Source organism: Balaenoptera physalus, assembly GCF_965194825.1.
Source record: "Balaenoptera physalus genome assembly, chromosome: 7".
NCBI classification, from domain to species: domain Eukaryota; kingdom Metazoa; phylum Chordata; class Mammalia; order Artiodactyla; family Balaenopteridae; genus Balaenoptera; species Balaenoptera physalus.
Genome location: NC_138886.1, coordinates 28475021 through 28547109, shown reverse-complemented (window position 1 = coordinate 28547109; position 72089 = coordinate 28475021). Strand labels below are relative to the sequence as shown.

The following is a 72089-nucleotide window of genomic DNA, read 5'->3' as shown; positions in this document are numbered from 1 at the left end:
CTATTTCATGCAGCCTATTAATCATTGATCGAAATTTCCAAGTCTTGTTATTTCTTTGTTACTCTATGAATACATGAATATGTGATGTTTCCTTAATGAGATGATAAAAAGAGTGACATCTCATTTATATGACTCTATTAAGGAACAAAGTAGGAGGAATATACCATTTTAGGCATCTAGTGTATTATCTTCACAATTTGAGAGACTCACTTTTTGTATCTTGGAATCAAATTTGTCTTTATTGCTTGAAATTTAAAAGAAACAAGGTTGAATTCTCAAAGCAAATTCACACAAATCACAGATCATAACTGCATCAAAACTTACTAAACATAAGCAAAAAACATAAGCACAAAGCAGCCAGAAACTTAATAGGAGGCTCTAGAAGGTCCTGAATCTACCAGACAAGGCTGTGTGAAGTCCCCTTTCCTACACCAAGACGTGCTCTGGTTCAGAGGGATAAGCACCAACAGCATGTGGTTCAGACTGGCAGAGAGGAGGGCCATTCACGTTTGGGGTTTTTTAGTTTCTATATTCTGTTAGGTTGGTAGACAGCCTCTGTATCTGCATGCCATAAATCCATAAAATTCTAGGCTTAATTAAAATAAGCTATCCAGAGAGATCAGGTATATGTTGCAAAAACATTCTTAGGTAAGAACTTATCTTCTTGCTAGTGGATCTCATCAGAGTGTTTACAAGGATACCGGGTAAGAACCATAATGCCTTCATGTTCCAGAGGAGGGATGGGAAGAATTAAAACCCTTGTTAATTCTTTTCTCTCAGTGCCCATTATTGGTGAGGCTGATGGCACCAAATACCTGCAAAATGTCCAGCACTGGTCAGGACCAACACGGAGTTGGGGCAGAACTGAGGCTTTTACCCATTTATCTGCCCTGCAACTTGATTAATGTGGCCATCTTTGACTTTGATTTTGGTCACTTCAGATAAAGTTTCAAAATGTGTGTGTGTGTGTGTGTGTGTGTGTGTGTGTGTGTGTATGAGAGAGCATGAATAGACCAAGGACTTCTTAAAAATCAAACAGATGGGCATTTGTCATGAAAGATCTTCTTTTTTATTAGGATGGAACATTCTTCTTATAGACACAACCATAAAATATTTATACTTCTGACCACACAAGGAAAATGAAAACAGACAATGTTATTATAGTTTTTACAGTTGAAAAGAACTACTGAGCTTTCCTGATACAAATCTTTACTTCAGCAACATTCCAAGAACTGGCCATGGAGCTTCCACTTAATACCCCATTCATGGTAAATTTATTATTTTACTAGGCAGCCCATTCTCCCTTGGACCAACTATATATTATAGATTGAGCATAAATCATTTCTCTTTCACTTTAGCCACTTGCCTCTCATTTTGTCTTCCAGAGTTATACCATTCTAAATCAAATCTCTAGACCACATGCCAATACTTTAATTTTTGTGAAGATTCGTGGTATGTATGGTGGAAAGAATACCGAACTAGGAGTCAAGAGATGTGGGTTACTGTTGCAACTCTACCACTAACTAGCTTTTTAATCTCAATATCCCTTTCTTCTTTATCTGGTAGCTAAAAAATTGTAGGGTGGTGGTGATAAACTAAATGACTACCAAACCTCTCCACATCTTTTTTTGTATGGCTTTAGCACTGCCAAGTATCCCAGGAAATGTTGAGGGGAGTCTTTCATGTGTCTTGACAGTGACCTTGTGGCATAGAAAAGTGTTGCTCACCAATATTTGTGTTTCTGAACACATGGACAGAGTATCTTTTCCAGCCCCCTGGCAGTTAATGAGCCTTTGCAACTGAATTCTGGCCAAGGAAATGTAGATGAACACATGTGAGGTACCACTTCCAGTCCTGGTGGCTGTTTCTAAACCTCGAATGCTTCCCTTTCTCTCTCTCTGTTTTTCAGATGCACGCGCGACGGCGCGCACACACACACTCTCTTTGTCTCTTGATCATATATTAGAGAGCCAATAAAAGACAATGAGGCCCTAGAAGATGGAGAACATACTTGCCTGGGGACCTAAATGACCACAGAGAATAGAATTCTCCATCTGATGTGCTCTAGATTATAAGTGAGACATAAATCTTTAATTAAGCCTCTGAAATAATGGAGTTGTTTGCTATAGCAGATAGTCTAGCCTTTATCTGAAAATAGTGTATAAGGAGAACTAAAAGAGTCCACTTTTTCCTTACCCTGAAAGTACTATAGAGTTAAATAATTTATATACCACTTACTCATTTTCAGAGAGCTCCTCAATTATAATTAAGAAATTGTCACCATGCCTCATGAGGAAAGATGTCCTTTCCTTCTCATTTTAGGCTACAGAATTTTGGGCAATGAAAAATGAATTGCGGCATACCCCAAAGCAATAACTATTCCTCCAGGGTACAGAATTCATTTGTTAGACATCAGAAGCTAGAACTACTGTGTTTTATTTGTATAATGCCCAAATTCATTAGAAATGTGCAAATCACAGTTTTCTCTGCTTAACACTTTTTTTTAATTTACTAAGGTTTCATTCTTGACTAATGCCACTTCTCTTTTTGACCATTGTGCCATGTTCCTAGATGAAGCATATGGTTATAGAAATAGCACAGGCATATTAAAAATATCAAACTGCACAGTGTTTTTTAACTTTAAAGTTCTTACACATTTTCATTTCCAAAATAAAAGTGGAATGATAATTTTACAGCTATGAAATGCAGTGTCTTCTAATTAAGCTTTTCTGTCTCTAATACATATTGGAAATTAAAAACTAAAAACTTCATATCGATTGATTATAAGTACATATACAGAGTATCCAATGCCAATGAGAAAAGAAAAAAAAAAACGTATTATTCAACTCTCCAATGCCTTCCTAGAAGAGTGGATTCTAGTAACTGGAGGGCCCTGTATTTGCAGAGTGAACGGATGCCTGAGGGTATGCAGGTTTGCTTATTTGGGCAGCAACCAGCTAACGTTTCCTGAATAAGAACAGGAAATTATACAGAGAAGGGGAAAAGATCTGGAAACAAAGAAAAGAAAGGCTGGACAGGTTCAATATTTAGCGGAGAAAAAGTGAAGATGGAAAATCCCCTAGCTATTAGAAAAGCTAAGAATCTGAAAAAGAAGACTTGTAAATAGTGTGCTATTGAATGTGTGATAGGAAATGCTTCTTTTCCTTTCCTGTGGAAGTTTCGGCAATATCTATTGCTGACTACTGTTTCTGTTGGTAACGGAAGAAGTTCTAAGTCCTGACTCTAGGAGTGTGTGAAGCCGAGAAATAAAAGATCTGAACAACAGCTGGGTGAGTTCAACAAAGGTCAAATCTTGGTTGACAATGGATTTCCTACTCATGGATTCAAGAAAGTTGTTACCAAACACCACCACTGGTCTGTCTCCAACAATGATCTCTCTTCTCCCTCTACCCACCTCAGAACTTTCTTCTCAAATTTCTCATTTCTCTCCCTGCCTCTGGCACATCAAGAATAAGGAAGGCTAGCTCAGTAACACTGTGCTTATTTCCTGGAGACTCTGTCTTCACCCAGACTCTTACTGAGGCTTGTACCCTCTGATAGACTGGATCTCACTCAGTCTCCTTTCAGCCCCATAGACTCTTATTTCTTAACTTTCTATTTATTGCCCAATTTTATAACATAAAAAAAATTGAAAAAGGCAAAAAGAAAACAATTCTACCATCTTAACGTACTAGCTGTTTCATTTTTTTTTCTGGTCTTGCTTACTCCTTATCCTCAGAAATCAACATTTTATATAGCTGGAACTACAGTGTATGTATACTGCTTTGTGTTCTGCTTTTTAAATTTTAATATGCATCATACAAATCTTTTCATTTAAAAAATGTTGCTGTGGAGTCTTTAAAACCACAATATTAAATGTTGCAGATATTCCAACAGATTGATATAAATTTCAGGTTCTTTTCATTTTTTAAAAAATACAGTAAAAACTGCAGTGTTTTCTTTAGAACTAAGCCTGAGAAGCTCTCCCCAGTTTGCTGTGTGAAAACCTTGCTTCAGTTGCCCTCTTCTGTCTAGTTTGGAACCTGACACCTGTTTGATTCTTCTACATAAAATCTGTTGGCTGGGTGTCTCCAGACCACTGTCCTCAGCAGCCTCCTGCTTCAGATTTGATTTGACAACTTACACTCTAAACTTGGCCTCGGCCTCTAGATTTAAAAAAAAAAAAGGAAAATTGTTAAAAAATTTTGGCCTAAATTATTTTACATGGTTAACTAGAAGTTTATAATGAACAGGTGAATTCTAGAAATCTAAAGTTTTTTGGGATGGGGAGACTTGATTTACTAAATATCATAATGAAGGTATTGTATTAAGCAAAGAATTACAAAATCTCATTTGATCCCGAAGAAAATAAAACCTTAAGAAATAGGTATTATTAATTTTCAGATATTTTTAAGGAAGAAAACAGTACCACAACATTAACATGCTCAAGGACATTACTATTAGAAATTTGAAACCATTTCTATTTTAAATTTCCATTACACTCCCTTGCACTGCTCAAGTATCCCCGTAGAGTCTAGATGCATGAATATCTCATTTAACTCTTTATCTCCCACAATAGTGAAGAGATATTGATGAATTATAGGAAGAATGAACTTGACTCTGTTAGCTGTATGAGACTTATAGCAGCCATTGAGGTCTTTCAGAAGTATATTGCTGTGAACACTGCTGAGAGAAATCTTAATTGTCAGTTACTCCATTTTGACATGCTAATCTCCTTTAAGAAGTGCTCCAAATATCTTGCTGGTAGTTGAAACCAGGAGATGAGCACAAGAGGGGTTCAGTAAAATGTTTTATCTACTTTGGGATATATTTGAAGATTTCCTTAATAAGAGGTTAAAAAAATAAGTTATTTTAAGACTTGGTATTCAGGATGTGTTTAATGTTTTTAATTATTTAAATCCCGTTTGATATTTAGACAATGTGTAGTTGTGGCATGCTACTTTGTGCCAAGTACGGTGTTGACTCTTACTTGTGTTGCTCTGAGAGGATAACTTTTCTCCAGGGTGTGGGCTGCTTCACTGTTGTCCCTCAACTCCTGACAAGGAGGAGGGCAGAGGTGGGGTCAGACCCTCATGGGAAGAGAACAGAATGAAAATCAGCTAGTAGACAGCAGTGACAAGGATGGTGCTGGCATTTCTAATCGAATATTTTGTTCATGGGATATCTCAGAGGATTTGGGAGGTCTGTCAAGATGTCGAACAAGTATCTAAATACTGAGAAATAAAACATCCATGTTGTGATTATTGGCATTTGGGCGTGAAGTGGCCGTTTATGAACACAGAAACTGGCAAGAGCCCAGTTGGTGAAATTAGAATATAAGATATGGGAAGAACTGGCAGCAAAGAGTAAACCATAGGAAAAAAAAGGAGCAAAAAATAATAAACAAAGCACAAGAAAATACATACAAGTAAAAAGATAAAGCCCCAAAGACAGTAGCTATGATAATAAATTTAAATAGATTATTGGGCTGGGAATAATATCCTAAACACAATAGTGAGGGCAGAAATGATAACATAACCTACTGACTTACTATCTAAAAATCTAAAACTTTTGCAAATAAGTTCCCATGTTATATTGAAAATTTTAATGCAAAATTAAACTAGGAAGAAAAAAGATTTACAATAAATACGAAAAATATGGGAAGACATTATAACAATAAGAAAAGGACAAACATAGTGGTTGAGAAAGTCAAGAGCATGTAGAGAAGCAATTCACCAAAAGGAGAAGTACCAATAGCCAACATATATATGGGGATATGTTTTTCTACACTAGTGGGGTTGCCTATTGTTTTTTGTCTATTGTTTCCTTTTGGGGAAACATGCCTCCTCTACTCCACAGGGTCCTGCACCAACTGTGCCCCTCTTCACACAAACTAGGCCAATTGACATTCTTTCCAGAGAAAAATCAAGGCTGAGTTGTTCAAACAGCAGCACCTTCAAGAAACTCCATTAGTTCATGCTTCCAGTATTACCCAGTTTCAACTGAGATCAGATTGTCCCATTGTATTTTCAGTGTTGCAAGCTACCCAGTATACTTTTTAAAAAATCCCTTTTTGTTTGAGTTAACCAGGACCTATGTAAGATGCCTGGAATGAAATAAATCTAATATAGAAAAAAAGGAAAAATTAAAAGTAAGGCAAGAAGACACTACTTTCTCTATAAATGTTAAAATTAAATAATAGCCAGGAGTAATTATGATCAAGAGGACAAGAAAATGTACTCAGAAACTTCTAGAAACTGCTACAATTTTTCTGAGGTTAATTTTTTATGATTTCTTCCATGTAGTAGTATTTCTATGAATTTATAGAAATGAACTTTATAAGTGTTTTTATATAAATATTATGTTAAACATAAGTATATATAAATTTGAAAAATTACAAATTAACTGAATGCTTAACACTACAGAAGTGATTAAAAGATCATTATGTAGCTATATTTTAATGTATTATAATCATTAAAATTTTAGAAATGTTTTAGAAAAACATTTACCAGTGTGAGAAATTGCTTATGACATACAGTTAGGGAAAACAAAACAGATTCTAAGATATGTAGTATGACCTTAATTTGGGGTAAAAAGCATATACTTGCATAAAAAAACTGCTAGAAGGAAATATGAGACTATGTTAATGATTTTTTTCTTTTCTGCTTTTAAAATTTATTTTTTTTCCAAAAAGCAACAAGTTTTATTTTTAAAATCAGAATAAATTACATAACTCAAAATTAATGGATATAAGGATATCCATATTTCATCTAATAAGCATGTATTTTGTGGTCAGATAGATCAGAGTTTGAATCCAAGTACTACCCCTAACTTTACCTCTTTGGTCTTAGTTTTCTCATCTCTAAAATGGGGATATTAATAGCACCAACCTCATAAGTTGATAAAATGAGATAATGAACTAGTCTTTTTGCCTAGCATCTAGTAAGTTCTCAAAAAATTTTAGCAGCTCTTATTTATTATGGTGGCTTTCTCATCTTGAGATAATTAAAACTATTTGGTATGTTGAATATTTGGTCTTTATTTCTCAAGTCCCTGGCTGCAGTTTTTAGTGAATGTCAATGCAGTGTTTTGAAAATGTGTCAGTTCTCTGATAATAAATCCTGTGATAGCATTTAGCACAAGTACAAACAAAGGCTTCAGCTTCCCCTGTGGGTACAGCACAGTAATCATGGCATCAACAGCAACATGCTTCTTGATTAGATCAATTAATTCAGGCAGACAAGATATTTATTTTGCATTTTTCAATTTTTATGCTCCCTGGTGACTTCTGTTTTTTTTTTTTTTTTTTAATAAATTTATTTATTTATTTATTTATGGCTGCGTTGGGTCTTCGTTGCTGTGCGCGGGCTTTCTCTAGTCGCGTTGAGCGGGGGCTACTCTTTGTTGCGGTGCACGGGCTTCTCATTGCGGTGGCTTCTCTTGTTGCGGAGCACGGGCTCTAGGCGCACGGGCTTCAGTAGTTGTGGCTCGCGGGCTCTAGAGCGCAGGCTCAGTAGTTGTGGCGCACGGGCTTAGTTGCTCCGTGGCATGTGGGATCTTCCCGGACCAGGGCTCGAACCCGTGTCCCCCGCATTGGCAGGCGCATTCTTAACCACTGCGCCACCAAGGAAGCCCGTGACTTCTGTTTTTAAGTGCTTGCCATTACTCTACGTTTTCTTTCATCTGGACTACTGAATGGTGTAATGAACTTAAAATTACACATATGAGAATAATTTATCCAACACCAACTCACAATTAAAATCATGATCTATAAGAGATGAAAGAATAACGTACTAAAAAAGGTGAGAAAACTTTGTCGCTCTACGTTACTTTTCAAAACTTTCTTTAATACTTAAAACTATTATACAGTTGTAAATTAGAGATTGGGAAGGTTGAACAGTTTTTCATACTAATTAGCCATTTGAATTTTTCTTCTTTAATTTTGATTCATGTCATTGCTTGTTTTTACTGTCCCTCACTCCCGTTCACCTTTCTGTCTCACGCCCCCCCACCCCTTGCAAAAAGGAGATTGCATCATAAGAACACAGAAGTATCTCTTACAACTCAACAGCAAAAATTCACCTAAGTATCACAAAGGTCTGGAACCAGGAACCGGCCAGAGAGAATAGATTTTAAATGTCAATAGGGAAGTCCATCAGGGAGTACAGTCTCTCATAGCCTCTTTCTAGCCTTTGCAACAGGTCAGGACGTGTGGAGAGAGAAAATTCTACCACTGTAATTGAAGATCAGCTGACATACACCCTCTAACCACTGAAATCCGGGAGATGGATTTTTAGTAAATTGTGCTGGCACTGAACCATAGCCACTTCTCTGCCATCCAGTGAGCTGTGCCCTCCAACAAATCTGCCTCCGTACTTGGGGGGACCTCTTCTTTGGGTGCTATTTCAGCTGTCGGGATAGGGACTGCTCCTAATAACTGTTATCCCCAGATTCCTTAGAGTTTTCTTTACTTCTTACAGGCCAATCCCTCATTGTTACAATCCCAATTATACATAATTTTAAAAATTATTTCCTGTTCAAATCACTGGATGTCTTCTGTCTCTTGATTAGACACTGATTGATATACCCCATTCCCAATTCTAGTTGAAGCCACCCTAAAGGTCGTACTTCTCACACTTTAAAAAATCAATTACCTTTTTTTTAAAACCGTTTTGACATTTTGGTTCCTAATATTGTTATTTATGCTAATATTATAAATCGTTAATGCAGCAAAAAAATGCTGCCTGCCGTTTCAGTAAACAACGAATATTGCCATCATCAAGCCATCAGCCACTGTGGCCACCCTGAAAGGTGTACCCTGAGAGGAAATCAGGATGGAGAAAAACAGGATACTGGCCCTAGATAGTTAAGATGCATATCAAAGGAATAATTTCAATGAGCCCAGGCTCTTGCATCTTTCCATACTAGAAAAGCAGTAAAATCATTAACTTGAGATGTCTGGCTTTTCTGTGATTAGCAGTAATCTTTTGATGTTCAACTGCATGTTTTTGCTTTTTTTTTTCCCAGCAAAAACTCCTATATATCCTGGCTCCTCCCTCTCCTCTTTGAAGCAGCTCGTCGGAGCTATCTGAGAGGCTGTCTCCCAGGCTACAGTCCTCATTAAGGTCCCCAAATAAAACATAACTTGCAACTTTTAGGTTGTGCATTTTTTTTCAGTCAACATTAATCACTATGATCTTTGCCTTTTTGATCACATCAGGATTTCTCATTGGCATTACTGGGATTTTGAACCAATAATTCTTTGTTATGAGGGGCTTCCCTGTGCATTGTAGCTTGTTTAGCAGCTTCCCTGGCTGGATGGAGCACTAGATGACAATAGTATTCCCCCCGCCAAGGTGTAACCGCCAAAAATATCCCCAGACATTGCCAAGTGTCCCGTGGGGGGAGGCAAAATCACCTCTAGTTGAGAATCATTGAATTAGATAATTTCCTCCATTAAAAAAGTATAGTCTTTCATACATTTGGAATATATTTCAGATTTTGGAATGAAAGCAGAAGCTTATTTCATTTTTCTCCTGCATATAGAAGCCACTGTTCCGGCATAGATTATTGAGCAATGCTTCCTTCTCCAGTGACTTAAAATGCTGCCTTTATCTTTTATTCCTTGTGCATATTAGTTTATGTTTTAGAACTATTTTTTTCTATCCCATTAACCTTTCATTCATTTCTAAAATGCTTTAATTATTTTAACTCTATAATACACTTCAAAATATCTGAGAAGATTGGGTCCCTATAACAACACTTCTTTTTTAAAATTTACATACCTATTCTTACCCATTTACACTTCCAAATGAGCATTTAAATGGTTTTGTGAAGGTCTTTAAAAGTTTTCTTTATATTTCGAATGAATTGCATTAAACCTATTAATCATAATAAAAAGAATTGACATTATCTTTAAAAAGTCACTCTTCTTATTGTAGGAACATAGTCATTTATTCATATCTCCCTTACGCACGTCAGTGAATCTTTGTACTTTTCTTCGTAAAAATCCTGTATGTTTCTTGTGCAGTTTATTTCTTGGTATTTTCTCTTGATATGAGGAATAAGGTTACTTGTTTCAATATGTTTTCTAACTGTTGCTAGTTTAAAGAAAAGTTATAGATTGTCACCTATTTACTGAGTATCTGACAACTTGACTGAATTCTTATAAATCATATATTTTTCAGTTAATCTTCTTGAGTGATCAACTCTATTTCAATGCAAAAATTTTCGAAATGGAAAATTTCCATGAAATTATTATCTCCTCACAAAAGTTATTATCTCCTTTATAATTTTATGAGAATTTAATTTTTTCATCTCATTCAAATCTTCTCAGAAAGAAGTACTAGAAGGCACATTTTAGAAAGAGATGAGACAATTGTTCTTCTTAGACATAAAACACAATGCAATGTATTTCCCTCTTTTTTCTCCCTTCTTGATATCATAGGACCAAGTCCCAGCATACAATTTTTGGAAGATAGGAAGGCATTGCCACTTCAGTTTGGTTCAGCAAACACTGTCAAACATATTTTATGCTTTAAACTTGATCTTAGGTCTGGGAAGAAAAGAAAACAAAACAGTCCTAGTTTTTCATTCTAAAGGAATTTCTTGCCCAAGGGTAAAGAAGACACATAGATAATTTCAAAATTATGTCGTGCTTGCTATGAAAGTGAAGTGCTCAAGATGTGGTTGGTGAAAGAGCTTAAATGAGGGACCGTTAAGCCAGCCCAAGAGGAAGAATGGATGGAGATCACTGAAAGATTTTCCAAATAAAATGGCATCTAAAACTGCTGGGTAAGAATGATTTAGCCCAGTTAACTATGTATGGAGTAAGGATTCGATGGGGGAGTAGTTGTGACAGAAGGTGCAACATAAACAAGTTCATAAATTTACATGATTGGGAAGCAGAGAATAATTATGATCCAGAATTGCTAAAGCTCAAGGCAAGGAGTAATGGACATGAGGCTTGAAGGGGTAGGTAGGGTCCATATCTTGAAGATTTCCCCACCAGGCTAAAGTGCTTGGACTTAATTTTGTGGGAAATATGGGAACTACATGTGAGTTAATACTGTCAGATTTGATTTTTATAGGTCGAGCAGAGTGGTGATGCTACGAAGGATGGATTCATGGATGTGAGGTGGTCTAGATGCAAGAAGACAGGAGCTTATTACATTAAGAAGGAGATTATTACAAATTGAACTGGGTTACACCAGCAAAGGTATGGATAAAGGGAGAGATTTTAGAAATTGGCAATATTTCACTAATTGGATATTGTAATGGGGTTCTAGTGTGTGAGCTTAGTTAATCTGGAACTATGTGTTGCATAATTCCCTTCCCTGAATAGTTCCAGGTTAGCATGAACCATGTGAAACATTCTGTGTGAGACCCGGAAGGCAGATGTGAAGCAGTAGTAATACTGTTTTCATGCTGGGAATATCAGTGGGGGCCCTGGGCACAGTTGCAGCTCGAATACACTATTACTGATAAGCTGGCTCAATTTACTGGCTTGAGCAGCTGCTGTGCCCACAGCCCCTCCAGTTCCCACTGGATTTCCTTCAGCTCTTCCTAAGCCAGACCCAGCATCAGATGCAGAAGGAACTGCCATACATAAACTGTTTAAATAGCTCCCACAATTCCTAGGGTCAAATTCTAATATAAATCCATATTTTCTATCATTCCTAGTGGTTCTATTCTTCTGATCAAATCTTCACTGATACAGGTATAGTGAGTGATGGAGTGGAAGGAGTGTACAAACTCACCAGGTTTCTGTTTGGGGTCATTCAGTGATAATGTAGAATGCACTGTCATAGAGGATACATGGGAGGAATAAACCTGGAGTTAGTATGTAAACAAAAATAATCAGCTTTGAAATGTTGGGTTTGATTTGTATGAAACATCTATGTGGTGATGTCCAGCTGTTATAGTAGACAGTTGGTTATATTAAGCCCAGAGGAGGGATCAAAGGTAGTGACAATATATTGAAGTCATTATTGTATAGGGGGTAGGTAAAACCATGATAATTTATGAGGTCACCTAGAGAAACTGGTAGAAGGAAAAGTGGAGAGGGCAAAGTACAGAATCTTTGGGAAAACACCAATATTTAATATGTGAACTGGGGAGAAATAGACAATAAGAAGATAGAGCATCAATGGTTTTAAAAAGTAATAGAAAAAATGGGGGGGGAAGAGTATAATGGAAGCTAATAATTTTAAAAGATTTAAGAAGCAAAGTCCACTATATCGTTTGTGGCAAAGAGGTTCTTTGGATGTGTTAACATGGAGATTACTGGCAGTTTCCATGGAATAGCAGGAGTACAAGCCAAATCACTATGAATTAAGCACTGAAGAATGAGTATGTAAGTGAAACGATGGTTGAGAAGGGAACAGAAAACTTGACTAGTATCTGGAGGTAGATATGGAATGAAGGGAGTCCTTTCTTTAGGGATGAGAGGTACAAATATTCCAAGAGGAATGATCAGTGGAATGAAGACAGTGAAGCTGTAGGAAAGGTGTTACAATTGATAAAGCGAACAACCTCGGTAAACACAAGGGGACTGAGGTCAAGAGCCATAGGAAAGGGCTGATCTGAAGAGAAAAAAGACGTTTGTAAGACTAGAGGGGATAATGACATAATATTTGCAATTGCAGGTTGTAAGCAGGGTGTTTTATCTATTTTCTTGACCAGTACAAAGCTATCTCCTGAAGGTGAATGGGAAAGGGGCATGGTGGGACAAGAGAGAACTGAAGTTTTGGAATAGTCACTTGGGGAAATGGGGAGATAAGCCTAGTGTGGTGAGGAATTTGGTTTTTGGCGGATCATCTAAGGAAACTATGTTAGGAAAGAAAAGCTTTTGGCCTGGGAATGTCTTGCTTTGGGAAGTCATCATTTCTGAAGAGCAAAGAAGGCTATGAAGGGGCAAGTGGAGAAGTAGGTGGTCTAAAATGATGCCCACCTCAACAGGGAGTTTGGGATTGACATGGACACACTGTTATATTTAAAATAGATAACCAACAAGGACCTACTGTATAGCACAGGGAACTCTGCTCAATACTCTGTAATAACCTAAATGGGAAAAGAATTTGAAAAAGAATAGATACATGTGTATAACTGAACCACTCTGCTATACACCTGAAACTAACACAACATTGTTAATCAACTATGCTCCAATATAAAATAAATATTTTTTAAAAAGTAAAATATTTTTTTAAAAATAAAAAATAAAATAAAATGATGCCCACCTCAACAGGAAGGGAGACAATGATTCTGCTGTTGGGAGTAATTTTTTTTTTTTGGCCTCGCAACATGGCTTGCAGGATCTCAGTTCCCTGACCAGGGGTCGAACCCGTGCCCCCTGCAGTGGAAGCATGGAGTCCTTACTGGACCTCCAGGGAATTCCCGGGAGTAATTTTTAAAAGTGGTAATCATAAAATGGACCAAGAAAAGGTTGTGAGGCAGATGGCAGGATAATAGATGTTTTTGCAGGAAAGCCTTGTGAGAGGCAAAGCAAATTGTGGCATAGTGTATTTGGTCCTTAGGATTTTCTCCTGTGTGCTAACATGTGTTCCTTTGTAGTTATGTAGAGCACAACTATAGCCATTTATTAGCTCATTCTACAAATTCACTGAGAATCTACAATATGTCAGGCCTGGGTTAGGCACAGAGGATACAACAGTGACAGATACGGACTCTCCTCTTTAGGAAGATGTAGTCTAGTGTGGAATACAAAAAGGAAATCAGAATAAGTTAAGAACAACATATGGATGCTTGTGGGTGCCTCACTTGGCTATGCATGAATGAGTAGTTTAGACATTTACACAAATCTTTATCAGTCACATTCTCAAATTAACCTGTACCTCTGGCATGACAGTAAAACCAGGGAATGGACGTCAAGACAGGACAGGAGAAAAGCAAAAACAACACTGTCATTTTCAGAAAATTTTGCATAAAGTACACATTCCAGGAGTTTACCTGTAACCCCAGACACACTCCTAGAATGTGTACTTCATGTACTTGCCGTGTTACAGGTACACTGTTGTGGCCAGTGACAGATAATGTAAAAAAAAAAAAAAAAAAATCACCTTTTATTTATTATGGTCAGCTTTCCTTGATCATGAGTTTGTTCTGGAATTTAAAAAAAACAAAACTCAATTCCAATCAAACCAGAATTAATAATTGTGTTTTCCTGTTGGAAACATTGATACAAATGCTGTCATTGCTGTGCTGTAGTCCAGCCTCTTAAGAGCTAGTCAGTTAAATGGATTCTCAATTAAGATTCCCTCTGAGATTTATCACCACAGTCTAGTTAATTACTAAATAACTTAACATCCATCTAACTCAGAACCCATATATTAGATGTTCCAAGTTGCTAAATAGTTTACTCTAATTAGAAACCTTAGGAGAGGCCAGAACTGTCTTATAATGGCATGCCTTAATGCATGGCATGTTACTTCAACCTGGAATATCTTTCTCCCTTTCTTCATCTGTCTTTATTCTACTTGTCCTCCAAGATTCACTTCAGAGAGCATATCCTCCAAAACACCTTGCCGGAAACTCCTCCCAGGCTGGGTTAAATCCCTCTGTTACTTATTTCTATCTTACCATATGACGTAGAAATAACCTACCACGTTTGTCACACCCAAATTTTCAGGATTAGGATTCTATATCTCTAGGAAAAATCATAGTCCTTGACTGTTAGTAGGTTTAGCACATATTTTTATACTACTGTATTCCATTTTATTTAGATAATGAATAGTAAACTTCAGTGAAAACTTCCTTGTAATTAGATATCCTTATTCATGTAGGAGACATTTTACCATTAACTCAACAAACATTTATTCATCAACTACCATGTGCCAAGCACAAGTTGTTGAGAATTCAACGAGTTAGAATATAGCAGATATAGCCCCTGCCCTCTCAGAGTTCATGGTATACAGAAGCTAGGGGCTAGATGCCTCTATATAATGTAGGTATAAGAGTTACCATAAAGGTTTGTACAATGGTTCTGTTACCTCTTCCATATAATCTCTGTCTACTTCCATATTTATTGAAGCCCATAGAATATTAAAGATCATTTAAAGTGGGGTGACAGGACTTCCCTGGTGGCACAGTGGTTAAGAATCCACCTGCCAGTGCAGGAGACATGGGTTCGAGCCCATGCGCTGCAACTACTGAGCCCGTGTTCTAGAGCCCGTGAGCCACAACTACTGAAGCCCGCGCACCTAGAGCCTGTGCTCTACAACAAGAGAAGCCACCGCAATGAGAAGCCCGCACACCACAACGAAGAGTAGGTCCTGCTCGCCACAACCAGAGAAAGCCCGTGCACAACAATGAAGACTCAATGCAGTCATAAATAAATAAATTTATTTAAAAATATAAATAAACAAAACTCTTACTGTTATAAAGGAAAATGAAAAAAAAAATTTTAAATAAAAAAAAAATAAAGTGGGGTGACAAACTATGCTAGTTATAGTTGTGAATATGTGTGGTTTGCTACATATAGGAAATATATGTAAAGAAACTGGGCACAAATTGGAAAACTTTAGAAGGCATGAGTCCAAGCTCCTCCTTTTACACGTTTTTGAACTGAGACCTGGGGATGAGATATAACTTGTCTGAGATCACAAGGTGGGTTAGTGTAGGAACCAGCGAATATTTTAGTTCTAGTTCTTTCTGGTGCTCTTTATTTTTGGAATGTTGCTTACGAATCATATTTTTCAACTTGATTTTGTAAGTATAACTGTTATGAAAAAAAGATGATTTTTCTCCCAGGATGGAAACATGAACATCTTAGAACTTCCCAAAACACTCATTCAATAAATACATGTTGAGTATTAGCCATGAGTCTATCTGTTATATGAGTCTATATATTATACTTCCTGCCCAGGTTGTGCTTAGCATTTCCTAATTTCATCTAAAAGTCCATGTACCAATTATTATAATTAACAATATTTTAATTCCAAATGCTCTCAAGAATAATTTTTTAAACACGCAAAACTTAAATGATGAATTAATGTTTCAGCTCTACACCTTAAATCAAAATGAGAAAAGAGGAGACTTAAAAGAGTGGCTATAATAAAAAGATATATAGTTGACCCTTTGAACAGCCTGGGTTTGAACTGTGTGGGTCCACTTATACATGGATTTTTTTTCACTAAATATGGACTGGGGACTTCCCTGGTGGCGCAGTGGTTAAGAATCTGCCTGCCAGTGCAGAAGACACGGGTTCGAGCCCTGGTCTGGGAAGACCCCACACGCCATGGAGCAATTAAGCCCGTGTGCCACAACTACTGAGCCCACGTGCCACAACTGCTGAAGCCCATGCGCCTAGAGCCCAGGCTCCACAGCAAGAGAAGCCACAGCAATGAGAAGCCTGCCCACCGCAACAAAGAGTAGCCCCCGCTCACCGCAAGTAGAGAAAGCCCATGCGCAGGAAGACCCAACGCAGCCAAAGATAGATTAATTAATTAATTAATTTTTAAAAATTAAAAAAAAGAAATGTTAAGAAAATATAAACATGGACTGGACTACAGTACTGCACGATCCACGGTTGGTTGAATCTGCGGATGCAGGAATCGCATACCAGTGGCCGGCTACAAAGTTATACTTAAATTTTTGACTGCACGGAGTGGGCGCCCGCCCTGCGTTGTTCAAGTGTCAACTGTACTGTAAAATGTAGGTTCAGCCTCCAATGATGAACAAGTTAATGAAACACAGAGATAAAACATAAAGCTGAGAAATATTCTAAAACAAAACCTCATCACTTTAATGGTATATGAAATCTGAAGCTTCAGCTTCAAAGCGAATAACTATTGAGAACCTATTTTATGGCAGGCATTGAGATAATTACCTTATTACACCTTGTTTAATCCTCACAACAGCAATATAGGGTTAACATTTTTATTGCCATACACTGCCATATAGTTTAGAGATCCAGAAATTAAAGGGCTCAAAGAAATTGTCTAACTTGTTCAGCTTACACACTATCCAGAACCAGGATTCAACCCAGGTTTGCTTGACTAAAGTCTACCTGCTCCAATTTGAATCCTTATATTTCTCATTAGAGAGACTGAATTATTTTCAAAAGTGGCATGTTTTATGTCAAATTATCAAAAAATTTTGGGTAGAAGAAATATATGGTACCCAAAACAATGAAAATAAAAATTTCAGTTGGACAAACACACACATGTATGTGAGTGTTCACATATATATAATCTTGAATCCTGATAACCCAAAAATTTCCTAAAAGAAGGAATTATTTCACAACAGCAAAATTTATTAGGAGAAATGACTCCGATGTAATTTTATCTTGGGCAGTTATTGAGAATAATAGCTTTATGAAACATAGTGATTTGATGTTACAAAATTGTAAATCATTTTATCATCTTATTTGGGAAATAGAAAATATACTTATAGTTGGTTGAGGACTTAGAAATCAATTTATTTAAAGTTTGGTAGAACTCATAATTTTCCAGAGTGACAGACAACCTCTTTTAAAGAGTGGTATTTCTAGACAGATTGTCTGTGATATGTATTTTTTTAAGTATGGACTACGAGATTTGGCCTAAACACATATTTGGCCTTAAAAGAAAAGATGTATAATACCCCGAGAAGAAGCAGGAATTGTACCAATAGAAAACCTTAGCAACATCAGGAACTTCTGGAGGAAGACATCATTGACATGATTTTCCCCTAGGAGTTCTAATGATGTGATCTGCAAATCACAGCCCTAAACCACCATTGGCAGGAGGAGGTGCCCCTTCCTGAAACAAATCTGGGCAATGATGAGTGACATGTGCATGCACAAAGAAAAGTGCCCAAATAAAATTATTTCTTTTTTAATCTGTGTCACCTATACACTGCTTAAAACTCACACATAAATAGGTAGGAATAAGTTTTTCCTTAAAAAACTGAAAATCAAGTTACCATATGATCCAGCAATCCTACTCCTGGGCATATATCCAGAAAAGATGAAAACTCTATTTTGAAAAGAGACATGCACCCCAATGTTCATAGTATCACAATTTACAATAGCCAAGACATGGAAGGAGCCTAAATGGCCACTGACAAATGAATGGATAAAGAAGATGTGGTATATATACAGAATGGAATAGGAATCAGCCATAAGAAAGAATGAAATAATGCCATTTGCAGCAACATAGATGGACCTAGAGATTATCCTGCTAAGTGAAGTAAGTCAGACAGGGAAAGACAAATATCATAGGATATCGCTTATATGTGGAATCTAAAAATAATGGTACAAATGAACTTATTTACAAAGCATAAATAGCTCACGGACATAGAAAACAAACTATGGTTACCAAAGGGAAAAGTCGGGGGGAGGAATAAATTAGGAGTTTGGGATTAACAGATACACACTACAATATATAAAATAGATAAGCAACAAGGACCTACTATACAGTTTTATATGTAAAACTGAATCACTTTGCTGTACACCAGAAACTAACACAACATTGTAAATCAACTATACTTCTATTAAAAAAAAAAAGGTAGGAATAACATATTGAAATACAGTGTATAAACACAGATATTTACTCACTTCAGCTCAAATGTTCCAAAGAGTGTATTTTTATCTGTTTTCCGTAACTTAACTAATCTTTAACTGTAGCCACTGTTAATCCTGGTAATTTTAGGACCAGAGTATAGGACCCAGTAGGAGGCAAGAATCTCACCAACAAAAGACCTTAGCACCATCAAGCACTTCTGCATTTAAGGTTTAAACAATCTCTATTTCTTGGTGAAGAGGGTAAATATTCAGTCAATTCAAAGTACACACGCTCTACTATGGATACTCCCACTTCTATCTAGGAGGGAAGGGGGAGATCTGACCACAGGTATAGTGATGGAGGTGTTTGTTTCTGTTCTGTCTAGGCTTCTAGTTGATTTGGCTCATCCTCTGTATCTCTGGCACTGGCCTTTTTTACTACCACATTTGATGATAATAAAACTGGCAATTCCTAGCATGCAGGCCTGTGCCAGTACCAGTGCCCAGACCTGCCTTTGCTTTGGTTTACAGGGTCCACATAGCCGCACCTGATTATCTCAACCACAGGATTCCAGATCCACCTTCTTCTCAGCACTTCTGCAGCTCCCTGGTGATGCTTGGATTTTCCTCTTGGATATTCTACCTGACTCATATAGTCTATGAGCAATTTATAATGCTAACTTACCTATCAATCTAAACAACTCTCTGCCCTTATTGTCTACCATGGGATGAAGGGCTTTTCTGAAAGTTTGACGGTCCCTTTCCCAGGATATGTCTCAGGGAAGCACAACACCTTCCCTAACCACTGCATTACCCATCCCACGCTGGGCCAAGGTCTTGGGTAGTTAGGGGTTGAATTATTTAATGTTCCTTCTGTTTCCTTTTATTGTAAATATAAATTTTTAAAATGCTGCATCATAATAAAGATTATAACTACTACAGATTTTATTGGCAATCATTTTTATACCTTCTCCTTATAATTTGCCCATGCTACATTTCTATTTCATATGCAAGATAGTACATAAACTATTTTATATCAAATAAGTTAATTTCAAATAATATTTATAGTTCATAAAATGCACATGATATCTGAACATCCACTTATAAAAGGGACATTATAAGAAAAAGAAACTAGAGAGCAAAGGTCAAAAAGGATTCAGGGAGAGTGAATAAAAATTTTCAGTATTATAAAATGAGAAAATCTGATGCTATCCTGTTCTGTCTAATGGGTTATATTGATGGAATTTTACCTATACTATCTTTGCATGAGTAAGCATCCCACCTAACAACATGTGCTATTTTTTTCCCCTGTTGGCCATATTGTGATTTTTATTAGGTTACATCTGTATGACACATTCAGGATAAATCTGAGAATAAAAGACAAATGAATTGAATGCGGCTATTTACGGAACATAATCAAGAGCTTGCTGAATCTGAAAAGATAAACAGTACACTCATAATATCTAGAACAGCTACATATTTCATGTACCAACAATTGTCTCTCACAAATCGGTTTAGGTGTGAAGGGTAGCTGCAAAGTTAAATTATAAAGCTAAGCAGAATTCCAAATGCCCCATTGATCACCAAATTAACACCACATTCAATTTCCCCCAAAAGTTGTAATTCATTTTAATGCATTTAATTGCTGGTTTTTTATCCATTATTAATTACTTCTAGTAAACCTGCCTTCACAAATGAGGAAGGCTGTGCCTTAATTCTACTAAGTAGCAGCAGAAAGGCACACTCATTATCTGTGTCTACAAACTAAAGCAAAGAGATTTTGATTATCATTGTGAGTCAAATCCAGATATGCTACAAAATAGAGCAAGTTATAGCTCTTCATAACTGAGTATACACAGCTCTTCATTCTTCTATCACCTTGGAAAATATCTGCAAAGTGTACACATTATCTTGCAAAGGGGCACAATATCATCTGTGGGTTGGGGCAGAAGAGGGGTGATGTCAAGAGATACTGGCTACAGCAGCAATCAGCTTTTGGATACAACCTAGGTGCAGCCTGTTTTGATAAATAGCATGTTAAGAACGTGAACTAAATACTATTATGAACATCTGTTTCTTTAAAGGTAGTCTAAAATGCCCCCTTTGAGAAATGAGTGTTATGTTGCTGTGGTTGAAAAGCAGATACTTTAATAAAGTGTATACTTTGAACAATACAGCAGTTCACGCAAGACAGTGGACTCAGCTAATATGAAAAATCTTGCTACCAACACTTAGAAATGCTGGATAAAATGTAACTTCAAAGAGATGAATAGCTGAGCTCAAAAGAAAAAAGCGGGGGGGTGGGGGGGGTGGGGGGGGTGGGGGGGGTCACTAATTGCCAGAAAAGAAGAGGAACTGAAAATAAGAGTGGAAAATACATGAGCTGAAATGGTGGCTTCCCAGGGCATGGGGCCTGGTTATTAATGCTTCTGTGGGGTCAGGAGAGTCTTTGGGTCCAGCCAGGCGAGAAGTTGAAATTTCACTCTAATATGATTGAAAAGCAAGGTAATATGGGATTTTAGAGAAAGGTTCGTTAATTCAGATGGATACCATATATATCCAGTGGCTTTTGTGTACAAAAAATTCAGAGAGGAAATGACATGAAACTGACCCTTGACAGATTAAACAGGACTTCTATAAGAAAATAAAGAGAATAAGACATTCCCAGGAGAGGAAAATTCTACCTGTAAGCAAAGAAGCATCAAGCAATTGCCAAAAGGGAAACTCTTTAAGATGGAGGGTCTCTAAGGCACTGATGGTTCTGACATTCTGGGGAACTATGATGTAATGCTGAAATTGTGTGTCTATAATGGTATATGAAAACTGTAAGTCTTCTGCTATTTTTTTCTACTCCATCAAATTAAATAATTTAACCCTTTCTTATCATTTCAAACAAACAGAACATTTCCATTCAGAGGATTAATTTTTGTTTACTCCCCAAAGTCCTTTTGCTCGTCTTTACTATATGCTACTTCACATGTAACATAACATTTAATCCTCATGTGAGCCCTATGACGAAGCACATGTTATCCTATTTTAGAGATGCATAAGCTATAGCTCTACTACCCAGTGGTTTGTTGTTATTTTCAGCTCTCTGCTGATATCTGATGGATATTTCAGTTTTAGAACATAACTATTCCTTCCTCATATATGGTGAAATATTTTATTGATGTCTTATTGAGAATGAAATAGATGCTCATCCCTATCAGCTGAGACAAGTCTCCCATGAACAGTTTGACCTTACAAGAAGGCAAAATAAGCATCTATTTAGAGCCTCCCCAGAGCCATGTGCGTCATCATCAAACTCCACCCCTGGAGGGAACACATATAGAGAAGGAATGTCATTGATTACTATTTTTGCCAAGTATAAATAACTATTACTAGCCTGAATAAACAAAGTCATATAAACATTAATAATTTAAACTTGCTGTTCTTATCCCAATCCACATTCAAGACCTCCTTACACAGCAACCACAATAACACTTCAACGAATATTTCCAGGTATTCACCAAAAGGAGCCTATATGTCCATCAACAGACTGTCTACTACAAGTTACAAGTTGACCTCCACTATGTTATTTTTCTCCTAACCTAGTTCCAGTTACTTCTTCTACTTCATTGATTATATTTCTTTCTAATAAGAATAATAACTAACATAATATATGTTGAGAACTTTCAAGTAATTACTCATATCCTATTTTCAGATGAGAGTACTAAGGCACAAAATACTTAAGTTTCATGGCCACAGCCACTGATTCTTTAAGGAGAATACTGAGTTTTGAAAGGCTTTCTCACTCCAAATAGCACTACAAAACATAAGTTTTGGAAGTCATAACAATGCAAACATTGGCTGCTGCTTCAGCATCACCTTATGCAGAAATAGAGAAAAAAGAGAAATAAAATCATAATGTATATAAAGTATACAATGTGATAATTTGATATATGTAATACTTTATGAAAGGATTCCCTCCATCAAGTTAATTAACACATCCATCACCTCACACATATACCTTTTTTTTTTTTTGTGGTACTACTGTCTTAGCAAATTTCAATTATATAATACAGTATTATTAATTATAGTCACCATCTTACACATTAGATCCTCAGAAGTTATTCATATGTATTCATAAAATTTGTATTCTTACAATTCTTTCCTTATTTCCTCCACCCCCAGCCCCTGGCAACCACCATTCTACTCTCTGTTTCTATGACTTTGACATTTTTCTTTGAGATTCCATGTATAAGTGATACCATGCAGTATTAGTCTTTCTCTGCCTGGCTTATTTCACTTAGCATAATGCCCTCCAGTTTCATTCATGTTGTCACAAATGACAAGATTTATTTCTTTCATATCTTTAACCATCGATGACCACTTAGGTGGTTTTCACATCTTGGCTATTGTGAATAATACTGCAGTGAACATGAATGTAAATATCTCTTCAATAGCCTGTTTTCGTTTCCTTTGGGTATATACCCAGAAGTAGAATTGCTGGATCATATGATAGTTCTATTTTTAATTTGCTGAGTAATCTCCATACTGTTTTCCATAGTGGCTACACCAATTTACAATCCCACCAACAGTGTACAAGGGTTTCCTTTTATCTATATCCTCACCAACATTTGTTCTCTTGTCTTTTAGATAATAAACATACTAACAGGTATCAGATGATATCTCATTGTGGTTTTGATTTATATTTCCTTGATGATTAGTGATGTTGAGTACCTTTTCACGTACCTATTGTTTATTTAGACATTTGTATGCTTATTCAGGTCCTTTGCCCATTTAAAAATTGGGTTATTTTTTTGCTATTGAGTTATATGGGTTCCTTGTATATTTTAGACATTAACTCCCTTTCAGAGATATGGTTTGCAAACATTTTCTCTCATTCCATAAACTGCCCTTTTATTTTGTTGATGTTTCCTTTGCTGTGCGGAAGATTTTAGTTTGATGTAATTCCACTTTTTAAGTTTTGCTTTTGTTGCCTTTGTTTTTAGTGTAAAGTCCAAGACCAATGTCAAGAAGCTTTTCCCCTGTGTTTTCTTCCAGGAGTTTTATAGTTTCAGGTGTTGTGTTCAAATCTTTAATCTATTTAATCCAGTTGAGTTGATTTTTGTGTATGGTGTAAGATAGGGGTCCAGTTTCATTCTTTTGCATGTGAATATTCAGTTTTCCCAAAACCATTTATTGAAGAGGCCATTCTTTCCCCTTTTAGTATCCTTGGCTCTCTAGTCAAATATTAGTTGAACTTACATACATGGGTTTATTTGTGGGACCTCTATTCTGTTCCATTTGTCTATATATCTGTCTTTATGCCAGGACCTTATTGTTTTGATTACTATAGCTTAGTAGTATATTTTGAAATTAAGTAGTGTGATGCCTCAAGGTAATAGTTAATAGAATGTTGACCTACCCTATGATATGACAATAATAAGAGTAAACTTCTATTAAGTGCTTTCTATGTGCCAGCCACAATGTAAAGCCCTATACGTGCTAAGCCTTTTAATCCTTTCAAGAACTCTGGGATATAGAATAAATTTTATCCCTGTTTTAGAAATGAATAAACCTCATTTCAGCTAAAAATTGTAGGAGGTATATTCAAATCCAATTCTGTCTGATACCAGAGTTTATGCTTTTAACCACTTTAATTAATATAAAATCATAGCATGTTTAGCATTAAACATGATTTAAAAGTGTAATTTCAGGCACGTCCAGCATTAATTTTCATTCTCTGTTCTCTAGATTATTTGTAACGTCTTATTCTAATTGGCTACATTTAAATCACTTTGTGATCCATTTTCCGGCTTATACCCTATGCTAATTTATGGCATCCAGCACAGGGCCTGGTTTATAGTCAGCCTAAAAAATAGAGTAAATGAATTAAGACTGAGAACCTTTTATAATTATTATACCAATTTTTATGAATCTTTGAAGATGATAAAAAGAACTGTTTATTCAGCACCTACTACATGGTGGTGCTCTGTTAGTTAAGATAACTAACGTATCTTCATAAAGTGCGATGAGCGTATATAATCACTGCCCTCATAGTTTCATTCTATAACTGCATGGTCCACTGTGATAGCCAGTAGCCACATGTGGCTATTGAAGGCTTGAAAAATGGCTTGTCTAAATTGAGACATGCTTTAAGTGTAAAATACACACTGGATTTCAAATATTTAGTCCAAAAAAAAAGAATGTAAAACATCTTAATATTTTATTATGTTAATTACATACTAAAATATTTGGATATATTAAATAAAATATATTACTGAGATTATTAGATTTTATCATTAAAATTAATTGTACTTATTTCTTTTATGCTTTTTTTTGACATGACTACTAGAAAATGTAAAATTTTATATATAGCTTGCATTACATTTCTGTTATACAATGCTGTTCTAGAGGACAGGAAGAGCATGTTAATGGGCGATTGTAGTAAAAGTTTAAATTTCTATGATACAGATATACAAGGACTGTATGGAAACACAAAAGAAGGATTTCCAAATCAGAAAAGAGAATTCAGTAAGGCCCCCCCATAGAAGGTGACATTTGCTTTCTTATCTTCCTGCCTTCTTGTTTTCTTTCTAGTTTCCATTTGTACCTAATTCATTTGTACCAGTGTTAATGGAGACTGTGATTTCCTTCCACAGTATAAAACATTTGGAGTGCTTATGACTGCCTTCACCAGCACAATAGGAGGGTTTTTGATAAGCCTCAGGGCCTTAATGGGGAAAAACAGAATGTCTAGATGAAGAACATCTTGAAAGGTACTCACTAATTATTTAGCCTTCTCTACAGTTTTTGACTACTTCCTGTATCTCATTATCAAGTGTTTCCCATCAGTTTTTTTTTCAAAAATCTTTCTAGTTAAGTGTAAATATATACTTAAGATTGAACAAATCACGAGACTACAGCTGATAAATTCTCACAAAGGGAATGTACTCCTATATCCAGCACCTAGATCAAGAAATAGAAAACATCTAGTGTCTTAGAAGCTCCCATGTCTCTCTCAGTCTCTACACCATCAAAAGAAAACAGCTACGGTGACTCAACACCAGAGATTAGTTTTGCCTGTTTTAAACTCTGTATCTATGAAATCATGTAATATGTATAACACCCTTGTGTTGACAGTGCTCCAGCAATGGACAACAGCTACATCACACTTCTGTTTAAATAGAAGTGAACAACCAAGAATCACCACACATATAAAAGAGAACAGTATGAAAAAGAAAGAACAAGCAAACAAAGATCCTAAAAAAAAACAAAGATAATTTAGGGGAAAAAAAACTACAGAAAAACCTTTACTCCTTTACTATTTTCAACCTATATATTGCTGGGGATACATATAAATAAATACACATAATACTAAAATTAATGAAATTCTAAATATTACATACAGAGACATCTGTAAGAAATTACAAAACAAGAATAGTATAAAATTGGGACAGTCATAGAACAAGAAAAACTTCTGAAAGATTGAAACAAAATTGCAGAAATAAGAAATAGGGAAACTAGAAAATAAATTTAAGAAAATATCCTAGCATGAAACAAAAAGACAAAGCGATAAATTGTATTAGATCAAAGATCTAATATCCCACTAGTAGGATTCCTATGAGAAGGGAACAGGAAAAATTGAGATGAAGAAGTGGCTGGAGCCACATTCCATAGTTGCCAAGACTTGGTGAACTTGGGAGGTAGAGCCATGGGATAGGATAGAAGAATAAGTAACACTATATCAAGCCTCCCAGTCCTCTAAGGTGATATAAGGTTGGAAACTTTGTGTAAGCCAGTAGAGGTCACAGAAAGTTTGGCAATCTGTTCTGCATGTTCCAAATGGGACTGAGACTACTGCCCTTGGTGTGATGTGAGGGCAACACTTACCAGTGCTACATAGCAAATCCTAGGCACCCTTTATGAGAGATCTCATTTCAGCTCTGGGTACAAGCTGGAAGTGACTCTTCCTGCTAAAAGGTCTTTAAAGCCATCCTCTCATCACAACAGTGTACAAGAAAAAGGACTGCTATGCCAGAAAAGACCAGTGGTGAGGGCAAGGGCTGACGGCTTGTGCAGAACATACTGGAGGAAAGCAATTCTCTTTCAAAATCAGTTAATAAGCACTCAGAATGAAACAAAACCAAACCAAATAAGAAAACACTACTCTAAGCAAACACCTAGGAAAAGGACTAAGAACTCATTTTTATGAGCTGGGAAACAATGCAGATGACATTGGACAAAAGAAATTATTCTCATGACTCATATAATGTATTAAAACATTATACAAAACAAATAATGAGTGAAAGAACTTCTTTTATTTTGCATTCATATCAACTGCATTGGTAATTGTTATTTTAGACCCCAGTTTATGTTTTGCTGTTATGTTGGAATTTGGATTTTATCTTCTTATAAACGATGTTTCTATTATTCTTCTTGCAGTTTAAATATGTAAAAATGAGGACTTTTAAATAACTGTTTAGCCTGGCTTTCCTGTTTTAGTAATTTGCAATAGAGAACGAACAGTGTTCTCCATCTGTAGTAACTGTGCAGTTGGTTCAGAAGTTCCCTCTGCTTGGCTAACTATCAGCTTTTTAGAGTTAACTTTAAATTTCCTTCTATCAGATTCTATCACAAGATCCATATTTGGAAAATTAAATAACTGGAGAAGAGAAATATAAAAGTCATTTTCTTAATGGCCAAAATTCTTAAATAATATGAATCTTGTTTGAAAAGACTTATTAATTCCAAAAAAAAATCCAAATACTCTTTGCATGCTATAATCCAGTAATGGCATTCTTAAGAAACCTCACATTACTTAAAAATCACATGAAGAAAGCAATTGTTTCAGTGAAAGAAAGGTTAGGACTCGAGGGCTTCAGGGTCACAATTGCCAGTAGTTGCAAAGAAATACAGGTAAGAAATGCAAATTTGATTTCCTAATTATTCAGTGTTATAGCTGATTTAAGTTAGGAAATTTGCAGGAGAAATGTCTATACTTAAAGAAGCATCTGGGCCCTCTTCCTCCTCGTTTTCTTGGGCTCCCATTCCTTTGATAGACAGCTAATGAGGCCTGACCTGCCCTGCCCTTTACAAAGAACAGAATATACTCAATATGTTGGCAACATTCTAGGTATTAAATACATATAAAACATTTCATTTTCTTGCCTCTATGAGCTGAGACAGAACTAAAAATAATAATATGACAATGGTGGACAATAAGATAGTAAGAAGAAAAACAGTAAGAAGAACAGTGGACTTACTGGCTTGAGCTTTATTTCAGTCCATATTAGAATCCAAACCTGTCTGGCTTTGTTTCATAGACTGATAGGGCCAGTCCACCAGGAATTTATTTGCTCAGGGAATGAGGAACCACTAGGGTTTCCATTAGAATGAATAACATTTACTACATTCGTGCAATAGAATGTGATTCCAGTAAAAATAAATGACAAATATCAATATGGATAAATGTCAAAAATACAAAGTTGAACATTATTTTGGGTTCCTGGACCTAATTCTCCACATACCACCAAGCAATGGTGGGGACACCAGCTGGGTGTCCTACAATTTTAACTCAATTCTGACAGTGTCTACCTGCAGATAGCATCAGATTTCACAGGTTGAGGGCTCAGTCCCACAAGACTGCCCTCCGCTTCAGATGCCAAATGAAAGACCAGGTTATTACCTATGCTTCTGACTGACTGGCTATAAATCAGAGGTTCCCATGACCCCTTCCTTGGTTGGATTAAATTGCTAGAGCGCCTTATAGAACTCAAGAAACCGATTTACTCACTAGATTACCAATTTATTACAGAGGATATCAAAAGATATGAATCAATAGCCAGATGAAGAGATACATAGGGCAAGGTATGTGGGAAGGAACGCAGAGCTGCCTGCCATGCCCTCTCCAAGCATGGTGTTCTCCCAGCGTCTCCACAAGTTCCCTAAGCTCTCTGAACCCTGTCCTTTAGGGTTTTTATGGAGGCTTCATGACCTAGGCATGATTGATTAAATCATTGACCCTGGTAATTGATTCAACCTCCAGCCCCCTCCCCTCCCCAGAGGTTAGGAGGAAGGGACTGAAAGTGCCAACCCTCTGATCACATGGTTGGTTCCTCTGGCAAGCAGTCCAGGTGGAACCCAAAAGTCACCTCATTAACATAACAAAAGACACTTGTTGCTCTCAGCACCTAGCAAATTCTGAGGGTTTTAGGAATTTTGTGCCAGAACTGGGACCAAGACCAAACATATCTCTTGGTATACATCACAACAGCACAAACATAAAAAAGCAAGTTGCAAAAGGACAAAAGTATGATGCATGCCACTTGTTTAAAATTTTAAAGCACACAAATTATTACATATGGTTTATGGACTTTTCTAAACAATAATATTATAAGATCATGGCCTAAAAAGATACACATTCACTTCCAGAGAGTGGTTTTCTCTGAGCACAAATGCAAGGTTGGATGAGGAAAAGGAGACATCAAATGTATCTATAGTTATCCTATCCATTAAAAAAAAAACAACCCTGGAAAAACATAGAAGTCTTTTAAAATCACAGGTTTAATGCAGAACTTTTCCTCAATGAGTCCTAATGATACTCGGGAGGTAGGCCTCTAAAAAGTCCTGCAAACCACAGTAATTAAGGTCATTTGGCTGCTTGGCACACCAGTTTAAAGGTCTAAAGGCAAAGCAAACATAATTACAACTAAAACTCAATATGTAAGAACCAAAATGTTTTTAACTTTTTTCAACAACCTCAAAACACACAAAACACTCATCACTAATATGATTGAAAATTGAGGGGCAATTAAAAATTATTGCAGAGGTGGATTCAATAAAGTGCACCTGGGGTTGTTTGTGAATTTTAATAGAATGTAGAAATGAAAGAAGTTCAGAAATGATCTAGTCCCCTGGTGATTCCTGTCACTTAGGGATTTGAAATGTAGTAATGGGGATGGAAAAGAAATGATTTTCCATTTACCTATGAAAATGAATTTCTACTTTTCTTTGATTTTTGCCTGAAATCATACTAATTCTGAGTGGTAACACTGATTAACATATGATTAGAAGCTTTGACTGTCAGATTTATTTGTATTTGAGTAATAAACTTCAAGAAAATGAACGAATAATTCTATAATAAATACAGTGCTTTTGGCAATAAAACCTTTTAAAAAGATTACTTTGCATGAAAAATATAATAGAATGTGTTTTTGATGATAGAAAGAGTGGAAAAAATATAGTTCAGGAAATTTTTAGAAACTGAGAATCTCAATGGTTTAATTGCTCAGGTCGCATAGCTGGGAATGAGGAGAACTTGTCTCCTGGTCTGGGTCACTCTGCATGCTAATTTATTATTGTCTTCTTTGTGGAAAGAGAAGATGAGACAGGAATTTCCCAGGCTGACATGAATGTCAAGTAAGTGACTAACTGAAAGTGCAGTATTTCCCAAAAGAAACGAATTAGTAGAAATGTGGTTGCTCTATCAACTGTGAAAGGGTATTTAAATTCACGGGAAATAAAACTGAAAGGGAACTAACATTTACTGAGTACCTACTATGTGTGCATGTATGGGCACCTCTGTTACTTCATTTATTTACCTTAACTCTCTAAATGTGTTATTATTATTCCTATTTCACAAATGAGAAAAATGAGATTCATCAGGGTGACGTAGTTTGCTTATTGTCAAGTGGGAGACACTGAGCCAGCATACGAAGTACTAGGGTCTCCTTCAGCAACTTCACGGGTTGTGAGTGGGTCAAGGTTATAAGAGAACTTGGGCTGAGTACTTGGGGGTTTTTTAACCATTTTTGTGCCAGGAGCTCTTTTTGTGCAGTCTGGTGAAGGCTACGGAGTTCTCAGACTCATGTTTTTAAGTACAGACAAAAAAAATACAGAGGAATACAAAGGGAAGAGCTCGTGGGATGGAGGTGTGGGGGGAATGGAAGAAAGGAAGGTCTATATAGGAAGGTAAGAATCAATTCTCTGGTTATGCTAATCTGATCTAGCTGGTTAGGGGAATATTTCAAGGGAAACAGCCTAAGGCAGAACAGCTGACTACTAGGTGTTTAGTAACTACCGTTTGTGAAAAAAACTGGGATTCTGACCAGAAAAGATCATTGTAGGACTCAAAGTCCTGAAAGAGAGACCTCAGTCTAAGCATAAGAATGGAAGTAGAATAGACCAGCAAATAGAAACTTAGTTTCCTACAGATAGCTGAGTAACCCTATATACCTGCCATTTGCCTAAAATGTAATGTGTATCCTTAATTCACTTCATGTTATGAGATTACCTATGAACTTGTGGAGTGGGAGAGCCATACTCAGGTTTGCTGTGTCTAACGGCGACATCCGACAGTACCTATATGAGTTTCCCATTTCTGCCTTAACAAATTACACAAATTTAGTGGCTCAAAACAACACAAATTAATTTGCTTAGAGTTCTGGAGGTCAGAAGTCCAAAATAGGTTTCACTGGGCTTAAAATTAAGGTGTTAGTGAGGATTCATTCTTTCTGGAGAGTCTAGGGGAGACTCTGGTTCCTTACCTTTTCTAGCTTCTAGAGACGTCCTGCATCCCTTGTACGTGGCACAGTCCTCCACCTTCAAAGCTAGCAAGCAACACAGTATCTTCAAATCTCTCTTGGACTCCGACCACCTGCCTCCCTTTTTCACTTATGAGGATCCTTTTGATTACATTGGATCCACCTGGATAATCCAGGCTACTCTCCCCATTTCAAAATCCTTAACTTGATTATAGCTGCAAAGTCCCTTCTGCCATGAGAGGAGACATATTCGCAGGTTCTGGAGACTAGGAATGGACACCTTTGGGAGGTAGCATTTTTCTGCCTACCACAGTGGTATTCAGTAACTTCTCTTCGTAAGAAAGACATTTCCAGAGAGTACTCAACCCTGAAAATTTTCTCTTTACATCGCAAAGAGGATGGTTCATATAACTCACCTACACAGCACAGAACAGAAAACAAGTAGCTACTTCTCAGCAACAGGACCTGACCTCACGGACAGGTAGTTTATACGGTTCACAACGTGGGGAAAGTGACATATTTTAAGTCCCAGAAATAAATGCATATGTGCTGTAGTAGTGAAAACCAGCGTGATCTCCATGAAGCCTTCATTAACTCTCCCTCTATCCCTTCCTCCAGATTTGCTCTCCATGTTCTTCTTTCGTTCTCTATTATAACCTGATAATTTCACTCTCCTAACATTTAACGTTTATATTGGCTCTCCCTTTCTTCCTCTGTGTCTCCCACACTAAAACAAGAAATCCTCAAGGGCAAAGAGTGATTTCCTCACCCATGTATCCCAGTGCCTCGCACAGTATTTGACCCACTTTAGGGACTCAACATATATTTTTGAATTAGCCTGTGTGTGTTCACTTTGGTCATTTTTCCATCAAAACAAACTCCTTGGACAATAGTGTTTTTCTACTGTGTGTTACATATTTTATACCCACAAAGGCGTTACAATAGGGACCTCCATGAATGGACTTCAGAGAATCCATGAGATCCCTGAATGCATGCACAAAATGCTGGGTGTACATGAGAGGGCAAAACATCATTTTCAGCAATGCCGTCTTATGAGTAGAGCATTCTGATCATCTCTTGCTCCACTGTTGGAAGGAGTGTAATATTATACATGTCCTTAGACACTTCTGATAAGGCGAAGGTTCAACCTTGTATAGAACAGAATAAAAGATGATAGCAATTTATTTTTGAGAAGCAATTGGATATTTTAACCATGTCACCTTGAATGGCCACAGTTACTTTTTCCATAATGAAAAGTCTAATTGCTTTGGGTTCCAGTTTCCATTTTCAAGCTGGTCTGGGGCATTAGTGTCTGTCTCCATTAGCCTTTTGCTGGAAGTTATTTGTATGATGCTTTCAGTGCCAGCTGCATTACAAAAAATTTGACGGCCAGTATCTTGGCCTGTGATAATTCAATGTTTTCAATGATAGAACTGCCAAGCTGTTAATTAGCTAAATGTAAGGACTACACATCAACTTTTTATTTTCATTTTGATCTGCCAGCATTATCTTCTTTTTAAGTAGATGTCTGCTAAAGTGTTTTCAGAGGTGCTTATTTTCACAAAATAATCATCCTGGATTAGTGAGTTATGAACAGCTGCCTCAAGTGAGAGCTGATTTAGTCCATTACTTGAAGCATGAACCAAAACATTATTGGTGCACAGAGAATTTACGGGAAAATCCACTTTTGCCATGCTCTGACAACAGCATAGCAAATCAAGGTGGTGCTCTGGGACTAAAGCAATTTCACTCTTCATAGAACTTTAATATCTAAAGGTTTCTTGATTAGCAGAGAGCAGCTACATCTACCAAGAATCAAGTCTAATAGAGAAAAGGAAGCTAAGCTTCTTATGACTTCACTGCAAACATATCGATTTTTCTTTTGTTCCCTTTTGTCTATTCCAAAATGTTTTTATTGTTAAGCAAAATTTTCACTACGACAACCCTGTCATAGGGATTAGGGTTTCTAATTCATATTCCAGCTTTCATCACTCATTGTACTGATAGATTTTAGGATTCAGATTGAGTTTGCTGAGTTGGCAGCCGGGCAAATAGTCATTAAAATTGAAAATGGCATGGCCCTGACAGTAAAGTCTTTGAGTACGTTTGAAACTCGGGAATGGCTAGAGTTGCCACATGGCATGAGTGATAGTGTCTACTCTGAAGGAGGTAATCTATGTTGTATAATACCAGGATAGGTAGACTATGAGCGTTATAGATCATAATCCTCATCAACGATAACGATGAAAATGCTAATAACAACGATGATAATAAATTGTTGTTGACAAAGAAAAAGTGTCATGCCTGATTCTCAGATTTAATTATTGTTAGATTATCTTGGCAGAGAGTATGGTAGAGTGAAATGAGTTGGGAGCTAGAGTATGTCAGGAGAATTAACTTCTAGACCTGTTTCTCACACTTATCATTTCTATGGCATTAAGAACGTCAAATAATTTCTCTGGGTGTCTGTTTCCTCAGTCATAAAATGGGGATAGGAATGGGTATTAACTATAAGTTAACAAGGTGACAGAAATGCTCTAAAACTGGATCATGATGTTAGGTGTGAAACGTGGTAAATTTACTAAAAGTTACTTGATTATATACTTAAAATGGATGAATATTATGGCATGTAAATAATATCTCAGTAAGTTTGTTAAAAAGATAAAGGTGTTCATTTATTCTTTCAACAAATGAATGGCATATTCTGTTCTCAAAGAGCGCACAATCTCAAGTAGAAGATAAATAAATTTGCAATTATTCTTTCACCATAATATAATCAGTCCCTTGTAGCATTTACTCCGTGTCAGGCGCTATTCCAAGCACTTTACGCACATTAACGCTTTGAATCCTTCTGACCTATTATCACCTCCTTTTCACCGATGACAAATCTATGGTGCTTGTAAGTGGAGGTCACACATCTAGTAAGTGGTGGAGCTGAGATTCAAACCCATGGATTTTGGCTCCAGAGTTTATTCCTCTTAATCGGTACCCCCAGGGGGCTTCTCAGTGACATGTAACGACCTCGCATGGTCAGGGAAGAACTTTCAAAGGAGCCATGAAACATATGCTGAAGAATCGAGTGAGAGTTTGCCAACAAAGAAATGGAGGTAACATCACTCTAATCTGAGGAAACAGATTACATAAAAGCACAAATGCAAGCAATCATAAGACGCTGAGCTTTATTTCAGCTCTAAACATCTAAAATTCAAGAAATAGATCAGAGTGGTAAAAGTAGAAGTAATCAAGGAGAGAGTTAAAAAATTCCAATAGAAATAGTAAAAACGTCCAAAACAGTGCATTACTTTGTGAAAACGTTCCTTTTTTCACAGCTAGGTAGCCAATTGCAGATGCAGCAAAAGAAGATTTATTATTTTACACAGCCTAATATTCCGAGGGAGCTATTCCGAGGGAGCAGTTTTTCCCATTTGAGTTACCTGGCGTAGAGAGGACAGGAAACACTACAGTTCCTATCTGTGTACTGAGGGGAATCCAAGCTCAGGCACCTGGAATTCCTCAGGCCAGGGTGAAATCATTGTCTTTGCGTCAACTGCAGCCAGAGTGATAGGAGAGGATGAGAAGGACGTAAAAAAGGCAAGTCTATGAGGCAAATCCAGTCTACATTCAGTGGAGGTTGCTTTATTGAGGTGGCCTCATTTGCAAGCATATGGGCTTGCAGCAAACTTTACCAAGATAATGAATTATATAAGCAATGTGCTATGTAGTTCAGATTTTCTCTAATGTTTTACATAACTTTCCTGTTTTTGATAATATCCTCTTCTCATTATTATTATTTTTTTAACATCTTTACTGGAGTATAATTGCTTCACAATGCTGTGATAACTTCTGCTATATAACAAAGTGAATCAGCTATACATATACGTATATCCCCATATCCCCTCCCTCTTGCGTCTGCCTCCCACCTTCCCTATCCCACCCCTCTAGGTGTTCACAAAGCACGGAGCTGGTCTCCCTGTGCTATGCGGCTGCTTCCCACTAGCTATCTATTTTACATTTGGTAGTGTATATATGTCCATGCCACTCTCTCACTTCGTCCCAGCTAACCCTTCCCCCTCCCCATGTCCTCAAGTCCCTTCTCTACATCTGCATCTTTATTCCTGTCATGCCCTTAGGTTCATCAGAACCATTTTTATTTTTTTAGATTCCATATATATGTGTTAGCATATGGTATTTGTTTTTCTCTTTCTGACTTACTTCACTCTGTATGACAGACTCTAGGTCCATCCACCTCACTACAAATAACTCAATTTCGTTTCTCTTTATGGCTGAGTAAAATTCCACTGTATATATGTGCCACATCTTCTTTATCCATTCATCTGTCAATGGACACTTAGGTTGCTTCCATGTCCTGGCTATTGTAAATAGTGCTGCAATGAACATTGTGGTACATGACTCTTTTTTTTTTTAACATCTTTATTGGAGTATAATTGCTTTACAGTGGTGTGTTAGTTTCTGCTTTATAACAAAGTGAATCAGTTATACATATACATATGTTCCCATATCTCTTCCCTCTTGCATCTCCCTCCCTCCCACCCTCCCTGTCCCACCCCTCTAGGTGGTCACAAAGCACCGAGCTGATCTCCCTGTGTTATGTGGCTGCTTCCCACTAGCTATCTATTTTACATTTGGTAGTGTATATATGTCCATGACACTCTCTCACCCTGCGTGACTCTTTTTGAATATGGTTTTCTCAGGGTATTTGCCCAGTAGTGGGATTGCTGGGTTGTATGGTAGTTCTATTTTTAGTTTTTTAAGGACCTCCATACTGTTCTCCATAGTGGCTGTATGAATTGACATTCCCACCAACAGTGCAAGAGGCTTCCCTTTTCTCCACACCCTCTCCAGCATTTATTGTTTGCAGATTTTTTTTTTTTTTTTAATTTATGGCTGCATTGGGTCTTCGTTTCTGTGCGAGGGCTTTCTCTAGTTGTGGCAAGCGGGGGCCACTCTTCATCGCGGTGCGCGGGCCTCTCACTATCACGGCCTCTCTTGTTGCAGAGCACAAGCTCCAGACGCGCAGGCTCAGTAATTGTGGCTCACAGGCCTAGCCGCTCCGCGGCATGTGGGATCCTCCCAGACCAGGGCTCGAACCCACATCCCCTGCACCGGCAGGCAGACTCTCAACCACTGCGCCACCAGGGAAGCCCTGTTTGCAGATTTTTTGATGATGGGCATTCTGACTGGTGTGAGGTGATACCTCACTGTAGTTTTGATTTGCATTTCTCTAATGATTAGTGATGTTGAGTATCCTTTCGTGTGTTTGTTGGCAATCTGTATGTCTTCTTTGGAGAAATGTCTACTTAGGTCTTCTGCCCATTTTTGGGTTGGGTTGTTTGTTTTTTTGATATTGAGCTGCATGTGCTGCTTGTAAATTTTGGAGATTAATCCTTTGTCAGTTGCTTCATTTGCAAATATTTTCTCCCATGCTGAGGGTTGTCTTTTCCTCTCGTTTATGGTTTCCTTTGCTGTACAAAAGCTTTTAAGTTTCATTAGGTCCCATTTGTTTATTTTTGTTTTTATTTCCATTTCTCTAGGAGCTGGGTCAAAAGCGATCTTGCTGTGATTTATGTCATAGAGTGTTCTGCCTATGTTTTCCTCTAAGAGTTTGATAGTGTCTGGCCTTACATTTAGGTCTTTAATCCATTTGGAGTTTATTTTTGTGTATGGTGTTAGGGAGTGTTCTAATTTCATTCTTTTACATGTAGCTGTCCAGTTTTCCCAGCACCACTTATTGAAGAGACTGTCTTTTCTCCATTGTATATTCTTGTCTCCTTTATCAAAGATAAGGTGACAATATGTGCCTGGGTTTATCTCTGGGCTTTCTATCCTGTTCCATTGATCTATATTTCTGTTTTTGTGCCAGTACCATACTGTCTTGATTACTATAGCTTTGTAGTATAGTCTGAAGTCAGGGAGCCTGATTCCTCCACCTCTGTTTTTCTTTCTCAAGATTGCTTTGGCTATTCGGGGTCTTTTGTGTTTCCATACAAATTGTGAAATTTTTTGCTCTACTTCTGTGAAAAATGCCATTGGTAGTTTGATAGGGATTGCATTGAATCTGTAGATTGCTTTGGATAGTATAGTCATTTTCACAATGTTGGTTCTTCCAATCCAAGAACACGGTGTATCTCTCCATCTGTTTGTATTGTCTTTAATTTCTTTCATCAGTGTCTTATAGTTTTCTGCATACAGGTCTTTTGTCTCCTTAGGTAGGTTTTTTCCTAGGTATTTTATTCTAAGTAAAACTGTCACTGTTTGCAGATGACATGATACTATACATACAGAATCCTAAAGATGCTACCAGAAAACTACTAGAGCTAATCAATGAATTTGGTAAAGTAGCAGGATACAAAATTAATGCACAGAAATCTCTTGCATTCCTATACACTAATGATGAAAAATCTGAAAGAGAAATTAAGGAAATACTCCCATTTACCATTATTATTTTTTAATATCATCTCTTCAGTTTATTTATTGATTCACCAATCTTTCTTGTTCCTATTTCAGAATTGCTTGTTTTCATCTTTATTTCACCTTTGTTTATGTATTTTCTTTTTGGAATTTTCTGAAACATTTATTATAAAATAAAGTGGCATATATACAAGTTTTACTAAAATATGATCTTTCACTGTCGTTTTACCTATGGTGAATGTTCTTTCTCCAAATTAAACCAAATTAGAAACTGCAAAAGGAAAACTTTGGGAAAATAACATTTAACAGAATTAACTTTAGTCAGCAGATACATTCAGACTGCACAAATATTGGAAAACGCAGTTAAACCATTTATGCAGATCACAATGAAAACCACTTTAATTTTTAAAAAGTAGGATATATCTATTTGGACTAAACATTGCCTTTGTTTATTGTGCTATCATATTTTGTTTTGGCCTTTAAAGTTTTAAAGATATTTAGTGTTGGAAACATGTTTTTAGTTTATCAAAACGGCTTTTAAAGACTGGAAGAAAAAAGGAAGTGAGCAAAACAAGCCTGTGCATGTATGTGATTCTTTTTTTTTTTTTTTAACATCTTTATTGGAGTATAATTGCTTTACGATGTTGTGTTAGTTTTTGCTATATAACAAAGTGAATCAGCTATATGTATACATATATCGCCATATCCCCTCCCTTTTGTGCCTCCCTCCCACCCTCCCTATCCCACCCCTGTAGGTGATTACAAAGCACCGAGCTGAACCCTGTGCTATGATTGTTCTTTTCATTAATTTCTTAAATTAAAATCTTAGTTTATTTACTTTTTTCTGATTTGTCAACTAAAGCTTATAAAAATTTGTCTTTAAGCATAACTTTGACTACAGCTTTTAAGTTTTAATACATGATTGTGACTAGTTTGATGAGTAATATCAACTTAGTGAGATATACACACGAAATTTTTTTCTTTAATTCTTGATTTTAGTCATGATGGGCTGATTCTCCCTTTCCCATCCTTTGTTGACATCTTGGACAGAATTCATGCCATTTTTGATTATTAAAATGCAGCCCAGTCACATGTTTATTAGGCAATTCTAGTGAAAATTTGCTAGCAAGAAGAGTAAAATACATCAACTCAAATAACCATTGTGTGAAAGCGACAGGAAATGTCAACGTAAAGAAAAGAATCTTTCATGAACAAAAGGCATGCAAAATAATTGAAAATGAATCGTACTAAGTATGTTCTAGCCTACTGTGTGAAATTGATTGGTGTAGCCAAAAAACAGAAGAATATTTTTGAGGGAAAAAAACATGCAGAATCATTTAAAATAAACAGGTGCTTATTATGTTCAAATTAGATTCAGAAACCAGGAGGAATTCCAGCCCTTTGAATTGATGGAACTCTGGAACCAGGAGTCCACCGACGCTGAAAGATTTGCTTTCCCACTTGACTCTCTGACCATGAAAAAATACCAGCAATGTCATTTGCACTGTTAGCAAAGCTTGAGAAATTTATGACTTTGGGAAGGAAGTACGTTCCCCGGAAATAGTGAGGCAAATTCAGCTTTGGGCAGAAATAGCACTGACCAATCTCAGTGGAACATAGAATTTAGCCAGAGATAGTAGAGAATGTCTATAACGAAACAAATAATTGAATGCAGATATGGCGGGGGAGTTGGAGGAAAGAGGATTTACAGATATGAACTCTGCCTCTCTGGCTTCTGTATTCCTAACCTAGTGTAGCTTCTCTTCCAGGAGCTAGCATGCTGAAGTGGCAAGCCACAATCCACAAATAAGCAGGTGACTCCAGGAAGTTAAAAGGAAGTGTAGGAATTTTAAAGTCTAGTCTAAGACGTCTAAACGGTGCTGAATTCTTATACACATTGAGGTGGTCATCCGAGGGTGGAGTTCACTGACTCGCATAATTTTCATGAATTTCTCACTCTCCTTCCAACCATTTTCTTAACAACACACCCCTTGACACTATTTATGATGTTGCAGAGGTAAAGCCGATTGAAATGTGGGTCCATGCTTGGGTTGAAGTCGCTGTTAGTACACTCAGAGCAAGTGTGATAAATAGATTCTGTGTTTCTCTAGGTGCCTTTCCATGTAAATTGATGACTGCTGCCCAGGGGAGTGAGCAGGGCCTGAAGACATGAAGAGAGATTAATTTAAGTGTGACAAGGCCATAATCTGTAATGAGGAACATCTATCACTGTCACACAAGAGAACCATGATGCAGGGAAGACCCTCTCTGCTTGAAAAAGGTCTCCCACTCCATGGCTGACAGTTTGGGGCTCCTTAGCTCCATTCCACTTGTTCTCTCCAAAAAACCTCTTTTATTCAAATTTGACAAACTAATTAGTGCTACCATTTGGCTTTGAATGACTCAATTATGGCTGCAGTCACTTGGTTTAGTAATTACTAAAATTATGGTTTGGGCCCAAGTCCAGTTCTGTCTTTCCTCTCTTCCCCATGGAAGCAGGGAGAGGCACTTTTATAGGAAAATAGATGGTGATTCAGGAGCCAGGTTGTAACAATTCATTTTAAATGACCTCAGTCAATGGGAAAATAAAACTGAACAGCCTGGTTTGAGAATACGGCTAAATTTTTTCTTGCTTTTTAAGAAACCTGGCATCCTGAAACTATAGGCTTGGTTTCCATGGATAATTCTAGTCTATTCATAAATGAAGCAAAGCTGTTTTTTCCCCTTTTACTTTTGTTCTTATGCTAGCCTCATTAGAATTTGTTATTAACTGTTGGTTAATACATGGCATTTTGGTTTAACTAGAGCAAAGATTCTAAGTTCTTAATATCTCCTTCCCAGGTTGGTTTTGAAGAGAGGAAATCCTTGAGGAGGCATACAGATCTTAATGATTCTGAGGGCATGGTTCTACTTGGTTTGGAGGCTTTATCAGAGTTTTATTGCTGAAATCACTGGGTATACAGAAGATAATGTTTAGTCAAGTAAAGAATATTAGCAAGTTTCAAATTATGGCTCTGTTATTTTTGTTCTGTGTAACTTTGGTTAAGTCAATTTAGGTAGTGTTGTTTGTTGCACTTCTAAATGGGATTAACATGAGATACTTCCCTCATGGCATGTTTGTGAGACTCAAATAAAGTACCAAAAAGAAACAAAAACCAAATGCAACAAAAAGAAAACAGTTAAAAACATGGTAGACATTAAAGCAACTATATCAATAATCATTTTACATGTGAAAGGTCTAAATACACCAATAAGAGACAGAGACTGTCAGAGTGGATATAAAAACAAGACCGAACTATATGTTGTCTACAAGAAATCCACTTTAAATATAAAGACTTAGATGAAAAACAAAGGGATGGAGAATGATATACCATGCTAACATTATTCAAAAGAAAGCTGAAGTAGCTATATTAATTTCATACAAAGGAGAAAAGGGAATTTTCAGAGATAAAGAGGGACATTATACAATGATAAATGGGTCAGTTCTCTGAGAACACCACATGCACCTAACAACAGAGCATCAAAAGACATGAAGCAAAAACTGATAGAACTGCAAGGAGAAAAAGACAAATGCACAATTATGGTTAGAGACTTCAATACCGCCTCTCTTCCAGTAATTGATAGATCAAACAGGCAGAAAATCAGTAAGATATAGTTTACTTGAACCACACTATCAATCAACTTGATCTAATTGACATTTATAGAATACTCCATCCAACAGCAGCAGAATACACATTCTTCTCAAGTTCACATGGAACATTCACCAGGGTAGATCACATTCTGGCTCATAAAACATACCTTAACAAATTTAAAAGAATAGAAAGCATATAAAGTATGCTGTTAGACCACAGTGGAATTAAACTAGAAATCAATAACAGAAAGATAGCTGGAAAATCTCCAAATACACGGAGGATGAAGGACCATAAGGAACACAGACTGGAACAAAGCATGTACTTGGAATTTGTAGTCAATGTTTTCCTTTGTGTGTTTGTGAAGGAGTCACCTTGGCAAGAGAAGCTCCATTCATTTGTTAGGTATAAGGAGTAAGATACAAAGGTTGGGATGAGATCTCATTACTCTGCCTGATAGTTGTTAGTAAGAATTCTCTTGTATCCCCTTGCAGAAGCTGACCTTGTCCACAAATTTGTCAATCATCATTTGTGGATTCTGTATCTGTTATTTTGCCTACTCCCTAAAATTTATTTATACCCCAAAGTCAGTGCTCCTGGTGATTTCATGGTCATTCATGGACATGGGCAGAAAGGCAAAAAATTTGAGTCACCCAACCCACACATTCCCAGCTCAGGTCAAACAAAGTGATACTCTGCCTTCTTGCTTCAGCTCTCAAACTAAAGCAAGTTTTCTTTTCATGGTCTATTTAGTGCTATATTTTTGCATTTCTCCCCCTTCTTTTGGTGATTTTGCTGTTTAGAATGACCTCCACGTGTAATGCTGAAATGCTGGTTAGTTTTCCTAAGTGCAAGAAAACTGTGATGTGCCTTATGGAGAAAATACATTTGTTAGATGAGCTTCATTCAGCCAGGAATTATAGTGCTGTTGGCTGAGAGCTCAATGTTAATGAATCAATAATATATATTAAATAAGATGTCTTTAAACAGACACAAGTAAAACAAGGTTATATGTATCATTCCATCAATAAAAACGTGACCAGAGGCTCAGTAGAATCTAACCCTGTATTTCCCCTAGGAGCATTGGTTCAAAGTTAACCAATTCAGTGATTGTGATGACTTTATAGAATATACCTATCCTGAATAATGAGAATTGTCTATAAGCACAATTGTTGACACCTATATATACTAGACACTGGACTTTGTGTTGAGCACAGAAAATTTATTCAGCAAATATATATGACTCCTTCCTATATGCCAAACTTATTCTAAGTTATGAGGGAACAGGAGTATATAAACCAAATATTTCATCCTTTTTTCCTCACGGAGCTTATAGTAATGTCAGAGAGGAAATAGACATATAAATGTATAATATGCAGGTGATGGTAAATGCTGTGAAGAAAACTTCCATGCTCTAATATATAAAGTACATAAACCTCAGAGAAGTTAACTAAGTTGTTTATGAAAGACAAATCCATATGAAAAGAGTCAAAACTCAAACTCAGAATTTCTGGCTTCAAAACCCATGCTTTTTCAACTAATTTACACTTGATTCTTCTCATGAATGTACATACTACAGCTTCTTGGTAGGAGAACTGCTTTTGGATCTAGTGAGGAAACCCCTATCTCAAACGCAATCATTTTAGATGGTACAGCAATGGTTCTCAACATGAGGGGCAATTTTGCCTCCCTAGAGGACATTTAACAATATCTTGAGACATTTATGATTGTCATACTTGGTGGGGGATATTGACATCTATTGGGTAGACAGGGAATGGTACTTACCATTCTACAAAGTAAAACAAAGAATTATCTGGCCCTAATAGTGCTTAGATAGAAACTCTGCTCTAGAGCCATGGAACTTGGGGGAAAAAAAACCCCCCAAAAACAGAAAATTAAGGTTTCTAAGTAGCTAGCTCAGAACTCAGGTAAGAAAATACAGGGTCTGATCTCTTGGCTACTAATCATCAGATAAATTGTTCAGCATCATCCTGCCATTGTCAGTTTATGATCTTCCTAAGTCTAAAGTTCTCTCACTTTGGATGCCAGTGCATCTCTTTCCCAACAACCTCTTTCTTTCTAAACTTCTTCAGAATTTTGAGTATTTAGGAACCAAGGAGTAAAAATGAGAAGAAAAGGAAAGGAAGAAATTAATGGCAGAAAAAAATGGAGAGATAGATTGAAATACAAAGCATCCAGAAGAGAAACCTGAATGGCCTTCTCTTATGTTCTCCATTCTTCCCTCTCATCCTTCCTCTAGTTCTCCTCCTCACTCTTCAACAGATATTTATCAAGTATTTTTACAGTGTTAGACACAGTGTACAGATGAGAGCATCGCCTGAGAGCACTTTATTACTAATAAGCATTGTATTTTACAAAGTACTTTTTGCATCTGTTATCTCATTTGAGTCTTTCTATAAGCCTTATTTTACAGATAAGTAAACCGAGACTCAGGGAGCATATGTGAATTCGGCCAGGGTAACAGTAGAACGAGAACTCATGTCTGTACTGTTCTTTCCTCCCTATAGGGCTGACATAGGTATGAAGGTTACGGGGAATGTGGTTCTATACTACCTTACGGTTACAAGTATATCAGAAATGGTGTCTATTTTGAATTATAAAATCACACAAAACACTTTTTTAAAAAAAAAAGTAATGCACTGTCTTGGGAATTCATAATGAAACCTACTCAAGATAACACTAAAATGGCTATTCTATTAAACTCTGTTAGGGGCTGAGCACTGACACAAAGTTGCTTATCTAATTCCCCAAAATAGCTCATGAGCTAAACTGGTTTCTCCTGGGTCTGAGAGAGGTCCAATAGCCTGGGTAAGCATGACTAAACTTAAAAGGAGAATAACAGAAAGTAAAGCCAAAAAATAAATAAATAAATAAAAAGGAAAACATTTTATTTTGAATGACTTCCCAATTACGTTGTCTATATTAACTGGTATTTAGCTATGGGTGAATAAAAGTTCTGAAAAAGCACAACTTTTAATAATTTTGAACCAAAAAGTTGGTACAGAGATAACCAAGATGTTGATTAACTGCTTTGCATATATGCTAACAGGTTTATTCAGATTTTGCATTTAAAGAGACAGTGACAATTTTCTGACTAAATAATTTACATCCAAATATTAATATCAGAATAGCCACTGTTCTTTAGGGAGTGTGTTCATCAGGGAAACCTATATTCCACCTCGTGCTCCTGCTCTCTTCTGAGTCAGACCACACGTTACAGTGTCGGCTCTGACTGGTCTATTGGAAAATTAAAGAGTTCTGGCAACCTATAAGTCATGGAGGTGAATTCTGTCTTAATCAGGGCTTGCATGTTAAAGTCACCTGAGACACCACTGGGAAACATAAGATACCAAGTTTCACGGAAAACTTGGAGCTGTCTCTGTTTCCCCAATCCACAGCAGAACTTGCCTTGTGTTCTAAATTCTGTCTCTAAGGCAAACAAAACAGAAGAGATCCCCTACAACCAAATTAATCCAGTGGCTAAGGCTCAAATGCGTGTGGACACTTCCAGGTCCTCTGGGAGGTAAATTTGCTAAATAACGTAATCTGTTTCTGTCATTTTTGCTTTTCAAGATGAATGATGACTTAGTGAAAGCATCGCTTCTGGAAAGAATAGCTTGAAACCATCCATAAAAGAAGGGATTGAAGTTCATGCACATCCAGCATACTCATTTTATTTTCTGATTCTCTTAGGAGACAAATTTGCTCTCTGTTATTTTTGTGGACTCATGCTTATGATGGCTATTTCTTGTTTGTTAGTGACTTTTGATTGTGAACTCATTTAGAGGAAATTTGTCATGAGACCTGGGTTTGTTATGTTCCTCCAGGAAGAATGTGTGTTTGCCTCTGCCAGTTGCCTGTGGTCACTACCAACCTCAAAATAAATGATCCTTTTGAGGTTTTTAGGAAAACTGATTGTTTGAATTTAGTCTGCAGACATACTTAATTGTTTCTGGTTACAAAATCTCAGCTAAGATTTCCTGCTGACTCTTGTGTGGGGTGATTTTTTTTTTTCTAATTCACTTTTTCAGTAAGAATCTAAACTTTTGGGTGCACAGATTTATGCAGAGGTTTCCCATTAGACACTTGAACTTGGGCAGAGTCCATTCTTTGTCTCCTATCATTTGCAGCTCTCAGTTCTTTCCTAACTGAAGATTAAGGATACCAGATACTGGCAACTAGTGGTATCAGAGCTCACTTCCCTCTCTAGATTTCTACTTTTATTTATTTATTGATTTGGCTTCTGAGAATTTCACTCATTACCTCTCAATTTAAGTTGAGATATATTTATAATTAGCTGCATTTACTTATAGCTAGCATTATTTTGTTATTCCTAGTGGGACAGTTTTTCAAGGTGTCTAGTTCATAATACTGCCAGAAATTAATGATTACTCTCTAAGATTTTTATAATAGTTTCTCATTCTTCTATATAAATTTTTTCATTTAACAATATATTCAGCCATCATTACCTATTAGTCTGTATAGATTTGCCTATTTTTTTGGAATGGCTACATAATGTTAAATACTATGGATAAACCATCATTTATTTAACAAGTTCCCTACTAATGGATATTTCAATTGTTTTCAGTTTTTTTTTGTTATTAGAAAATCCATATATATATATATATATATATATGTTTGCAGATCTGTATATCTAGATTAAAAACTCTAGAGTTAGAATTGCTAGATTAAAGGATGTGATACTTCAATTTTGATGTTTATTTCCAATTTGCTTTTCAGAGTTTGCAATAACAAATTTGAGAAAGAGAAAATTAGTGTGCCTGAATCCTCATTGCCTTGTCTACAGTGGGTTTTATTGAGAACATTATTTATTAATTTGAGGGAATAGTTTGCTTCTTAACTTTATTCTAGAATTTATTCCATAGAGACAAAACATATTACAGAAATATGCATGGAATGGTTTTAATAGATATTTTTCATGCCAGATGAGGAACTGATTTGAACCGATTTTTCTCACATACAACTGAGAAATATAATCTGTTCAGGGCAATGCCATTAGATTTCTCATCGGATTGTGAATGTCCTGTTTGGAGAGTATACAGAATGAGGCCGATTGGAATCCCTGTTCCAACAAGAGCAGTAATGAGTCTTTACATTCAAGACTAAGAAAGAAATCTATGCCTTCGCTCAGCGTGCAGTACTTTCCATCACAGTGTTGTTCCGCCAGGCCAGAGGATGACACCAAAGAAGACTCGTTGTTTCTTCCCTCAGAAGAAGAAAGCTATGTAGTAACTTCTGAAAACAATCATCTTGGTCTGAACCTTGAGGGCATTACAAGGAACATCAGACCATTGAGAGAGCTGACTGTCCAGGAGTTACTGAGAGAGTTTGGGGACAGCAAGATGTTCCAACCAAACTCCATGTCTGTGGGTCACTTTAGAGACCAGGTGGTAATGAAGTTCAGAAGAGCTCTGTATTATTCCGGAATTTGGGTGGCACATGTCCAAGGCTACAGATTCGAAAAGCACTTGTCAGCCAGTTATTTCAAGAGAAACCCTGGTTGCCTACACCGGCTGGTCTGCTGGCTGAAACGGGAACTAACATCTGTTTATGGAGCTTATGGCTACACAGTGAAGAATATCCTAGCCACCATTCTCCATCACATGACAAAATATGACCTGGACAGTGAATCCTTCATTAACCTCCTAGAACCTTATCTCCAACAACACACCCACCATTTCCTGCATGAATTTATCAGTTTTGTTCATTCACCTTACAACATGGAGACTTATGACCAACGAGCCATCTATCAATTTCCTTCTGCTTCACCTTGGGTAGAAAAGAGGTCTGTTGCATCAGCTCCTGTTTTGCCTTTGCCTAAGGATCAGACTGTACTGGCATCTCAACATGACATAAAACAGTCTAAAAACACCCGGGGCCAATGGAATAATGAGGAGAGGCCTCTGTCAGGCTTGAAAGCATTTCCAAATGGTAACACTTCCTTGAAGAAATCTGAAATCCCATTAGTCCATCATAAAGCAGCAAGCAAAATCCATGCTTGGATCAAAGACAAATCAGAATCAGGAGATCACAAAGGTATAACTTATACCAATAGCATGTTCCTGAATTGGGCTACACCAAGGGAGAGGGGCCCAGGCTTACTGAATTGCAAAAAAAAGTTAAAGAGAGGAAGACAGAAGGGATAAATTTGTTTCCTGGTCATGCCCAGGATATGGGAAAGAGTGAAACAACTGTACGCACCTTCAGTTCCCCAGCAATTTTTAATCAGGGGCAGCCATGGAAGAACAGCCTAAGAGAAAAAAAGGTTTTGAACCTTGCCCAGCAGATCAATTTCCAGAAAAAAGAAGAAAAAAACAAATGTTCAGATTCTTCACCAAAGACCTTTCAGAGAAGATTGCCCAGACAAATATCCTTAATAAACTGCAAATCCAGAAAGAGGGACCCTTCCTGGAGTTGCATTTCAGAAATTGCCTTTTCTTCTAAGAGAGATGGTAGGAAGCTGAGCTCTCTCAGAAAAAAGAGGATGAAGTCCAGACAACCCTCCCAATTTTCAGAAGTTGGTTCACACTGCAGTAGGGGAATCCAAAGACAATCAAGGTCCAGTACTCAGAGATCCAAATCCTGGTGTGCTGGACTTACAAAGAGATCTGTAAGCAGAGATTCAAGTAATCTCTCTCTGAGAGGAAGCCACAGAAGAGGACACTTCACCCCAAATATATGCTGTGAGCCCTCAAAAGAAAAGAAGGCTCATGGCTATGAATCAGACTGTGGGAGACCATCTTCAGCCACCATCCAATACAAGAAGCTTCCTTCAACGGCTGGGAAGAGACTCAAGTGTCCTTCTAAAAGTGAAGATTCTTCCCAATCTGGAAGCCACTGTAACAGTCCCACATGCCTACAGAGGGAGAAACACATATCCCCAAGTAAACAAGAGATGAAGTACAAAACCACATTTCCTAGAGCTAGAAAAACCAGAGCAGTTAGGCATAGAAGAAACAAGTGTCAGTGTCCAGAAACACAAACCACAAAGGAAGTCAGTGATGAAATAGGGGATCTGAATGATGTGAGGCAAAAGAGTAGTCTTTCTGAGTGTGCACCTTCCTGCAGGAGGTAAATCCAAAAGAAAAAGGAGAATCTAAGCCTTGAGAAACATCACCAGGCCAAAAATGAACAGAAAGGAGACAAAGTAGCAGAAACACAGAGGTGAAAATTGTTTTGAAAGGCCGATCACTCTACTCAACTAGCTACCAAGAATCTTTTAAAGTATGAATACAATCTGAAAAAGATCACCGAAAAGATTCATCCCATCACTTTATGACTGGAACTAAAAGCCCAATAATTCAATTCAAGGCTCCTTTTGGAGATAAATACATATTATTAAATTGGTCATATATGTAAATATTATTTTTGTCTGCTTTTGTCTTATGAACAGAATTATTAAAATATTTGACTTATATTTTAGTTGTCAGATTTAACTATGAAGACTGGCTGCCAAGAGTTGCAAACACTATAGAAACAATAGGAGTATATGTTACTAAACACAAGTTATGCATATTAAGTATTATAAAATACATATATGTGTATGTATATATATATTCCAAGTTTATTCATATTCCAAGTTTTAGTTCCTGGAAAATGAGGCAGCATGGTCACTGTCTTAAGATATAGTTATTGCGTTCAAGGATTTCAAATCTAGTTGTGAAAACAGATGCAAATAAGTAGGAAACAATGAACATCTGTGGGATATTCGGTACTACCTTCCTGTCTCCCCACCCTGAAAACTGCCTTCATATGCCCTGACAGCTAGATGTCTTCCTTAAAAGGTGCCAGGGTTTTAGATAACTCTGATTGCCTACCCACCGAAACCTGGCCCAGCAATGGCAACTACACTTAAGGCAAGCTAATCATAGTATTTTGTCCCTCTGGTCACACAACTGATGAGTCCATTGGTAGTGAAGTCATGGTACTTCCCTGAGATTTTTCACACTGGTTCTGATAAATAGGGTCATTCTCCCTCTCTAGTAGCAAATGGTGAAATTTAAAATTTGGATACTATTAAGAGCTGTATTTCTCAATTTGTGAAGAAAATCACTTTGAGGTAAGTGAGGAGAAAGCTAGCAAGGACAAGCAAGTCATTAGAGTCTTGGAGTCAGGACCTGGATCTTCTAGAAACTGAGCTGCCCTTTTGCTTTTCACACAGTTTTATTTTGTAACCCTATTTAGGTTTTTTGAGTCAGTACATTTCCTCTGTGCCTCTCTTATTAAGTGGGAATTTCCAATTACTTGTAATCAAGTAGTTCACTGGGAAGTAGCACAATGGAAATCTGTGAGAGAATAGACAGGGAGCAACAATTCCCTTGGGGAGGTTTCCGAAGGCTTCTTGGAGAAGTGATATGAATATGGTCTTGAAGACTGAGTAGGAGTTTTCCAGGTGAATGTGTTGGCAAGGGCTATCAAGAAAAAATAAGCAACTTAGAGAAAAAAAAGAAGGAAAATAAAAATTTCCAGCTCTCTTCCTCCAGGGTGACTGGAAAATTCAGAGAGATACACTGAGAAGGGAGGCTGATGCCAAGCTGTGAACAGTAATGAAACCTGGCTTTTCTGGGTCCACAGCCCAGAAGCACAATGATGAAGCACCTAATTGTAGCACAGGACTCAAAATTCAAATTAATTTTCTAAATACTATTTTGTTTTAATAACTCCCATTTAAAATTAATCAAGACATGTTCTTATAAAAATCTTAGAAAACCTGTGTAGACACATATTTATAAAAATATAAATGTGTTTCAGTACATTCAGTTGTAAACATTATATTTCTTTTTTTAAATCCACACTTTCATCAAGTTATTTGAGCAGTCCACTGTCAACCATGAGCTACAACTTTCATGGTAAAGATTCATGGGAATATATGCAAAGTCCTGAGATTAGGAACAGGAAATCAATTGTAGTGGTTCAAGGTCACCACAATTTAGCAGCACAGGCAGATTTCGTTTTATTGCGCTTCACTTTGCACTCCACAGATATTATATTTTTTAAAAATTGAAGGTTTGTGGCAACCGACATCAAGCAAGTCTATTGGCATAATTTTCTAATAGCACTTGCTCACTTCGTGTCTCTGTGTCACATTTTGGTAATTCTCTCAATATTTCAAACTTTTTCACTATTATTATATTTGCTATGGTGACCTGTCATCAGTGATCTTTGATGTTACTATTGTAATTGTTTTGGGGTGCCATGAACCAGGCTCTGTAAGACCGTGAACTTAATCGATAAATGTTGTGTGTTCTGACTGCTCCACTGACCAGCTGTTCCCTGTCTCTCTCCCTTTACTCAGGCCTCCCTATTTCCTGAGATACAGTATTAAAAGTAAACCAGTTAATAACCCTAAAATGGCCTCTAAGTGTCCAAGTGAAAAAAAGAGTTCCCACCTTTTACTTTAAGCCAAAAGCTAGAAATGATTAAGCTTAGCGCCGAGATAGGCCAAAAGCTAGACCTCTTGCACCAAACGGTTAGCTAAGTGGTGAATGCAAATGTAAACTTCTTAAAGGAAATTAAAAGTGCTACTCCAGAGAACACAACAATGATAAGAAAGCAAAACAGCCTTATTGCTAATTTGGAGAAAGTTTTAGTGGTCTGGATAGAAGATCAAACCAGCCACAACGTTCCTTTAAGCCAACGCCTAATGCAGAGAAAAGCCCTAACTCTCTTCAATTCTGTGAAGGCTGAGAGAGGTAAGGAAGCTGCAGAAGAAAAGTTTGAAGGTAGCAGAGGTTCATGAGGTTTAAGGAAAGAAGCTGTCTCCATAACATAAACGTGCAAGTGGAAGCAGCAAGTGCTGATGTAGAAGTTGCAGCAAGTTATCCAGAAGATCTAGGTAAAATAATTAATGAAGGTGCTACACTAAACAATAGATTTGCAATGTAGGCAAAACAGCTTTATATTGGAAGAAGATGCCATCTAGGACTTTCATAGCTAGAGAGGAGAAGTCAATGGCTGGCTTCAAAGCTTCAAGACTGACTCTCTTGTTAGGGGCTAATGTAGCTGGTGACTTTTAGTTGAGGCCAATGCTCATTTACCATCCTGAAAATCCTAGGGCAGTTAAGACTTATGCTAAATCTATTCTTCCTGTGCTGTATAAATGGAACAACAAAGCCTGGATGACAGCACATCTGTTTACAACATGGTTTACTGAATATTATAAGCCCATTGTCGAGACCCACTGCTCAGAAAAAAAGATTCCTTTCAAAATGTTACTACCCACTGACAATGCACCTTGTTACCCAAGAGCTTTGATGGAGATGTACAATGAGATTAATGTGCTTTCATGCCTGCTAATATGACATTCATTCTGCAGTCCATGGATCAAGGAGTAATTTTGACTTTTGAGTCTTATCATTTAAAAAATACATTTCATAAGGCTATAGCTGCCATAGAGAATGATTCCTCTAATGGATCTGGGCAAAGTCAATTGAAAACATGGAAAGGATCTACCATTCTAGATGCCGTTAAGAACATTTATTCTTAAAGAAATACAAATAATGTGTTTTCACTTATATGTGGAATCTAAAAAACAAAACAAATGAGCAAATATAACAAAACAGAAAGACTCACAGAGAACAAACTAATGGTTACCAGAGAGGAGAGGGGGAGGAGGAGGGGTGAAATAGGTGAAGGGGATTCAGAGGTAAGAATTGGCAGTTATAAAGTAAATAAGTCACAGGGATGTAATGTACAGCACAGAGAATACAGTCAATATTTTATAATAACTTTGTATCATATGTAATCTATAAAAATATTGAATCACTATGTTGTATACCTCAAACTAGTATAATATAACTATACTTCAATTTTAAAAAAAGAACATTCTTGAGTCATAGGAAGAGGTCAAAATATCAACATTAACAGGAGTTTGGAAGAATCTGATTCCAGCCTTCATGGGTGACTTTGAGGGGTTCAAGACTTCAGTGGAGAAAGTAACTGCAGATGTGGTGGAAATAGCAAGAGAACTAGAATGAGAGGCGGAGCCTGAATATGTGATTGAATTGCTGTAATCTCATGATAAAACCTTAATAAATGAAGAGTTGCTTCTTATGCATGAGCTAAAAAGTGGTTTCTTGAGATGGGATCCACTCCTGGTGAAGACGCTCTGAAGATTGTTGAAATGACAACAAAAGATTTAGAATGTTACTTAGTTGACAAAGCAGCTGCGGGTTTGAGAGGACTGACTTCAGTTTTGAAAGAAGTTCTACTTTTAGTAAAATGCTATCAAACAGCATTGCATGCTACAGAGAAGTCACTCATGAAAGGAAGAGTCCACTGATGGGGCAAACTTCACTGTTGTCTTATGTTAAGAAATTGCCCCGGCCGCCCCTGCCTCCGGCATCCACCCTGATCCATCAGCAGCCATCAGCACTGACACAAGACCCTCTATTAGCAAAAAAATTACAATTCACTGAAGGCTCAGATGATGGTTAGCATTGTTTAGCAATAAGTTATTTTTAATTAAGGTATGTACATTGTGTTTTTAGACATAATGCTATTGCACATATAATAAACTACAGTATACTATAAACATAACTTTTATATTCACTAGGAGACCAATAATTTTGTGTGACTTGCTTTATTGTGCTATTTGCTTTATTGTAGCGGTCTGGAACCAAATCTGCAATATCTCTGAGGCGTGCCTGTAGTTAACATTAAAAAATAAAGTAAAACTGTTATTGTGGTCAAAAGTGTACCTATGAACCAATAATGTTAGGCTGCATTCAAATATGTAGAGAAATTCTCTGTGTAGGGAAAACCAAAATAGATATCTAAATATCTTCAAATACATGAACGGATGTTCTCTAGGCAAGTATATACCTCTGGGTCATTTAGGAAAGGAATCTGGCTTTATTTAAGGAGAAATTTACAGGGGGTGGTGAATTTTGCTTGATCAAAGAAAACCTGTCCTATGAGAGTTATCACATGGTTCCAATGAGTGGACATATGGTAGATCAAGAGATCAATAAGGAAAGGAGCTCTCGTCTTTGGAAGTGTCCATGCATGGCTGGATCCCTATAATATAAGAAATCTGACTGGATGTTTTATAAATTTCCATTTAACTCAAAGATTCCAAGATTTATTAACAAGTCACAGAAATTTGCTAATGAACCGAAAATATCATACCTTTACACAGCACAACAACTTTTCTTGGATGGGAAAAATGTCAATGATAATACAGTAATAATAATTAGTATTGAAAGTTAACTATTTGTGACACAAACACACAAACTCTGTGAGATGTTATTTGAATCTACATTTTAAAGATGAAGGGGAGGAGCTTCAAGATGGCAGAAGAGTAAGACGCAGAGATCACCTTCCTCCCCAAAAATACATCAGAAATATATCTACACGTGGAACAACTCCTGCAGAACACCTACTGAACGCTGGCAGAAGACCCCAGACCTCCCAAAAGGCGAGACTCCCCACGTACCTGGGTAGGGCAAAAGAAAAACAGAGACAAAGAATAGGGATGGGACCTGCATCAGTGGGAGGGAGCTGTGAAGAAGGAAAGGTTTCCACACACTAGGAAGCCCCTTCACGGGCGGAGACTGCGGGTGGCGGAGGGGGTAAGCTTCGGAGCCACGGAAGAGAGCGCAGCCACAGGGGTGCAGAGGGCAAAGTGAAGACATTCCCGCACAGAGGAGCGGTGCCGACCAGCACTCACCAGCCCGAGAGGCTTGTCTGCTCACCCGCCGGGGCGGGCGGGGGCTGGGAGCTGAGGCTCGGGCTTCGGTCGGACGGCAGGGAGAGGACTGGGGTTGGTGGCGTGAACACAGCCTGAAGGGGCTAGTGCGCCACAGCTAGCCGGGAGGGAGTCCGGGAAACAGTCTGCAGCTGCCAAAGAGACAAGAGACTTTTTCTTGCCTCTTTGTTTCCTGGTGCGCGAGGAGAGGGGATTCAGAGCGCCGCTTAAAGGAACTCCAGAGACAGGCGCGAGCCGCGGCTATCAGCGCGGACCCCAGAGACGGGCATGAGACGCTAAGGCTGCTGCTGCCACCACCAAGAAGCCTGTGTGTGAGCACAGGTCAATATCCACACCGCCCCTCCCGGGAGCCAGTGCAGCCCGCCACCGCCAGGGTCCCGTGATCCAGGGACAACGTCCCCGGGAGAACGCACGGCGCGCCTCAGGCTGGTGCAACGTCACGCCGGCCTCTGCCGCCGCAGGCTCGCCCCACATCCATACCCCTCCCTCCCCGCGGCCTGAGTGAGCCAGAGCCCCCGAAGCAGCTGCTCCTTTAACACCGTCCTGTGTAAGCGAAGACCAGATGCCCTCAGGCGACCTACACGCAGAGGCGGGGCCAAATCCAAAGCTGAACCCCAGGAGCTGTGCGAACAAAGAAGAGAAAGGGAAATCTCTCCCAGCAGCCTCAGGAGCAGAGGATTAAATCTCCACAATAAACTTGATGTACCTGTATCTGTGGAATACCTGAATAGACAACAAATCATCCTAAATTGAGAAGGTGGACTTTGGGAGCAACGATATATATATATATATATATATATATATATATATATATATATATATATATATATATATATATTTCTCCCCCCCCCCCTTTTTCTCTTTTTGTGAGTGTGTATGTGTATGCTTCTGTGTGTGATTTTTGTCTGTATAGCTTTGCTTCTACCATTTGTCCTAGGGTTCTGTCTGTCCGGTTTTTTCTTTTTTTTTTTTTTTAGTATAGTTTTCAGCACTTGTTATCATTGGTGGATTTGTTTTTTGGTTTGGTTGTTCTCTTAGTTCCTTCTTTCTTCTTTTTTAATAACTTAAAAAATTTCTTTTAATTATTTTTTTTATTTTAATAACTTTTATTTTATTTTAACTTTTTCTTTCTTTCTCTCTTTTTTTTCTCCCTTTTATTCTGAGCCGTGTGGAGGACAGGCTCTTGGTTCTCCAGCCAGGTGTCAGGGCTGTGCCACTGAGATGGGAGAGCAAAGTTCACGACACTGATCCACCAGACACCTCCCAGCTCCATGTAACATCAAACAGCGAAAATCTCCCAGAGATCTCCATCTCAACGCCAAGACCCAGCTCCACTCAACGACCAGCAAGCTACAGTGCTGGACACCCTATGCTAAACAACTAGCAAGACAGGAACACAACCCCATCCATTAGCACAGAGGCTGCCTAAAATCATAATAAGGTCACAGACACCCCAAAACACACCACCAGACGTGGACCTGCCCACCTGAAAGACAAGATCCAGCCTCATCCACCAGAACACAGGCACTAGTCCCCTACACCAGGAAGCCTACAAAACCCATGGAACCAACCTTAGCCACTGGGGACAGACACCAAAAACAATGGGAACTACGAACATGCAGCCTGCAAAACGGAGACCCCAAACACAGTAAGATAAGCAAAATGAGAAGACAGAGAAACACACAGCAGATGAAGGAGCAAGGTAAAAACACACCAGACCTAAAAAATGAAGAGGAAATAAGCAGTCTACCTGAAAAAGAATTCAGAGTAATGATAGTAAAGATGATCCAAAATCTTGGAAATAGAATGGAGAAAATACAAGAAACGTTTAACAAGGACCTAGAAGAACCAAAGAGCAAACAAACAATCATGAACAACACAATAAATGAAATTAAAAATTCTCTAGAAGGGGCCAATAGCAGAATAACTGAGGCAGAAGAATGGATAAGTGACCTGGAAGATAAAATAGTGGAAATAACTGCTACAGATCAGAATAAAGAAAAAAGAAATGAAAAGAATAGAGGACAGTCTCAGAGACATCTGGGACAATATTAAACACACCAACATTTGAATTATAGGGGTCCCAGAAGAAGAGAAAAGGAAAGGGACTGAGAAAATATTTCAAGAGATTATAGTCAAAAACTTCCCTAATATGGGAAAGGAAATAGTTAATCAAGTCCAGGAAGCACAGAGAGTCCCATACAGGATAAGTCCAAGGAGAAACACACCAAGACACATATTAATCAAACTATCAAAAATTAAATACAAACAAGAAATATTCAAAGCAGCAAGGGAAAAACAAATAACATACAAGGGAAACCCCATAAGGTTAAGAGTTGATCTTTCAGCAGAAACTCTGCAAGCCAGAAGGGAGTGGCAGGACATATTTAAAGTGATGAAAGGGAAAAACCTACAACCAAGATTACTCTACCCAGCAAGGATCTTATTCAGATTTTATGGGGAAATTAAAACGTTTACAGACAAGCAAAAGCTAAGAGAATTGAGCACCACCAAACCAACTTTACAACAAATGCTCAAGGAACTTCTCTAGGCAGGAAACACAAGGGAAGGAAAAGACCTACAATAACAAACCCAAAACAATTAAGAAAATGGTAATAGGAATATGCATATCGATAATTACCTTAAATGTGAATGGATTAAATGCTCCAACCAAAAGACATACACTGGCTGAATGGATACAAAAACAAGACCCATATATATGTTGTCTACAAGAGACCCACTTCAGACCTAGGGACACATACAGACTGAAAGTGAAGGGATGGAAAAAGATATTCCATGCAAATGGAAATCAAAAGAAAGCTGGAGTAGAAATTCTCATATCAGACAAAATAGACTTTAAAACAAAGACTCTTACAAGAGACAAAGAAGGACACTACATAATGATCAAGGGATCAATCCAAGAAGAAGATATAACAATTGAAATTAATTATGCACCTAACATAGGACCACCTCAATTCATAAGGCAAATACTGACAGCCATAAAAGGGGAAATCGACAGTAACAGAATCATAGTAGGGGACTGTAACACCCCACTTTCACCAATGGACAGATCATCCAAAATGAAAATAAATAAGGAAACACAAGCTTTAAATGATACATTAAACAAGATGGACTTAAGTGATATTTATAGAACATTCCATCCAAGAACAACAGAATACACTTTCTTCTGAAGTGCTCATGGAACATTCTCCAGGACACATCATATCTTAGGTCACAAATCAAGCCTTGGTAAATTTAAGAAAATTGAAATTTTATCAAGTATCTTTTTTGACTACAACACTATGAGACTAGATATCAATTACAGGAAAAAATCTGTAAAAAATACAAACCCATGGAGAATAAACAATACACTACTTCAAAACCAAGAGATCACTGAAGAAATCAAAGAGGAAATCAAAAAATACCTAGAAACAAATGACAATGAAAATACGATGATCCAAAACCTATGGGATGCAGCAAAAGCAGTTCTAAGAGGGAATTTTATAGCAATACAATCCTACCTTAAGAAACATGAAACATCTCAAATGAACAACCTAACCTTATACCTAAAGCAATTAGAGAAGGAAGAACAAAAAAACCCCAAAGTTAGCAGAAGGAAAGAAATCATAAAAATCAGGTCAGAAATAAATGAAAAAGAAATGAAGGAAACGAAAGGAAAGATCAATAAAACTAAAAGCTGGTTCTTTGAGAAGATAAACAAAATTGATAAACCATTAGCCAGACTCATCAAGAAAAAAAGGGAGAAGACTCAAATCAATAGAATTAGAAATGAAAAAGGAGAAGTAACAACTGACACTGCAAAAATACAAAGGATCATGAGAGATTACTACAAAAAACTATATGCCAATAAAATGGACAACCTGGAAGAAATGGACAAATACTTAGAAAGGCACAACCTTCCGAGACTGATCCAGGAAGAAATAGAAAATATGAACAGACCAATCACAAGCACTGAAATTGAAACTGTAAATAAAAATCTTCCAACAAAATAAAGCCCAGGACCAGATGGCTTCACAGGCGAATTCTATCAAACATTTAGAGAAGAGCTAACACATATCCTTCTCAAACTCTTCCAAAATATAGCAGAGGGAGGAACACTCCCAAACTCATTCTACAAGACCATCATCACCCTGATACCAAAACCAGACAAAGAGGTCACAAAAAAAAAGAAAACTACAGACTAATATCACTGATGAACACAGATGCAAAAATCCTCAACAAAATACTAGCAAACAGAATCCAACAGCACATTAAAAGGATCATACACCATGATCAAGTGGGGTTTATCCCAGGGATGCAAGGATTCTTCAATATACACAAATCAATCAATGTGATATGCCATATTAACAAATTGAAGGAGAAAAACAATATGATCATCTCAATAGACGGAGAGAAAGCTTTTGACACAATTCAACACCCATTTATGATAAAAACCCTCCAGAAAGTAGGCATAGAGGGAACTTACCTCACCATAATAAAGGCCATATATGACAAACCCACAGCAAACATCGTCTTCAATGGTGAAAAACTGAAACCATTTCCACTAAGACCAGGAACAAGACAAGGTTGTCCACTCTCACCACTATTATTCAACATAGTTTTGGAAGTTTTAGCCACAGCAATCAAAGAAGAAAAAGAAATAAAAAAGAATCCAAATCGGAAAAGAAGAAGTAAAACTGTCACTGTTTGCAGATGACATGATACTCTACATAGAGAATCCTAAAGATGCTACCAGAAAACTACTAGAGCTAATCAATGAATTTGGTAAAGTAGCAGGATACAAAATTAATGCACAGAAATCTCTTGCATCTCTATACACTAATGATGAACAACCTGAAAGTGAAAATAAGAAAACACTCCCATTTACCACTGCAACAAAAAGAATAAAATACCTAGGAATAAACCTACCTAAGGAGACAAAAGACCTGTATGCAGAAAATCATAAGACACTGATGAAAGAAATTAAAGATGATACAAATAGATGGAGAGATATACCATGTTCTTGGATTCGAAGAATCAACATTGTGAAAATGACTATACTACCCAAAGCAATCTACAGATTTAATGAAATCCCTATCAAACTACCACTGGCATTTTTCACAGAACTAGAACAAAAAATTTCACAATCTGTAAGGAAACACAAAAGACCCTGAATAGCCAAAGCAATCTTGAGAAAGAAAAAAAGAACAGGAGGAATCAGGCCCCCTGACTTCAGACTATACTACAAAGCTACAGTAATCAAGACAGTCTGGTACTGGCACAAAAACAGAAATATAGATCAATGGAATAGGATAGAAAGCCCAGAGATAAACCCAGGCACATATGGTCACCTTATCTTTGATAAAGAAGGCAAGAATATACAATGGAGAAAAGACAGCCTCTTCAATAAGTGGTGCTGGGAAAACTGGATAGCTACATGTAAAAGAATGAAATTAGAACACTCCCTAACACCATACACAAAAATAAACTCCAAATGGATTAAAGACCTAAATGTAAGGCCAGACACTATCAAACTCTTAGAGGAAAACATAGGCAGAACACTCTATGACAAAAATCACAGCAAGATCGCTTTTGACCCAGCTCCTAGAGAAATGGAAATAAAAACACAAATAAACAAATGGGACCTAAAGAAACTTAAAAGCTTTTGCACAGCAAAGGAAACCATAAACAAGAGGAAAAGACAACCCTCAGCATGGGAGAAAATATTTGCAAATGAAGCAACTGACAAAGGGTTAATCTCCAAAATTTGCAAGCAGGTCAAACAGCTCAATATCAAAAAAACAAGCAACCCAATCCAAAAATGGGTAGAAGACCTAAATAGACATTTCTCCAAAGAAGATATACAGATTGCCAACAAACACATGAAAGAATGTTCAACATCATTAATCATTAGAGAAATGCAAATCAAAACTACAGTGAGATATCATTTCACACTGGTAAGAATGGCAATCATCAAAAAATCTACATAAAATAAATGCTGGAGAGGGTGTGGAGAAAAGGGAACCCTCATACACTGTTGGTGGGAATGCAAACTGATACAGCCACTATGGAGAACAATATGGAGGTTCCTTAAAAATCTAAAAATAGAACTACCATATGACCCAGCAATCTCACTACTGGGCGTATACACTGAGAAAACCATAATTCAAAGAGAGTCATGTACCAGAATGTTCATTGCAGCTCTATTTACAATAGCCAGGACATGGAAGCAACCTAAGTGTCCATCAACAGATGAATGGATGAAGAAGATGTGGCACATATATACAATGGAATATTACTCAGCCATAAAAAGAAATGAAACTGAGTTATTTGTAGTGAGGTGGATGGACCTAGAGTCTGTCATACAGAGTGAAGTAAGTCAGAAAGAGAAAAACAAATACCGTATGCTAACACATATACATGTAATCTAAAAAAAAAAAAAAAATAATGGTCATGAAGAACCTAGAGGCAAGACGGGAATAAAGACGCAGACCTACTAGAGAATGGACTTGAGGACATGGGGAGGGGGAAGGGTAAGCTGGGACAAAGTGAGAGAGTGGCAGTGTATTTATGGACATATATACACTACCAAATGTTAAATAGATAGCTAGTGGGAAGCAGTCGCATAGCACAGGGATATCAGCTCCGTGCTTTGTGATCAGCTAGAAGGGTGGGATAGGGAGGGTGGGAGGGAGGGAGATGCAAGAGGGAAGAGATTTGGGAACATATGTATATGTATAACTGATTCACTTTGTTATAAAGCAGAAACTAACACACCATTGTAAAGCAATTATACTCCAATAAAAATGTTAAGAAACAAAAAAAGATGAAGGAAATTGAGGCTTAATGATGTTACTTGCCAAAGGGCACAAAGATAGTTAAGTATTGCAGTCTGAATTCAAACCCAGACAGCCCTAACTCCAGAGTGACTGATCTTAAACCCAACTTGACACTGCTTAACTTTTTTGCTTAATATTTTGTTGTTGCTGTCTTTTTCAATCACCTTTCAAACCCTGCACACATTCACCAACACTGTCATTTTACCTTAACAAGAAGTGACTAAATTTAGTTTAATTATGCCTGTGTTTTCAAATGAGGAAAACAAGTTACAAAGAGATTATATCATAACAACGAACAGAGCTGAGAGCCAAACTGTAGGTCTAACTGCCCATGCTTAGGGTTTATATAGCTTGTCATGGTTGCCTGGGTTTTTCAAGTCTAACTCAAATGTACCTACGGTCCTCAATCACCTAGTCTTCTCTGCCACTGAGAGCCCTTATTCGTTCAAAATACTCATATAACCACGCAGGGTGAGGCACTAAGGGGTCATTTCTACTTATTTATAGGACCAAGAGCCTATCACCCTGAATCATCCTTTTGGTGCTAATGGGGTTCATCTCAGCCAGCTGGGAGGAGGCAGTTGAATGATTTTCAGTACACATGCTTCAGTTCACACAGTATCTTCTATGGCAGGGGCGTCAGCGGAAACTCTGAAGCCCGGGGCCAGTTTTTCTCTCTGTCCTTGACTCTAGTGCTCTTTTGACTGAAACTGAGAGGCAGGTAGGGAGAAATGAGGCTTCTGAAGATATTTGAGAGTCATTGTCAGATATGAATAGTTTTTAAAAAATGGGTTATTAATGCTTATAGCTTTCTATCATGAATATTTTAGCTAATGTATATTTATTAATAACCACAACTACTGCTTAGGAAAGGCCTTCTGTCTATGCTCACTGGAACTATTAGTATATCCTCCTAACTGGTTTCCCTGCCTCGGAATTCTCCCTTCAGATTACCATCCACACTGCTACAGTCATTCTAATATACAAATTTATCTGAGTAATTTCCCTGCCTAAAATTCTCCATTCGTTCCCCATTGCATAGAGGATAAAGTCCAAATTCTCTAGTCTTATATATAAGGACCCTCTGGCCCCAATCCATTCCTATATCCTTTTGTCCTGAAAGACAAAACACACAAACACATACATACATACATACACTTTATATCTGCATACATCATTTCTTACCCATAGAACAGATTGTATCTTCCCTGCCTTAGACAAATATATTCCCTTCACACACTTATTTCAGTGTCTTCCATACATATAGTAGCTGTTCAATAAATGCATTTCCTCTAATTGGTCTAGTAGTATTGAACTATATAATCTTGGCTAAGTGAGTTAATGTCTCTGTAGTTCAGTTTTTACCTCAGTTAAATGAAATTGATGCAATCGCCTTTGAGTCATTGATCTAATATTCTGTAAAACAATGGCACTGCCTTACATCTGGATCTTCTCATAGTGCTTCACGTCAGTGGTTTTGACTGAACTCATCCTTCACACTCACCTAGTCTTTTAAAAATCATATTATTGGGGTTTACGGTGGATTTTAAATTGTTTCCTAGCCTATAATATAATTGGGATTTGGCAACACTCTGCTAGAGTATTTAGATTTCTTTCAATTTCTAATATTATATAAATCTTTGATTTTGGGATTTAGTTTTTTAAAAAATTTATCTTATTGAAGTACAGTTGATTTACAATGTTCTGTTAATTTCTACTTTACAGCAAAGTGATTCAGTTATACATATATATATATAATACTTTGTATCTGCTAATCCCAAACTCCTAATCCACCCCTCCCCCACCCCAACCTCCACCCTTTTGGCAACCACTTCTGTTCTCTATGTCTGTGAGTCTGTTCCTGTTTTGTAAATAAGTTTATTGGTATCATATTTTAGGTTTATTAGTTAAGTTAAATAGTCACTTCAAAGTAACTAGTGAACTACTAGAAGTATTGTATAGCTACGTAATGATAAGAAATTTTATCACATTGTTAAGTGACCCAAAGAAAATTTTAGGACATTGTTTGGCATTACTGTCATATGCACTTTTGTCTCATTGATACATCATGTATTAATGTACATCATAAAATATCTGACCACAGGTAGCTTCAAAAGTTTCAGTAATGCTCAGTTGTAAAGCTGCTTAGGGAGTTAGCAGGTACCTTTTTTGTTAGACTTCATAGCAAATATGTTATAAATATTATTTTACATACCAAATACTATACAACAACATTTTGAAATATGAAGATTCCGCATATACACTTATTTATCAGGTTACTCAGAAGACTAAGGTGCTGTATACTTCAGCATAAATATAGTGCCTGGATGTTAAAACAAGCAAGGAACAGATGCAGCAGCTAAACTGCTGATACAAGGCAATGATCAATCACTCCCTTGCTTAACCCTTTAACGCTTTTTCAGTCTCTACTGTCAACTGCAGCAAGTTCTTTGCTTTTTTTCTCCCAAATGATCCAAAGACCCATGACGCAATGATACCAGCAGAAGGTTGGTTCCTCAGTCAGGCCAGGCCATTGTCCATCTTCATGCTGACTTCTTAGCTTGGAATGTTCTTTGCTCCACTGTTGCTTAGACAACTCTTCTTTCTAGACTCTATTCAAGGGACACCTTCTCTTTGAAACCTTACCTGACATTTTCACAAATGTCGAGCTGTTAGAAGCAAATAATTACTTTCTTTGTGCCCTCATACAAACTTCTATTGTAACACCAAAAATACTTATTTTGACTTTTTATTTTACATGTCTGAGTCTACCCTCCTCTTCTCTGGTCTCAAGAATGAGAGCTTCTTTAAGACAAGGACTAGGCTGGCACATACTAGGTGCTTATTGAATGCTGAATGAATGAATGAACGATGAAGGATACAGGACAAAGTTTTAGATATAAGTTGAATAGAATATCGGTTGTAAGAGCCATCATGAGGAAACAGGGATTCAAGTAGGGTCCCTGCCACAAAATCCAATGTAATCCATTCCAAACACTTTTCTGTATTATAACCTAAAAGTCAGTGGACTGTGCCCAAGCAAGGTAAATCCCAAAAAGATTCTGAAGGATGCCCTTAGATAATCAGCAATATGTTAATCTGAAATTTTCCATGTACTATATCAAAATGACACTTACTGCTTGATAGAAATTCAGAATCTCAGGCTTCAACCTGAATCTGAATCTGCATTTTAATATTAACCCCAGTGATTCATATTCACATTATTTTGAGAAACACTTCTTTAAAATAACAATTGTGGGACTGAACTCCAACTAGAAATTATGATTGTTATCTAAAATACAAGTCTGCTATCATATACTAGTCAACAGCTATAACTATAATAAACAAGATTTTAGGTCAAGCAAAAAAACTGAGGTAGTGGAAACACAATCTAATTAATGAATTTAAGTAATTATTCATTGTTTAAAATCACTTGAATGAGTTCCTCTATGGAAATACATAGGGAATATGTAACTTTTACATATTATGTGTAAGAAACAGACCATTCTACATATGCAACATACATGAACATAAATTCTCAGGCAGAAATGAATTAGCAGAGTATGTTTATGAAGTCCTTTAGAATCAAGCTCAGGTCAAACATAGAAAGCTTTAGGAAACACAAATTTAACGAGAGAATTTTAAAAGCATTTAAAGGAGCAGTATAGCATAGTGGCTAAAAGCATAACCTCCAGAACCAGGCTGTCTGGATGCAAATCCTTGTTCTATGCTTACTAGCTGTATGACCTACGGCAAGTTCTTTAAAACATCTGTTCTTCAATTTCCTCATCTCTGAATGAGGATAATAATAGTAACCACCTCAAAGGGTTGTTATAAGGAGACAATATATGTAAAATGCTTAAAACAGTGCCTGGCACATAGAGCTATATAAATATATGTGTATATATTTGCAAGTAACTATTATTTAATATCACCATTATTACTAAAAAAGACTTGGCATTTAAGAGGACACAGGTTGGTCTGGACACAAGAACTGGCCCACAGTAAGAATTGAAGAAGCCGAGAATAGAGGAAGGCAAATGAGCAGTTGTGATGTGATGAGCATTACTGGGGCTTAGAGTGTGAATAATCATGAAATAGGAGACATATGGGGGGGGGGTCACGCCACCATAAAGGGAACAGAGAGGCAGAGGAAAGGATCAATTATTGAGCACATACAATGTGCCAGGGACAGTGCCAGCAGCCTTCGTATATATTAGCTGGTTTATACCTCACACTTAGCTAAAGTAGATCCATTTGTTTAACCAGTAGGAAATGGGGTGATTCTTTCCAACATGATCTAAGCTCTTTTGATGAAGATGATGATGGCAGTGGCGGCGGCTAACACAGGTATAGTGCATGCTGCATGCCAAGCACTAGTCTCAACATACTGTTTGTGTTACCTCTTTTAATCTTACCAAGAAGTCTTGGCAGGTATATTATTATGATCCCATTTTACAGATAAAGAAACCGAGGCATAGAGGAATTAAGAAACTTGCCCAGGGTTATTTGCCCAAGGGTTACAGTGGCAAAGCTGGGCTCTTACCCCAAGCAGGGTGGAGCCAGAGCCCATGCTTTTAACCATCACACTGTACCTTCTCCTGTTAAAACAACAGCAACAACAATATCTTGGAGTAGGGGGCAATGAATTCATATTTTCAAGTATCTATTGTATATTAGAGTACACACTCCCATATTTAATGCTCATCACTATGAGGTGAGGTAGGGAGCAGTTTTGATGTGAGACTTTGGAAAAGTGGGAACCAAAGTCCGAAATGAATAGTATGAATGGGAGAAAGAGGAGGCTCTAAAACTAACCATGTTTTAGTTAAATTAGAATTCAGAAAAAAAATGAAAGTCTTGATTAAGAGCCAGCAAACTTTTCCTGTACTCAGCCAGATAGTAAATAGTTTAGCCTTTATGAGAACATGGTCTCTGTCACTAGTTACCTCTGCCATTGTAGCATGAAAGCGGCCAAAGATGATACATACATGAAAGGGTGTGACTATGTACCAATAAAACTTTATTTACAAAAATAATTGGTGGGTCAGATTTAGCCCATGGTCCATCATTTTCAGATCCCTGTTCTTCAAGTAATAAGAACTTTTCTTTTATGGTTACCAGGTGGTCCAAATCATGATAAATAAAATACAATGTTATCAATATTCAGGATTCTGTTTCTTAAGAATTAAACTCTCACTGATGAAACAGTTGTTGAACTACAGAATATTAGTGCCACAAAGGGCTGACTGCCAATAGCTTATTTTTGGAAAGGCAAGGAAAAAAAAGGTTAAAAAAAATTTAAGGGATGTGGATGCATTGATTTGTTGTACAAATTACAGGTAAATCATGAGCCAATAGAATCAGCAATAACTGGAGAGGATCTTAAATTTATGAAAAAAATAAAGTAAACGGTTATTTTCTTCTAAAGTAGCTACCAAAATGAAGTGTCAGATTGAGATCACAGATTGTGTCCCCCACTTTTCCCTTCTCTTCATTTCGTCCGATGCCCAGGCATTTATAATAACTCCATGATGAAAAATTACAGTCATTTCATCTTGAAAGATATATTGCATCCACATGTGGGTCAAGTGATTTAATCTTGATTAGTGCTGTCTGAGGCTTGTCAGATGGGTTAGTGATTGGTCATGTATCTCATAGCATCTCTATTAAATCCACTGGGAATTAACATGTTAAATCCATAATCATGCTTTATTGCCTGTATAATCCTGGGTTAATGGCTAAACGAAGTTGATTCATTTTTCACATGTTCACAATGTGAAGTCATATTTTCCCTTAACTAGTAATTAACCTTTATGGCTTTATTAACTACTTTATTAAATTTAAATGAAATGTTTATTGGAAAGAGTTAATGGGAAGTGTAAACCACAATGACAGTGTGGCCCTGGTGATGTCCTGTTCCCTGGAACTTCTCTATTAAAAAGGTTCATATTACAAATAGTTCATTTTTTTAATCACAAGTTACCTGTGCTTGTCACTTAATAGGCAGTGTGATATAATAAAATAAGCAATGGATTTGGAGTCAGATAGACCTGGGACAAAATTCATATCTAATTGCTTACTAGCTGTGTGACCTTGGGCAAGTTACCTAACATCTCTGAATCTCAGTTTCCTTATATGTAACATATAAATAATAATAACTACACCCAGACTTCTGAGGGTAAAGGAAGTAAATGAAATAGTGGGGAAGATGTGAGGGGTAGTCAATTTGCAAGAGGTAATTTTTATCAGAGCTTCTATTTTGGGTTGAAGCAGTAAGATTTTTGTACTGTGTTCATAAGGAGGAAGAAAACACTGAAGGCCAGAGGATGGTGTCTATTCCTAACTTCTTCTCACCTTCCTCCGCCCCACTGATTAGATATAAACCCTATAGAGAGATACTGTTTCTATATATATATAAGACTGCTTACATATTTCATAAAGAATCCCCAGGACTGCCATAGTCAAAATTGTCACCTTGTACAAATTAGAAAAAGGTTCCCCTTGGGCAGGGACAGCCCTGTGGACATATGGCTTGACAAGCAGAGAAACTTTTGTGGAAAGAAGGTGGACTGGGGCTCATGGCTTGGTGCGCAGAGCATGGGTTGTGTATCAGCTCCCCTCACCTCTCAGCAGGGCGCTCTTGTTCAGACCACAACCACACACCTGCATGTGGTGCCCTGAACCCCAGAGTTTTAACTGGGCATTTGGCCATCTAATTGGAGACAAATTTCCCAGCCTCTTTTGTAATTAGTTCCAGCTAATGCGATGTATCCAGAAGTGGTGTCTATAACAACTTCCAATCATCTCCTTAAGCAAATCCTTTGTCCTGTATATTCTCTTCCTTTTTCCTCTGTCTGAGAAATGGCAGTGATGGAGTAGCCATCTTGGAAACGGAGAGAGAAGCCGTGTTTTGAGGATGGCAGAGCTAGTCCATCAACCAGGAGGGAACAGCCCTGGGCTGCTCACTTCAAGAATATGCATCAACAGAAATAAAATTCTATCATGCTGAAGCCCCCATGTGCTGGCATCTTATTGTTATTTCTAACCTATATGGGGCTTTTAGAGCAGAGCTGATGGAGTTATTTTTATGAGGAGTCTGATTTCCAGTGACACAAATAATGCTGCTTTGGGTCCCAGGTGGAAAGGTAAGATGAAGTGTGGAGAGGAGCACGCGGCAGTGCTTTGGCACCAGGGGCAGTGCCCAGGAAGGAAGCAGAGCAATGATGGAGACTGACGCATGATAGGAGATGGCAGACGCCCAAGAATCTTGGCAACGCAGAGGCTCTGCTCAACCGAATTGGCACCCGGGAGCTCTTCCTATGGACCCTTCATTATACGCGAGGGAGAGGAATGTTGCAGCTGGCTCAGCTCTGTATGAGGAGATGATGGGAAGAACAAATCTTGTGTTGCTACTGTTACTCTGACCCCACCTATACTCAAGGGGTTAGCAGCACCTTGAGTCAATCAGGGTCCAATGAGAAAAACTGCGTCCAATTACACCATTTATTTTGAATAGATGTACTTTACGAAAGGGTACTTGTTTCAGAAGTGTTCGAAGAGTTGAGAAAGAAAAAAGGAACATGAGGTAATACAGAGATTAGGAACTACAGGAAGTTCCTAGGACTGTGAGAAACAGAGAGGAGATGTGTTAACAAACCCAGGAGAGTGCTCCCTAGTGGGGGTGGTGGAGGCCACCACAGCTACGGCAACTGCTTCTCAAGAGAGTTCATAGCTTCCTGCTGCCCCAGGGGAGGGGGGAGGAGAGAGGAGAGAGAGAGGAGGGAAAGAGGAGGGGGGAGAGAGAGAGAAAGAAGAGGGGTGGAGGGAGGGAGGGATAAAGGGGGAGCAGAGAAACTAAAGAGACCATAGAAACTAAAAACTATAGAAACTAAAGGACCATAAAAAACTCATACTCAAACTAGAACTAAAACTAAAAAGACCATAGAAACTAAAGAGAGAGAGAGAAGGAAGGAAGGAGGGAGGAAGGGAGGAAGGGAGGAAGGGAGGGAGGGAGGGAGGGAGGGAGAGATAAAGGGGGACCATAGAAACTAAAGTTGAAGGTTGAAATTACATACTCCTAAAGGCAATTCTCATATAACTTTGGAGGAATTACAGGTGAGAAAGGCTGGAAGCAGGGAAACCAGTAGATTGGAGGTTGTGCCATCCACACAGTCTCTAGAACAATGTTGGGCAGGCAGAGAAACTCCAATTTGTATATGGTGATCTGGAAATTGAATACAAACTTTTCTGTTTCTTATAGCATCTAATATTAATATTCAGTTCTATCTCCCTTTTTAATACACAAGTATAAGTTCATGGCACATAAACAATTTTTAAAGCAGCTAATGATGTTATTATATACTTGACATATACTCCCTTTGCTTCATATGTGTTAAATTTTTCAGAGCATGAAGAAGTTCATTTCATTGCAAATTATGGAACACTGAATTAAACATAAGCTTGAATGCCAAAGGAAGAATAGAAGCATGTCAAAATTTCGCCTGCTCTTGGTTAAATTGAAATAAAATTTGCTGGCCTTCAGAGACGAACATTTAAGGCTTATCAGTGAATAATTCTAACAAATGAGTGACATACATATTCAAAGAAATATTCAAAAATGTACTAATATTTTTGTTGGGACATTGACACCTATTTACTGCATTTTTCAAATCTTTATATTTATTTCTCAAGTAGTCATTCTACCTCAGGTTTTGATGCCGAGGCACACAAATCATACACCTCCACTCTTACTATGGACCCACACTCCCAACCCCTGGCTCATACAGACGACGAAGGAGTCCTGCTTATTAGGACTGTAGTGACTATTTAACTGTGTCAGAGCGGTCCCACAAGATCCACTGACCCTATTACTGTCTCCTCATTCAAATGATGGAGCCTCATTTGTCACATTATTTCAAAGTGATGCTTCTTTACACCTGGCTGGTTTTCCTTGGGTCAATATTACTGACAAATGACTATCTCCTTCAATACCAACCGGTGATAACTCTTAATGTGCCTTATACTTGCCAAAGATTAATTTAAACTTCCAGTGCACTTGCAAACCAAGAGAAGTCATGCCAAGGGATATTTTTAAGTTTCTTGAGTGCCCAGTACTATGCTACATAGACAATATACTAACTGTGTAAAGGAATAGCTTCATTTTTGAATGCCTGGCAGCAGGCTGAACATTTTACATACATTATTTCAGCTAGTCCTTTGAATCATGATGAAAGGTATTTTCATGCCCATTTTAAAAGTGGGGAGACAGAGACGTGGCAGTCGAGCTAAAATGTAAACTTAGTTCATGTCTAATCTCAACACCTTTGCTGCTGAGAACCTGGTGTAATCTTAGTCAGTATCCTTGCCTTTTAGGGTTAGTCATATCCTTTGGAGGATAAAAGGAAGACCCACGTGACCAGCTGATTGCTAAATATCTTTCTCATCTGCCTCTATATCCCCATAAACAAATTTCACTGGACATACATGTCTAAGCAAATGCACAATCAGCAAAGCACCAACCTCCACCTGCACAGATAAGTCTGCTATTCATGATGTTTTCTACGTTTCTCTATGTGTGCGTGCCCTCCGGACCCTTGTCTTGCAATAGTCCCTCGACACCAGATCAACCCTCCCCGGGAGATGGATCAGGCAATTAGCTCCAAGGCCACTTGACCACTTCTCTGTCCCAGATTTGTGTCTCTGGTCCCTCTCTTTTCCTTACTCTACTTACCCCAAGATTCTCAGCTTTCCTTCCTTTTTTTTTATTATGCTGCTGTGACCTGCTTTACCCTGCAGAGTGAGACTCAGTCTCCCAGGATCCCCTCTTTCAATGCTACCCACAAACATAAACCAACAGGCCTTTTTGTGTGTGTTTTAACCATTATGAAAACAGACAGAGGAAGATAAAAACAAACAAAGGGAAGATACAAAAGTTTAAAAAGCTTATTATTGCTCCTGATTTCACAATGTTGGGAAGCACACACCTTAAAATCTCTGATTGTGCCCAGCCCTGCCTAAATAGCTGATGACTGTACATTGCCAACCTGAGAAAGTCAGAGGCTTGCACACTATGCTCACCTGCTTGATGCCACCTCCTGTGACTCTCACTTGCTTAGCTCATGCTCCAGCTACAGGGCAGAGGCCCGTGCCCCTTTACACTTACCTCCTCTGCACATGCGACTTCGTCCCTACCCAGGTCACGTGAATGTCACTATCCTTCAAAATCAGCTCCTATTTCGTTTCCCGTGTGAAACCTTTCCTGATTCCCTTGGGCTTCATGAATGGCTCCTTCCATCGTGCTCTGCCTGACATACTTCATGTCTGACTCTCTTACCAGCCCTTGTCTCATTGCATTTGAATCTCATTTATATGCCTGTGTCTCCTACTTAAATGAGATGTTCTTAATGGCAGGGACCATGTTTTGTTTACCCCTGGGTCCCTTTGGCACCTCCTGCAAGTACCTGGATCTTAGAAAGTATCCCCCAAATTTGCTGAATACATGAATGAATAAATGCACAGATAAATGAATCAATATGCTTGAGCTGAGGGCAAGTGATTATCATAACCATGTGTCACACATCCCAAGGCCAGGAGGGTGAATAACAGTTATAAAAACTCCTGTGTTTATAATGTCCCTATGCACATCACATTGCTATGGGAGCCTGACATTTTATACCAGTTTTTTCTACCTAAGGATGTAAAATTGCTCTTCCCCATCAAGGAGAGGCAGTGTGTCAGTCTGATGTGTGCTCTGTAGCAGAGCAGTACCCTCCATGAAGTGATTGCCTGTCAGCTTGTGACACATTATGGCAGGTGTCACAGCAAGTCAGCTCTATTTGGCACAGAGGAGAGTTAATGAAGGAGTTGGGAGGTGATCATCTCGGATGATTCAGACAGTATGGCTGGGAGTTGGGAGATGGGAGGAAGAAGCCTCCCTTGCAAGCACATGAAAAGGGGTTCACTTCCAGCCTTAGAGGGGGACAAAGTTATCAGACAAGTGTGCTGCTCCCATATTGCGTAGCCACAGGCTCTTCTTTATGGGGCCTGTCCTCTTTCTCCCCATAATCTGAAGCAAGCAGCCAAGGTATTCCTAAAGATCATTTGGTATCAGGGCCATCAAAGACAGGTGACTCTCCTTACCTGTTTTTGGAGAAGATGGGATGTGACAAAAAGATGGAGGAGACACAGATCCTTTGAAGTCAATTTTGCCTGAGAGAGAATTCTCTCTCCTTCTATTTCCCTATCTTTGGATAATATATTCTTTTATCTGGAAAACAAGTTGTCCCATTAGTTGGAGTTAAACATTTATACTTAATATCTGGTATTGTGGCAGATTAAGAAATGGGCTTGCTCTTAAGGAGATTATAGTCAATGGAGAAACACACAAGTTAACCAATGACTATACTG

At 37.6% G+C, this 72089-nt stretch overlaps 1 protein-coding gene across 1 annotated transcript; it reads left to right on the top strand.

The window, feature by feature from the left end:
- The first annotated feature begins 38062 nt into the window (after positions 1 to 38062).
- LOC309665056 (E3 ubiquitin-protein ligase Topors-like) lies at positions 38063 to 53589 on the top strand. Its single transcript, XM_082471219.1, has one exon. The coding sequence runs from the start codon at positions 46151 to 46153 to the stop codon at positions 47276 to 47278; it is 1128 nt and encodes a 375-aa protein (XP_082327345.1). The 5' UTR covers positions 38063 to 46150; the 3' UTR covers positions 47279 to 53589.
- The last annotated feature ends 18500 nt before the right edge of the window (positions 53590 to 72089 follow it).

Bases quoted from the DNA above. Each gene is read 5' to 3' on its own strand.
- LOC309665056 (XM_082471219.1), top strand. From the start codon at position 46,151: ATGTCCTGTTTGGAGAGTATACAGAATGAGGCCGATTGGAATCCCTGT.